The sequence below is a fragment of the Dermochelys coriacea genome, chromosome 8 (assembly GCF_009764565.3).
Source record: "Dermochelys coriacea isolate rDerCor1 chromosome 8, rDerCor1.pri.v4, whole genome shotgun sequence".
Classification (NCBI taxonomy): domain Eukaryota; kingdom Metazoa; phylum Chordata; order Testudines; family Dermochelyidae; genus Dermochelys; species Dermochelys coriacea.
In genome coordinates, this window is record NC_050075.1 from 53,450,816 (window position 1) to 53,522,331 (window position 71,516).

The window sequence follows — 71,516 nt, forward strand, 5'->3', positions numbered from 1 at the left end:
CAGCTTGACCACTTGGTATGAAATCAGGCCGTATGCCCTGGTTTGATTATTCACAGCAATAAGATTCACAGATCCATTTGTGCACCAAAGTTCAGAAAGCAGCATGTAGATGTGTGTAGTTTGGTTATGTAGTTTGTATGGTGTGTGTAGTTTGGTTATTGTGCCCCCAGTAATATGTACGTTCCCAGTAAAACGCCTTATACACAGTACACCCAATTGTCCACTCCTTGCATAGGCCATTGATTCTGCTCCTCCATAGTCATAAGAGAGGGGCACATCCAAACATCTCCTAAGCACAGGGCCTCAGACTGTCACAGTAAGAGAAGGACCTTACACGGGCAGACAGTGATTTTGATTCTTTCTTTTATACTTCTATAACTAGCTAAGTGATAAGAATACACCTAAATTCTTTGAGTATAGGCCTTTACAGACAGGCCTGAATATCTATATCCTAACACTACTCTCTCTCAATTATGAACTGGAATATAAGCCTGGAAACCAAAATGTGGTAGTTGATTGCCTTTCTCGCCTGCCTTTACTCTCACCAGATGGCCCACTGGAGGATGAGGATGTAGTAGTTGCGCTTATTACAAGCACTCTTACTGCAGTTACAAGAGAACAATTTCAAGCTGCTTGTTCAGCGTGTCCAATTCAACAAAAACTATGGGAATTTCTGACAAAGAGATGGCCCAGTAACCCTAAAAACCTTGACCCAGTTTTGCTGCCTTATTTTAGAGTTCAGGATGAACTTTCTTTGCTTGATGGCTGTGTGCTACGAGGTACACACCGGCTACTTGTGCCAGAAGAATTACAGTCAAAACTCATACACCTGGCACACGATACTCATCAAGGAATTGTCAGACCCAAAGAATGACTACGGAATCTGTATTGGTGGCCAGGGATGGACTCTCAAACTGAAGCACTCATAAAATCGTGTGTCACTTGCCAAATGCATGATAAGACAGCAGTGACATATACCCCTCCATTACAGCCTGTTCCTCTTCTTGAATCTGCATGGGAAAAAGTGGCGATTGAGATTGTAGAACCCTTTGATACTGTTCCAAGTGATTGCCGTTATGCTATCACTTCAATAGACTATTTCAGTAAATGGCCTGAGATAGCGTTTACATCGCAAATCTCTTCTGCTACAGTAATTAAGTTCCTCTCTTCAGTTTTTAGCAGGGAAGGTAACCCCAAAGAACTGGTTTCAGATAATTTACTTCCCTGGAGTTTAAACTTTTCTAAAAGAGAGGAACATTTTACACAGAAGGTCATCCCTATATTACCCTCAAGCCAATGGGGAAATCGAACGGTTTAACGGAAGTTTGAAAGGGAGTTTGCAAATGGCTAAACTGGAAGGGCAATTGTGGATAATCTTCACTACTGATTTCTTGCAAGCATACCAAGCTACGCTACAAGCCATAACGCAAAGATCACTGGCAGAGTTACTGCATAGGAAACAGATGAATACTAAACTGAACATTGCTGGATTGTTAAAGGCATGACCTGATGCCCCAACCGAGGATGAGAAAAACGGTTGAACAGAACCAGGCAAAGTATAAGGCTTTCACAGACAAGCAGTGGGGTGCTAAGGAACAAAAGTTTGAGTGTCGTTTCTTCGTTAGAATATGAAAACCTGGAATTTTACACAAAATGGACCATAAATTCACAGCTCCTCTTAAAATCATAGAGAAGAAGGGACCTTACCCCTATGGATTTTCTGATGGGCAGGTATGGAATGCTTCTTATCTTGCACCTGCCTATGCACCAAGAGGAGATTATGCCAACACTCAGTCTGCATTGGATGACTTCCCCGTAGCATCAACACAACAAGATATTGCACCGGGGCTTGAGAGACGGCCTGTTAGACCCAGACCACTGCCTGTCTGGCCTAGAGATTATGTTATGTCGTATCTACAATGTTTTCAGTATGATATTTCTGCCAACAGTATAGTTGTTTCATATTTGTTCCTGTGGTTAGAACAACGTTTATTTTAATTGGGAGAGTTTCTTAAGAGACGAGGGAATGTAGTGTTTAGATGCTGCTTGTAATTATTAGAACTGGGATCACTGACTGTTGGGAGTCTGAAAAGACAGGAAACAGGAAGGAGGTGGGGGATTTGAGGAGGTTGAATGAGAGCTACTGAGGATGCAGCAGCAGCTTGGTAAAGAGGTTTCCACTTTAAAAATAAAGTCCTGTTGAAGTTTGTTAGTACCTTGCCTGGTTGCTACAACAAGTGTTTAATTCTTTACCTCCTGCTAAACCCTATTAAATATGTACTGCTGCTGCTCCTCTTCAGGATTTAGGTCCAGTTTCTCTTTGGATGTGATTAGATCTGTTATCTGTAAATAGATCAGCTCAAGTTGCTCCCGTAAGTTGTACCCTGTATGATGATGCTTCTAAAGAATTTATTTAGTTCCGTCCCTTTCTTTGAATTATACAGATGTTAAGTACAGTTATGAGCAGTGGTGGACCTGCAGACATTGTTCCTGAGAGGTAACTGTAAACTCCGTATTTGTAGGGAAGAAACTCAGCAAGTTTGTATGTGTGTGGTGGGGTAGTTTGAGGGCTTTGGTGGACAGTGATTCTGAGGGAATTTTTGACCTTATTTAGAATAAGATTTTAGAGTGATATGTGAACATGTTAGCTAATGTGTAAAGGTCTAATCTAGGCAAAGAGCTGTGCCTTTAAATTGTGTCAAACCAGTCAAATTAAAGCCTGTGGAAGAGCCCTAAACAAAACAAGACTTTTGGTCAGTGGGGAGGGGGAAAGAGGGGAATTCCTTGTGTGTGTGTGTTTTGCTAAGGGGCTGCATACTTGCCATTTCAGTTTTCAGCTTTAATCTCTTCAGGGCTTGAAGAACACACCCTGCCCAGGGTTCCTGCCCTTTCACAGGCCCGTTTCTATGCTGTTGTCCACAGCTTTCTTCTGCTCTTGCATTGCTCTGGTCTCCCATTTGGCAATTGGATTCATCACATGAATAAAATTCTTGAATTACTGCAGGACAAGATGCCTGAAATGTATTGAAATATGAGAATAAGCAAGCTTCACCATCATGGCCGATAACACCGACATCACTTTCCAGAATCTCAGGCTCTGCTTTCATTGTCCTGATCCTGAAAAATACCCTGACCAGACTGGGCCAGAGAGAAGCAACTCAATAACATCACCATCCTATCTCCATCTGGTTCTACTAAATCCTGAACAACACCTGCACCTGAAATTCCTGCTGTCACCCCTTCCCTAATAGGTCATTTTTCATTCCCTATCTTTCTCTTTTGCCTTGAAGTTCTGACTAATAAGAATCTGGCTTAACCAGCCAAGACAACTATGATGAGTCTTCCTGGGGTGCAACCTGGAACTGGGGTACCTCTGAGCCCTCTGGCTTACCAACCTGGGCTCCCTCTCACACTGTGATGTTGTGACAAGCTGCAAACCTGTCCAGGTACTGCATTTACACAAACATCAACAGACAGGGACACACCCAGCCACAGGCGCCGACTCTGTGGCTGCTCCGGGGCTGGGAAAAAAAATAGTGGGTGCTCAGCACCCACCAGTGGCCCCACCAATCAGCTTCTCCCCCTCCCTCCCAGCGCCTTCCGGCCTGCCACAGTCAGCTGTTCAGCAGCATGCAGGAGGCGCTGGAGGGAGGAGGCAAAGTGAGGGCAGGCTGCGCTTGAGGGAGGAGGCAGGGTGGGGGTGAGGCCTTGAGGGAAGGGTTGGAGTGGGGGCATGGCCTGGGGGAGAGCAGGGGTCGAGCACCCCCCAGAAAATGACAAAGTGGGTGCCTGTGCACCCAGTTGTGTTACATGAATGCTTCTCCCAGCTGCTCATGAACCAACAACAGAGAGACATGCACCAGCTTTTGTACACTGAGCAGAGATTTCCCCAGCACTTCAAGCAAAGTACACTGGTTTAGGTAAAATATAAAACAGATTTATGTCATGAATACTAAATGAGCCTCATGAGGTGCACACTAAGTTGACCAGAGAGAGCTGGCCTCTCTCCCTGCCATAGTCCTGGAGCACCCTCCTGCATCCCAAACCCGTTGTTCCCGCCCCCACCCCAGAGCCTCACCCCCTGCATCCCAGCCCTGAGCCCCTCATCCCTAGCCCCATCCTGGAGACCACACCCCCAGCTGGAACCCTCATACCCCTGCACCCCAACCCTCTGACCCAGCCCTGATATATTAACACTAGATTGTATTCAGAAACTGAGTCAGTAACTTCCTAACCTTTTGGTGTAGATTTTTATTTATGTATTTGTAATTCTAGTTTAAATCTATACCAGTTTAGTAAATCTATGTAGATGTTGTAGCTGAAAATCATTCCAGACTCTGTTAAGCAGCAGTCCCTTTTTGTTTCATTTTTAGAAGGGTCTGAGTTATTGTAACCTTGCATTTAAAAATAAATAAAGCATGTGCAAAATGGATAGGAGCTTTGAAGCATCGTTTATCAGGACAGGACTGCTGCAGTTTGAGATGACAGAGACCTATTTCATGCCAACCTCCCTGCAAGAGTAGGATATAGTCCCCAGAGAGAGGATGTGTAGGTTGGTACGCTTAAACTGAGCCAAAGGATCAAAAAGAACCAATGCTTCTATGCATCTTGATTGTATTAATGTATGTGTGGCCCTATTTATCTGCTATGGACATTTTCTTACACTTCATAGTTACTAACAGCACAGGTTCAGCTTCCCGGGTGTTAACAACAACACTGGGCATCCTAGTATAGATTGGTCACTGGCTGCCAAGGGTATTTGCATATCTAATTGAGGCTATGTTAAAAATACCGGCAGCCCACATATGCTAGAGTAGCCTAATGCTGATTGAGAGGAAGTGGTATTAGCAAGTGGGGGGGCTCTCTGTGTATGTTTGTGTGTGCGAGAAAGTAGGAAGGGCCTGGTTTGATGGTGTGTTTTCCAGCCAAAAGGCGATGTCATTAGGGTGACCAGATGTCCTGATTTTATAGGGACAGTCCCGATTTTTGGGCCTTTTTCTTATATAGGCTCCTATTACCTCCCTCCCCGTGTCCTGATTTTTCACATTTGCTGTCCGGTTACCCTAGAGGTCATGAATACTCAATGAGCCTCATGAGGGGCACGCTATGGTCTCCTTCACTGGATGATGAACGCAAATTTAAACAACAACAAAAATCAGTGATGTGCCTAGCCCTCTTTAGTTGTTATTTACATTGCAAGCTGTGTCCTGTCCGAGTTCCTTTTATCTTGTATTGTTTTTCCTTCCAGGCGGGGCTGTGGCTCCCTGCTGATTTAATCTTTTAGGTTTCCCTTCTCCATCATCTCTTGCTGCAATGATTTTGATGTCGCTTGCAAAAAGGCAACCTTTGTCTGAGAGCCCTTCCTCCCCCCCCCCCCCTCAAGGAGCTATTTTGGGAAACAGCAGCTGAGCTGGAGGATTCTTAATTGTTTGTCAACCCCTTCCAGACCGGTTAGATCACATGCAGAGATTAGAGTGCATAGTCACACCCTTTCCTCCACCTCCTTTTCCTATCCCTCTGTGACCTGTGAGGAAGTGAGGAATGCCCCCTTTCCAGGTGGGGAGAGAGACACAGAACACCACACACTGACACACAGTCACAAACAACAGACATACTTTGTAATCAACTACAGCTATGAGGACAACACTGAGACGTTCACCACAGAGGTGCACCCTATCTAACCCGTCCAAGTTCAAAGAAAGACCCTGACACATCCAGAAACACAGCACACGCTAAACCAATCGTGGCATAGGCTATGAAGCACAGAAACACTCTAAAACCTATCACAGCCCAGAAAGAAACACCCACACACATTCCCACTAATCAAAGCAGAGAGAGACTTCTCACACACATACAACCACAATCCCAGAGACAGGCAGACAGACAACAAAGCCACCCAGGGCTCTGACCTCAAAAGCCACCATGTGACTCTGTCTGAAACTTACTGCATTACATCAGCTTGGGGAATGAAAGAAAAGCCCTGAGACCAAAATATTGGCCTTCTTAAAAGGGCAATCACATCCATAGTTTTAAGGAGGACTGGACTGTTTTCTTGAGTGCTATTTCCCTCTGTCTTCTTGCCTGGCTTGCAGATGTCATAGAGTTGTGGGAAGGGCATGTTTAAAGTAAAACCCTTTTATTTTGTGAAGTCTTAAAGTGCAGGACCCATTTAGGATCATGACATATGCTGAAGTAGAATTGGGAGAGCCTTTGTGTAGGCTCAAAACAGGGTTTGTCCAAGCACTGAGCAGCTGTGATTTAATTCTTTGGAGATAGGTGACACTGGAAATATAAAGCAAAAAGAAAAAGAGTTAATGCCTGTTAAATTTAAGGCTATATGATAGTTGACACTTATATAGCACTTTCCATGCAAGGATCTCACAGCGCTTTATGAGCAGTGATTAATTTTGCCTTTCCCCTCTACGTGACTGGTGATGTTATGGCTATTTTAGAAATGGAGAAGCAGGCAAAGAAGTTAAGACCAACATTTTCAAAAGTGGCCGCTGACTTAGGATACCTTCATTTTTGAGTGTCCAACTTGACACACAAAATCAGTGCCCAATTTTGAAAATATAGCTTAGTGACTAGCCCAAGGTCCCGCAACAAATCTGTGGTAAAACCGAGAATACCTGTGCAGGAACCTAATCACCTGTCTCTGCATCCCCTGCTCTGAAGCAATAGATGGTGCTTTCTCTCCAAATACCTGTCAGCTTTTCCCAGGAGGGCAGGATCACTGCTTACTAGCTTCCTCCACTTTTTTGTTGCCCTGCACATGGCCTGTTGGGCCATCAGGGGCAAATTGCTCCTTGTGCTCCTTCCCTTTTTCTCCTCTCCACTCTTCTCTCCAGTGAAGAAGCTGATAACATCTGGTGTCAAATGAAATGAGTCAGTAAAGTCAGTGGTATAAATAAATCTCTGGTGTAGCTTCTCTGAAGCCAGTCAAATTAAACCAGGGATGAAAATGGTCCTATACACTAATTGAAATCACGTGCTTACCTTGTATGTGTCCAGGCAAATCAGCAGCTGCCTTTCAAAGGTGTCAATGACTAACAAAGATGCAAGGCAGAGGAGAATTGGGCCTAGAAACTGAATCTATAGCAGAAACATGAGTAGAGAGAGTCCCTAGCTGCAAAGTTCAGGTGCACTGATAATCAAGAGGGAGCTTATGCCAAGCCCCTTATTAATATAGTTGACCTTTGGTCCTTGTAAAAGACCTCAGTTTACTATTTGTTTTGTAAACGGAAGGCTTGAGCTCTTTTTCTTGGGAAGTAAAATGTTTACCCACACAAACTGATTGCTAAGGCTGAAAGGAACGTGTAGCTGGGCTCTACTTCTGCAGCAAGAGGCTGGAGGTGGAACCTAAAGATTTCTCCCCATGTACACACACCACATACAGGTTTCAGAGTAGCAGCCATGTTAGTCTGTATCCGTAAAAAGAAAAGGAGAATACTCCTTTTCTTTTTACACCACATACAGTTTTTATAGGAGATGAGTTAGTTCAGTTTGGCAGGTATCCCACACAATCATCTCACTAACCTTCTCCAAAATCTTGCTTTGTACTTAGCCATGTGATAGTTGTAAACAGAAATTGGTTATACTTAGTAAAAGGTGACCAAAAATTGGTTGAGGGAGTTGCATGAAGGGGAGGGCTCTTTACCCAGGGAATATCACTTTCTATGCTCACTGAGGCAGGAAATATCTGTGGGAGCTGCTTCTTAAAATGTTGGCAGCTTATCACTGTTGGATATGGCTCCAGCTTCAAGGGCTGGGGAAGCTTTATATTGAAGTCTTGGCCCTTCTCTAATCTTGACTCATCTTAGGGTATGTCTCACTGCAATTAGACACCCATGGCTGGCCCACATCAGCTGACTTGGGCTAAGGGGCTGTTTAATTGTGGTGTAGACTTCAGATTTGCGCTGGAGCCTGGGCTGTGGGACCCTGCAGCCCAGCTCCAAATGTCCGAAATTAAAAAGCCTCTTAACCAGAGCCCCGCAAGCCCAGTCAGCTGGCCTGGGCCAGCTGTGGCGGATGTCTAATTGCAGTGTAGACATACCCTTAAGGTTTTTTGGGGAATCGCTTGGTGACAAATAAAATGAGTCAGTAAATAATAAGGGCTGGATCCAGTGGCCTTTACCCAGGTGAAGATGCGACTGAAAGTCTTCTCCAGCCATCTTAGGGATTCTGGGGCAAAAGAACCACATTCCTACCAACACTAATTGCATCATATGTAAGGTATATGGCATCAGGAAATCATACAGGAATTTTACCTGAATAAAAACTATAAAATCAAGTCTAATTATTCTAACTGGAATAATCTCTTTGAATGACATCAGAGCCCCAGATCCTGCAAGCTCCAGAATCTGAATGTGACTCGTGGTTTCACCAAAAAAATGTAAATTAGTTTGTGACTGCATAGCATGATGTCACATAATGGACTTATTTCAACGCATCACAGACAGACAAATAAGGCTGTTATAAACAGCAGCAACGCAAACCCCAAACATCCAGGCCTAGAATCAGCTTTGCTAATTAAACCCTGACTCAAGTATTTACACCATAGAACTGTAGCCTTTCCAAGGCAGTGGATCAGATTCTGTGGTTCTAGGAATTTGAGCCAATTCTTTTCCTTTAGACTATCATTTTTCTCTACTATTATTATTACTCCTGATTTCTTCTCCCTCTCAGTTTGCCAGAGACCACATGTGGGGCATAGAACTCATGTAACAGTGAGCTTCTCCATAACTCAAGAAGGGCTGGAGGCACAAAAGAGATGGAAATAATTTTCAAGTCATGAAAGAGTTTGTGTACCATTGTAGATGTCACAAATTGCCCATTTTGAGGCTATGATGTTATACTAATGGGGAGGGGGAATTGTGGCAGTCTTGTGGAAAGGGGGAAAATTGGATACCAAACCATGAACTGTGCTTTGTTTAGGAGACGGTTCCATTGTTTTCAGGAGGAAAATCTCATAGAGCAGTATTTTGGACTTTAAATATAGAGTTGATGAGCTAGAAGAGAACATGAAGTTGAAGATCTTTAGTTAACTCCTCCATTGTAAGATGCTTTCTGATTTATTTATGGCTTATTCCTCCCTTGGTTTTTGTTACTGTCAGAATCAACTGCACCTTCAGAAAGCCAGCATTTGGTGGAAGTTTCTATCGCCAGTGAACATCAGCTCTCAGGACAGGAGTCACTGGCATGTGAAAGCTGACATTTTGTGGGTTGGAAGGTGGGAACACAACCAAAGGAATGGAAATGAATTCAGTAAATAAATGGGAGTTCACATATGTTATCATGGAGAAATTCCATCACTGCCACATCTGCCTATGTAGGAAGGACAAGTCCCTCATTTTCAGCTGAATAATTACGCTAATTCTCCATTCTGTTCCTCTGAAAAGCTTTCCTTGTCCACTGCATTTCAGTCCACAGATGTTGCTATTCCTACCCCCAGATGACTCCATTTATAGCCTTCATATGTTGGTGAGGGTGGCACTTGAGGGTGGGAAAAAATGCTTAGGAATCCAGAGACAAGTCTGAAAAGCCTCAGAAAACTGCAATTCCCCTTCTGTCTGTCTCTGACTAGCATGAGAAATCAGAGTCATTTGTAAAACCCCAGGAGTGGGACAAATAGTGCTGATTAAGTGTGATTTGTCACAACTAGCAGGTGAGAGAGTTAGGACAGAATGTGAAAAGAGCAGAGTTCTGTAAAAAAAGAGTCTCTAAGGTGCCACAAGTACTCCTTTTCTTTTTGCGGATACTAACACGGCTGCTACTCTGAAACCTGTCATAGTGCAAGATGACCGTCAGCTGACATGTGACCCATCCAGTGTTGAGTCGATGGACACTGAAAAATATCCCATAACTTTGATCTCATCTACAATGGTTGATAGCGTCTTCTTTGCCAGCAGTGCAATGAATTCATCAAAAATAGTCTTGGGTAGATATGATGTATGGCCTTTTCCATTGACGTGCTGAGCTAAGAAAGGGTTGAACTTAGCGATTACTGACAATGTATGCTGTTCACTCATTGCATGATTGGTAATGTATGCAGTATTCTTCCAATCACTGAAGACTTCGGAAAACATTCCCCACTTTTTGGTATCAGAAAACAGGAAGCAGTAAAAACCGTACATTTTCTGCTTAGAAGTCGAATAGATGAGCCATTCTTGCTTGCCAATCTGTTTGTTAGCTTCACATATTCAAACACTGATTTGGTCAGATAACGATTCTGATTGGTGTACTCTCGCTTTGTCAATGAAAAGTCGGCATTTAGAGTCTGGAGTTTCTGTGGGCCCTTCTCAGTCTAATATGCAATGAGATCTTGAGAAGTCATGTCCACTTGCCTGGATCATTGGAAAAGGATATTTTTGTATTACTATCCCTGGGAAAGTCTTCAGAGGAATGGGGTGAGACTGCAGCTAGTGAAGTCACAGGAGGCTGCTCCTTTTCATCAGGTGCAGGCACAGTGGGTTCACTTGGGCTGGTATTCGCCTCAACTTCCTCACCACCAGACTTAGTAGGAGGAAAAAAACGCTAGGAGAGAAGGAGTACCTTTCAGCACTACATCTTGTTTTTGCCGTCTTTCTTTGGCCTCCTTCAATTTCTGCCATCCTCCTTTCTTCAACATGGCATCTATTGTCCAGTGTAGGCCTACTGTGTACAAAGTTCAATATTGCTTGGGCCCACAAACACTTACTTAGCCCACAAAGACAAAATCACAACCACCATAAACTGAATTCAGTGTTGATGGATTAATTTGTACAAAGCAATATCTAATGAGAGAAAAAATTTCCGATGGCCCCACTACTGACACTCAGCTGTTCCTTCAATATGGAGTGGAGGGCCTACAGGAGGGCCTAAAAATAGGAGGGCCTAAGGCTATAGTCTTATTAGCCTATGGGTTAATCCGTCTGCGGCATGGGCTAGCAATGTGAGTATGTACTCAGTGTTCCCAGCTGTCTTTTACAGCCTGTGTTGAAACTTGTGCTGCTGCATCTTGCTATTTTTAGCTGCACTAGCTAGATTAAAGCCAGCATAGGTATGTCTCATCATTGGTGGTTCCTTGATTCGAGGACAATCTCTGCCATGGATTTACATATGGATGCCTAAGATGATTCAGGAGTCCGATTCTGGAACCACAGATCCACCCGCAATAGGTACAGACATTTCCTGGTGGGTCAGCTGCCTGGTAGGAGAAACTTTTTTCTTTCTTCTCTCTCTCTTTTCAAGGTCTCTGGGACAGGATCCGAGGCTGCGGCACTGCAGGGATGGTGGCAGCCGATCTGCACAGCCAGCGCGCCCCCTCGCCCGACACGCGCCGGGTCGGCTGTTGCTGGCCATGAGCTCCCCACCTGCTCTATCCTTGCCCCTTTAAGAGCCCGCTCCGCGGGGCGAACGTTCGAACCCTTTCCCTCCCTCCCCATTGGCCAGAGCGGGCGCGCGGAGGACAGCGGAGGGGGGCCAGGCGGCTGTTAGCGCAACCGGCGGGGTGCTGTGATTGGCCGGCGGGCGGAGGCGCTCTATAAAGCGGTCCTGGCGCGGGGGCTCGCTTCAGACGGCGGCGCTAGCGGGCAGCGCGCGGGCTGGGGGCCGGCGGCGCGCGGGCTGGGGGCCGGCGGCGCCATGGAGTTCCGGCTGGAGGCGCATCGCATCGTCAGCATCTCGCTGGGCAAGATCTACAGCGCGCGGGGCCAGCGCGGCGGCCTCAAGCTGCACAAGAACCTGCTGGTGTCGCTGGTGCTGCGCAGCGCCCGCCGGGTCTACCTGGGCGAGCCCGGCGGCGAGTGCGCCCTGCCGCCCCGCCCGAGGCCGCCGCCGCCGCCGGACTGCGAGAGGCTGCGGCGGGGCTGCCGCCCGCTGGGCTCGGAGGCGGCGGCGCGGGGCCGGGCGGAGTGCCCGGCCGAGTCCCCTCGCAAGCGGAGCGCCGCCGAGCGGGGCCAGGCGGCGGGCTTCCCGGGGAAGAAGCCGCGGCGTGAGGCGGAGCCGCCCCCGCCGCAGGAGGACATGGAGACCGGCAACGTGGCCAGCCTCATCAGCATCTTCGGCTCCGGCTTCTCGGGGCTGCTGGGCAAGGAGCGTGGCGCGGCGGAGGCGAGCGAGCCGGGGCAGGTCTGCTGCGAGCAGCCGGTGCTGCGGAGCCTCAACCCCTGGAGCACGGCCATCGTGGCCTTCTGAGCCCCCCGCGGCCTGGCCGCTCTGCGCGGCCGCCCCTGCCCCGCGGCACCGACGGGCGGAGGCCCGGGCCTGGCTTCCCTCGGAGCAGGCGGGAAGCTCTGAGCGGCGCTGGGGACTTCCGGGCCTTGCCCCGCAGCCCCGGGAACTGACCGGGCAGCCGCAGCCCTTCGCTTCTCCCTGCCCCGCACACGGACATGCCGCGATCTTCTTTCCCACGAGGGCTTTGCCGGTGCGACTCCCATGCGGCGCCTTTCCTGCCGGAAATCCCCTTTCATGTCTCCCCACCCCGGACATCCTGCCCGCAGGGTGAAATCTTCCACAGGCTGTTTCCATCCTCAACATTTGGAGCCCTCCCCCAGATAACACTTTAAGCTGGGAAAGAGTGAAGTTGATTGGAGGCTTATGTTTTGACAAGCTGGAAGTCGGAACTCTTACATGGTGCTTTAAAATGATTAACGCAGTGAACAAAAAGTTTACAGACTGACAAAGTCACTGCTCCTTTTGGAGTAGGCTTGGTCACTCCTGGCCTTTGTTCTATAAAGGCTTGGGGATGTGCTGGGGCTCTTGTACAGTATTCTCTTCTCCGCTGATGTGTTTTTTGTTTTTGTAGAAATGTAACTCTACGTGTATAACACGTATTAAATATTTTGCAGCTGTTTAAGTGTAGTCCTATATCTGTAGCCGCTTGGCCGGAGAGGGAGGGTGAGGGCTGGGTAGATAGCAATGGAGTGGGTGTGGTGGTTATGTGGCTGTGATCTGTATCCACCCTGCATGGCTAGAGGCTTGGGGTGGTTTTGGTTCCAACTCCTCTGTGAACTGTGTATAAAGGAACCTTCTGTTACGGGAAGATGGTGAAAACCCCTCCCAAGAGTAGACTGAGTCCTTTGAACTATCTCTTGCTGCAGTCTATTCCCTGTTCAGCGCTGTACTTGGGCAAACTGCCCACTGACTTTAGTGAGGTTTGAGGAGGAAGTGCTGAATGGATCTTGAGTTCTCCTTATTTATAACATATGCTTATTGGTCCAGAGACTTAGTAATGTACTTGTGAATGGGATGGGGCTGGAGCTGTTTAAGCTCTTATTCAGAAAATAGTCAATGTGCAAAATTGTTACCTTAGCACCTCCTACTTCACGACATTGAGAACAGTTACTCCTTCCTAACTTGAATTTTCTCACATAATCTATGTAGCTGTCAAACTTTGCAGTCAGTTCTTAGTGTTAGGTAGGGATATCTGACTTAACCTACTCAAGTCAGTTTCCTCCTTTCTCTCTCCTCCCCCCCCCGCCCCCCAACCCGGTTGCTATTCCTCAGAACATGTTCACCCACTTCTGCGGTAGACACTAATTGTGAGTGCTTACAGTAATTCTGTAGAACAGCCCTTCTATATAGTTCTGAGTACTGCTTTAGTACTACTTAAAACAAAATAGCGATACATTTTAAGGGCTTTTGTTCTTATTTTCAAAGTATGTTCAGATTACAATTAAAGGTGACTTGCAGAAGGAGAAAATGGGTGTGTAACCTTATTTCATAATGCATAGAGAATTTTTCAAAGGAAAGTCCTGTCTTGCTGGAAATCTTGTTGGTCTTAGTAATGGGAGTCTTTTCAGCCTGTAAGTGATTAAATGAAGATCCAATGCAAATGTGGGTGGAAATGGGTTTATGCTTTCCTCTTTTGCTGCTGTTTTTATATCAAAATGGCACGAAACATCTTTTATCCCCACTCTTTTAAAAATACAAAGTAAGTTCTTCCCTGTCTGGGAAGACTGGACAACTCGTGAATTGATATCACAAGTGAAAGCTGAGCAATTAAGAGAAGCGATTTTTTGTGGCTGTCTAGATAATTGCTTTTTGTTGATGTAGTTAAATAGACATTCCTTAATGTTTTGGATAAGTGACGCATCTGATAAAGATTCACTGTTTTGAGACTTAAAACAAAAAATGCCCTGAAGCCCCCAAGTCCTCTAGCAAAACCATGCAAGGACCAGACTTGGCACATCTAGGGTATTGGACAACCAGGAGAGGGAAAAATCTTGCCTTTGATGGGGAGAAAAAACCTATTGGGGCCCATCTTGCTCTGCTTTCAAAATAAAACACAGACTCTGCATGTTACCTTTAACAATGACAGATTTTCTCCCAACTGTTTTCTGGGTTAAGTACTTTAATCTCAATATAGTTTCACTTTTGTGATACTTGTGTTTTAATATATGGTTCAAACTACACAGGCTGATAGATACAAACTCAATTTTTAATAAACTTTTTTGGGGAGGGGAAACCTTTCACAACTTCTTACATCCAGAAAAAAGGTCCAAGGCCGCCTTTTTCTCTCCCCCCCCCCCCCCACTTTGCCTTATCAGGTCACCTTCAATCAAAGTCTTCAGTCCCCTACTGAAAAGGGCTGCCAACTAGCAGAGGTGGAAAAAAGAACTGAGCTTGGTGGGGAGAAGAGAGCTGGATTCAGGGAGACCTTAATCCTTTAATTTATGACATTTTTGGGGATGTGCCCATGAGAACCCTCTCTTGCTGCTCCCTTCCCGTGGTTTCACTAGGGAAAGTTTTGGGCTGAGAGAGGGTCCTGTTCTTGAGCAGAAGGGTGGATCATAAGATGATAGATGTCTTTCCAGTCAGGATTCTATTCAAATCTTGAATTAGTAGATTTGTCTGCCTACTTCCTGATTCGGCTCTTTGGAAAGCTGTTCCCAAACGGCTTGGAGTGTCTCTAAAATATTGTTCTGTGTAGGCATGGAGCTGTTCCTGCTTAACTCTGTGGATACTCCTACTCTGGAATAAATGTCCACACATGGAGTTAATTAGGAAAAAATCACATCACCCAAGGTCTGGGGGGTTTCTATATTTAAAAGCCAGTCAAGGAAGGAAGGTCGGTCTGATGTTACAGCTGGGCAGAAGGCACTGAATGCCTCTCTACATTGTAGAGAAGCCATAACATCCTTTCAACAGAGTGCTTGGCATTGGTCATATAGCTAATGTCCAAAGAGGAGTTGTGTAATTGGTGTCCAACAAAATAGCTTGGTGGTTGGCAGCATCTGAAATACCAGCACTAAAGGCTATTCTGGTATGTATCACAACTCTGCTTCTGACTGCAGTGAGCCATCCAGTTCACATCTGAATGTGTGATTTCTCCTTTATCAAGTGATGAGTGGTCTCCTTATGGAAAAAGGGCACAATCCAACTTCACAAGCTACCCCCAGAACTATCTCCTGGGTTATACCATGCAACTAACTGACTTCGGTGGGGTTTCATAGATGTGACCGAACACTTGGCTAATCGAAGCACAATTAAATGCATCCACATGTGGGGCAAGGGGCAGCAGCTAACCAGCATTCCCACCAACCAGGATGTGAGTAGGAAGAATAGCTGAACTTATTGGTGTAAGCGAAACAAGACCATGTATTTACAAGTGAAGTTTGTTTCACCAGTGCCTGGAAACAAATGTACCAGGAAGCCTGAGTGCAGCAGAGATTTTGGTTTTTCTGGTAGACATGACCATAAGAGTGGGACATCCTAGTGAAAGAGACTGTTCTTTAGTTATAGCTCTGGAGGGATCGGCTAAACTATAGTTGCTCGTCATGCTATTGGTGCACCTGACTCATGGCTTCACGCTTGAGGCAGTGCTATGTATTTCAGTGAATGTTTCAGTTCAAGGATATTTAAAGACCTTCTCTCTTTCTTCCCCTCTCTCCCTGGGGCGGGGGTGGAGAGGGGAAGAAAAAGAGAACTTAAGCTTCCTGTTACTGCTGGACTTGTGATCTATGCGGCAATGTACAAACTTCTGTAGCAAATCCTTTGCACTTTCCTAAAGCATCAGCCCACTTCTGTGGAAACTGGTGCAAACAATAAGAATAGTGATGGTATAACAAACAGTGGGCCCACATCAAAGAGATATTAAAGACTCACTGAAGCCTCATGGCAAATAGTCCTCTGTATCTAGAAATCACTCTGCATCAGATTTTCTGATACCTTTTATTTTCTTGTTACTTCAGATGCTGGCATATAAAAAGGAACTGTGGCCTAGGTCTTCCAAGTATTTAGGTGCCAAACTCCCAATCTGAGGCTCTGGGCCTGTGTTCCTTAGTTCATCTGTTCTACTGATTCTTCTTCTTGACGCTTGCTTCTGTTGATGGCAATGCATTTAGTTTGCACTAGAGGTGAAGGTGATGGCACAAATAGAATTGAGGCAGGAGAAGAAGAAACATGACTTCTGTGCAAATGCCCATTGTGGAAAGAAGTACATAGGTAAACCAGATGCATATAAAATCTTCCATCACCTGAAAGATAGCAAGAGTCTTATGGAAACTAATTAACAAGGCCTAGAATGATATGACATAATAGTAATATGGCAGAATCCTTGCCTTCCTATAATAGCAATGAACATTGAACTATTAAGAAAAATGAAGACCAGCTAAAGCAGGTTAGAGCCTGAGGGGATCTATGTTCTGTTCTCATCTCTGCATGGACTTGTATGTGACCTTTTCAGCACCCTGTCTGTTTTCCTAGCTGTAGTACTGACCTGACAGGGCAGCTATGAGGTTTAATCAGTGTTTTGTTGTTTTTTTTGTTTTTTTTTTAAAGGCTTTGAGGGCCTGAGTGGAAGGTGCTTTTCAAATCCTTTCACTTTGTATGAGAAGAGGGTGGTAATAACTTTGAAAAGAGCTGGGCTGGAATGGGGTGTGAAGTCATCCTCCTATGGAGGAGATGAATCCTGAGAGAAGGGGGAATGCATTTGCTTTCACCTTTCCTATACTGTAACTGTTAATGAATTATCCACCCCTGGTGTAGGAGCTATTGCTCTAATTACGGATGCCTTTTGGCGAGAGGAAATAATTTAAAAACATTTAATGGTAAGGGAGCATTAATACTGTGAATCATCTCATCCTTTAAAGATAAATATGTATCTCAGCGGATGCCAGCCAGTGTTCCCATCCAAGATAGTGGACAAAACAGGCGTGGGTGGAGGGGAGGTGAAAAGGGACACTGCATTTGGCTTTTAATGTGTGTTCTCCCATTTGGCACACTCCAGGGGTTCCCTGGAAGAATGTGCCCCAAGATGACCCTGCTTACACATCCTTTTTCCTTCCCCAGGGAGCCTAGACTCATTGCTTCAGCATCTCCATGGGACTTGTCTCAGCACTCTGGAATCTAGTGAGCTGCTTGGAGAGAGGAAGAGAAACCTCCAGGAGCTGCATTCTTGATGCAGCCACTCCCTTGCCTAGAGAGCAGCAGCTGGTTGCTGCCCACTTCAGGGAGAGCTGGAGCTGCAGTAACACTTGGGCATTGAGAGGAAAACACTGGAGAGGTTTAAATAGCAGGCTGGTCCCTTAATGGAGAAGGGGAAAAAGCATGTGTGGAGGGGCTTGAAAAAACTCCCTGCATTTTTTTTGTGGGGGGGGGGAGAGGGAAGAGGAACGGCTGATGCTTTATAAAAACCTTCCGTACAACCCCTGTATAGATTCTAAGAGTTGACTGTAGGGGAGGGACCTGATCTCTCCCAGCCCCTTGAAAGCTCTTTCAGGCTTGCCTGACTGTATGATACTGTGTATCCCTCTGATGCTATAGAGTTGTTAGTTAACCTGGGTAGAGGTAAAATTTCCCCTCTCTCAAATATTTACATCCTCATCTTAAGCCCTGTGCTGTTAGGTTAGGATATGTTGTTTGCCTGAAACCACACAGGCAATAGAGCTGGTTAATGCTTTCCCTGCTGGCTCCTGGAGCTTTCTCTAGGGCAGAGAGGAGAGAGCTCTTTTCCTCCCCAGCTTTGGCCTCAGGCTCTTGCTGATGCTCTGAGGGGGACACACAGGCTCATTGGGAAAGAATCTGATGGTACAAGGAGGGTTGCTAATGGAAAGGGAGGGGAAGGTTGGCAGGGAGGGGTAGGGTTTGGTTTGCTGACAGGGCTTTCAGAAGACTAGGGGGAGATTCTCTCTTCTCTGAAGGACATGCACAGACTCTGCAGTCATGGAAATGCTACTGCCAGTCAGAGTACAGGAAGCTCAGCAGTGGGGCCATGAGCATTGGGTGGAAAGAGCCCTGTTTTGGAAGCAGAAGTGGCAGCTGAGCTGGGAGTACCTCACCTTGACATGGCCGTAAGCAGGTGAGATGGCAGACTCTACCTTGGAAGTGTCATCAGCCATTTAGGGGGCCCTGCTGTTTGGGGGGTGAGGGGCCTAGTCCTGGGAGTACTAGTGCTAGACTGAACTGGGCCAGTAAACCCCAGAAGTTGGGGGTCAGATGCAGACCAGCAAGAAGATGTGACCACCATCACTGCAGAGCTAGAAGTAGATAAACTGGCTTGGGGTTGGCAGAGAGAGAATGAAATGACACACTCCTCTGGTTAGCAAATCCAAAAAACTCCATTTGAGTTCTGGGTCTCTTGCTTCACGTTTCAGCTGACCCTCTCTCCTCTCCTATCCAAAGTCTGCAGTGGTGGTGTGGTCTTTTTGTTTTTTGGGGTGGGGTGTGATTTTGTTACTTGTCAGAGAGGGACAACTGTAGACGAGTCTTGGAGCTGTAGTCTGAAACTGTGCTAATGTATTTCCCCAAATAGTAATGCAAACTTCAGGGAGAACGAGGAGGAGGAAAAAGTGCATTCCTTGCCTGAGAAGTCATGGAAAAAAGGACAGTGAATAGATAGCTCGGGGGGGAGGGGGGGAGAGGAAGGGGAGTTTTCCAGGCCTCCCACTTAAAACTAATTCACAGCTTCCAAGATATTTAGTCTCAACATGCATGGGGTGAGTTCAGGGCAGACACACTTGGCCTTAATTTGGAATTTCCTGGCTATTGTCAATCTAGGTCACAACCTGGATCACTTCACTTCCAAACTAGAGGGAGGGAGCTGTTTTGATTTGTGTTTAGGCAGGTGTTTGTTTAAAAAATGTGCAACACCCTTGGGGAAACCAGAACAGCTCCTCCCTTTTCTTTTTGCAAGGTGCCAAGTTCCAATCTGGAGTGAATATTTTTCTACAGCTGTAGTAGAAACTGCAGAAAACGAGTTTTGGAATGGAAAACTGGATGGGTCCCTCCCTGTATAATGGAAATACACAGGGTACTTGCTCTTGTAAAGTTATTGCTCCTGGTCTTCTGCCCCGCCTTGTCTCCATCTTTACAGCTACACATGTGTAGAATAGGTGGCAGGATGGTGTGGGTCTTTCAACAGTGTGAGGGTGGAACAGGATGAGTGCATCCATGCTGCCTAATGCATAGCTAGAACATCTTCCATTTCTACCTCTATCCAAGGCTTGATCAAGAGATGGGTATTCTAGACCCATGCCCAGGGCTCCAGCCCCTGGAGTCATGATAAAGGCAGACTCTCAGCTTTCATTTAAAAACAAAAATCCAGCTGCCATGATGGAGAAAAGCCTGAAAACATGACTTGTGTAGCTTTGGAGGCCCGAGTCTGCAGGTAGCCTGGAACAGTAGCTGTGATGGGGAAATCTGTCCATGTATCTCAATGGGGTGTTACCTCTAAGGCCTGCTAAGGGGGTATGGGGGCTGCCAATGCCACTGCAGCAGGAGCCATATGGACAGCTGGAGAAGCAAGCAGTGGGCCAACCTAAGTTGCTGGAGTGAGTTCTGGGGAGCCCCCCTGGCTGTGCACGCTTGCCTCTTTGCCGGGTGGGGTGGGGGGAAAAGATACCTGCTCCTGTCTAGGGGAGGGGAATGGGTGTGGTGTGGGGAGCTACAGAGGAACCCCAAGTCATGATGAATCTAGGGCACCGGATTTCCTTAACTCAGCCTTGTCTCTACATTGACTGATCTTTATTTTTGAGACAACTAACCCTCTACCCGAACCATTTAACCCTCTCCTTTATGCTGTAGAAATAGCCCTGAGATGCTGCTACGTCTCTCCAGGAGACTTGGCAGCTAGTGCCAGCAGCAAAGGCTGCCTCCCAGCACGGCCAGCTGGTACATTAGTGTCATTTGCCCCTGTGCTGTTTATCGGGGTGCCCTGTAGCACTGGAGAGAATAATAGAATTGTCTTCCTACTGAGTGGAGCTGATTGGAGTCTCCCTATGGGGAAGGTTATAGCTGTGTCATAAGGATTGTAAGTTTCCTCCCCTTCCTATGGACGCAGTAGCATGTTGAGGCTGTGCAGACTTTGGGCTCTTGCCAGCAGTATTAACAATGTAAGAGAAAGGCATGGCTGTCTGTTGTTCACATTCAGTGCTCTGGTTAGGAACCTGTGTGGGTTCCTGGGGAAAAGATTTCCTCCTCCTCCTTCCCTCAGCTGACAGTGTCTGACCTGTGCTGTCGTCTCTGAGGTTGTAGGGGATTAATCCAAGCCTAAGGACAGGTTCAGGTCTCCTAATGCACAGGAGAGCTTTGCATGCAGCAATGGGGAGGAGGACAATGAAGCATTCTATTGCAGCTCAACAAGGCAGCTGAGCCAAGCAGGAGGAAGAAATGCTTCTATAAATTGTTAAAGATGGACCCGAGCCCTAGATTTATTTCCCCACCACTCCAAGTAGTTCTTAATCCACATTGAGATCTGGATCTGAATGTTGGAAATGACTCCTCTCTCTACAAGCTGAGCCCAAACCCTAGAGCTGAACATCTGTGAACAGCCGGGTGTCCAGGATCCAGGGGACTCCAGGCTCTGAAATGTGCAGATTGGGCCCATCTCTAATAGCTCTGCCCAGTATTTCTAGGGTCTGTCACCGTAATTCATAGACTTTAAGGCCAGAAGAGACTGTTTTGTTAGTCTAGTCTGTCTTCTTGCATAACACAGGTCAGAATTTCCCCAGTAATCTCTTCCTCCAGTCCATAACTGCTGTCTTAATATAATACCAGAGTGGTGGGGAGTGCAATCAGTAAGATTCCCAGAGAATTGTTTGTAATGGATTCTGGTCTTTTCCTCTTGTAAGTTCAGCAGCTCTTCCTGGTCCTCTGAGTTTTTTGGTGAGGCATACATTAAAGTTGCATCAACAAAATGACTGATTAATCTCAGAGTGAGAAAACGGTTGTGTAGGAAGAGGGAGGGCGGAGATGCAGATAAGATGAATAGTGAGCAAGGGGAAGCACAAGGCCCTGAACGGAGGGCTGGGAAGAGAGAATAGAAAAGAAAGAGATGTAGAGGCAGATGAAATAGGAGAGGAAGTGTAGCCAGTCAGAGTAAGATGGGAAGAACAGGGCAGAGTATCACTCGCACAGAAATCTGGAGAGCAGCCTGAGACTATTAACAATCAGACACACATAAGGGCAGGAACGAGCAGGCACAGTGAAAGTGGGAAGACTGAGCCAATAGCCCCCCTGCGCCTGAACAGAGTTTGGAATGTGCAATTTGTTTCCCTGCAGCCAGGGACAGTTCCCTCTTCAACTTCCCAGAAATAAGAAGCAACGGCTCATAGGACACCTCCTCTCCTGACCACCTCGTTCCTCCTAGGTTTGAGGGTGTGCTGCAGTTTCCTGCTCCTTCCTTACCACGCAAATAAAAAGCTCCAGACAACAGAGCAAGGCAGGCCAGGGAGAATGCAGACTTCCACACCCCCCTCTCGCAAACTTGCTTCACGTTCAGCAGCCACTGGTGTGGAATTTCACTTGGGAAGAGGGGAGAAAGTGACTGACTTTCTTAGAGGGGAAACCCCCATCAATCTTCAGTTACCAAATACTGGGAACAAATCTTCTTCCTATGCCCTTTAAACCTGTTATCTCCCCGCCGCCCCGCCCCCGGATCTGCCCTTTCTCTAAATGTGTGTTGTCCAGTTTTCTGCCACTGGGCTCCTGCTGATCGCGAGTTACTGTGTTAAGCTTGCTAGTTTCAGGGTGGTGGTGGTCTGCGGACGATGATAGTTCAAAACCCAGTTTAGATAGAAAACTGACATAAGTTTTCTGGTCTCGTCTTCATCCTGAATGGACATGGAGCTGTATCACCAAACCAGATGTAGCATGAGTGTGAGTGATGGTGGTTCTTTCAGGAAATTCCCACCACTGGTTTAGATGGCTGTCCTGGGGATCTAGTAGGAACACTGGGTGCCATTTTTGAAAGTGCCAAAGTGGCTTAGGAGCTGAAGTCCCATTGACTTTCAGTAAACCCGGCCTCTGAAGTGCCTAAGTTCATGTCTGAAAATGGGAATTAGGCTCCCAAGTGACTTGGTCGCTTTTGCCAATGTTTCTCAGTATCTGAGTTCTCTCTCTCAAATGCTCCCTAGCCAGTTGGGGAGTTTCCCTTTAAACTGCCAGGAGTTCGGGGACATATTCCCAGCGCACAATTTCTTCTATCCCTCCCATGGTCTGAGCAAATGCAAAGCAGTCTGTTTATGACTGGAACAGGTTTCAGAGTAGCAGCCGTGTTAGTCTGTATTCGCAAAAAGAAAAGGAGTACTTGTGGCACCTTAGAGACTAACAAATTTATTAGAGCATAAGCTTTCGTGAGCTACAGCTCACTTCATCGGATGCATTTGGTGGAAAAAACAGAGGAGAGATTTATATACACACACACAGAGAACATGAAACAATGGGTTTATCATACACACTGTAAGGAGAGTGATCACTTAAGATAAGCCATCACCAACAGCATGGGGGGGGGGAAGGAGGAAAACCTTTCATGGTGACAAGCAGGTAGGCTAATTCCAGCAGTTAACAAGAATATCAGAGGAACAGTGGGGGGTGGGGTGGGAGGGAGAAATACCATGGGGAAATAGTTTTACTTTGTATAATGACCCATCCATTCCCAGTCTCTATTCAAGCCTAAATTAATTGTATCCAGTTTGCAAATTAATTCCAATTCAGCAGTCTCTCGTTGGAGTCTGTTTTTGAAGCTTTTTTGTTGAAGTATAGCCACTCTTAGGTCTGTGATCGAGTGACCAGAGAGATTGAAGTGTTCTCCAACTGGTTTTTGAATGTTATAATTCTTGACGTCTGATTTGTGTCCATTCATTCTTTTACGTAGAGACTGTCCAGTTTGGCCAATGTACATGGCAGAGGGGCATTGCTGGCACATGATGGCATATATCACATTGGTAGATGCGCAGGTGAACGAGCCTCTGATAGTGTGGCTGATGTGATTAGGCCCTATGATGGTATCCCCTGAATAGATATGTGGACAGAGTTGGCAACGGGCTTTGTTGCAAGGATAGGTTCCTGGGTTAGTGGTTCTGTTGTGTGGTGTGTGGTTGCTGGTGAGTATTTGCTTCAGATTGGGGGGCTGTCTGTAAGCAAGGACTGGTCTGTCTCCCAAGATCTGAGAGAGCGATGGCTCATCCTTCAGGATAGGTTGTAGATCCTTGATGATGCGTTGGAGAGGTTTTAGTTGGGGGCTGAAGGTGATGGCTAGTGGCGTTCTGTTGTTTTCTTTGTTGGGCCTGTCCTGTAGTAGGTGACTTCTGGGTACTCTTCTGGCTCTGTCAATCTGTTTCTTCTCTTCAGCAGGTGGGTATTGTAGTTGTAGGAATGCATGATAGAGATCTTGTAGGTGTTTGTCTCTGTCTGAGGGGTTGGAGCAAATGCGGTTATATCGTAGCGCTTGGCTGTAGACAATGGATCGAGTGGTATGATCTGGATGAAAGCTAGAGGCATGTAGGTAGGAATAGCAGTCAGTAGGTTTCCGATATAGGGTGGTGTTTATGTGACCATCGCTTATTAGCACCGTAGTGTCCAGGAAGTGGATCTCTTGTGTGGACTGGTCCAGGCTGAGGTTGATGATGGGATGGAAATTGTTGAAATCATGGTGGAATTCCTCAAGAGCTTCTTTTCCATGGGTCCAGATGATGAAGATGTCATCAATGTAGCGCAAGTAGAGTAGGGGCATTAGGGGACGAGAGCTGAGGAAGCGTTGTTCTAAGTCAGCCATAAAAATGTTGGCATACTGTGGGGCCATGCGGGTACCCATCGCAGTGCCGCTGATTTGAAGGTATACATTGTCACCAAATGTGAAATAGTTATGGGTCAGGACAAAGTCACAAAGTTCTGCCACCAGGTTAGCCGTGACAGTATCGGGGATACTGTTCCTGACGGCTTGTAGTCCATCTTTGTGTGGAATGTTGGTGTAGAGGGCTTCTACATCCATAGTGGCTAGGATGGTGTTTTTAGGAAGATCACCAATGGACTGTAGTTTCCTCAGGAAATCGGTGGTGTCTCGAAGATAGCTGGGAGTGCTGGTAACGAAGGGCCTGAGGAGGGAGTCTACATAGCCAGACAATCCTGCTGTCAGGGTGCCAATGGCTGAGATGATGGGGCGTCCAGGATTCCCAGGTTTATGGATCTTGGGTAGCAGATAGAATACCCCAGGTCGGGGTTCTAGGGGTGTGTCTGTGCGGATTTGTTCTTGTGCTTTTTCAGGGAGTTTCTTGAGCAAATGCTGTAGTTTCTTTTGGTAACTCTCAGTGGGATCAGAGGGTAATGGCTTGTAGAAAGTGGTGTTGGAGAGCTGCCTAGTAGCCTCTTGTTCATACTCCGACCTATTCATGATGACGACAGCACCTCCTTTGTCAGCCTTTTTGATTATGATGTCAGAGTTGTTTCTGAGGCTATGGATGGCACTGTGTTCTGCATGGCTGAGGTTATGGGGTAAGCGATGCTGCTTTTCCACAATTTCAGCTCGTGCACGTCGGCGGAAGCAGTCTATGTAGAAATCCAGGCTGCTGTTTCGACCTTCAGGAGGAGTCCACCCAGAATCCTTCTTTTTGTAGTGTTGGCAGGAAGGTCTCTGTGGGTTAATATGTTGGTCAGAGGTGTGTTGGAAATATTCCTTGAGTCTGAGACGTCGAAAATAGGATTCTAGGTCACCACAGAACTGTATCATGTTCGTGGGGGTGGAGGGGCAAAAGGAGAGGCCCCGAGATAGGACAGATTCTTCTGCTGGGCTAAGAGTATAGTTGGACAGATTAACAATATTGCTGGGTGGGTTACGGGAACCATTGTTGTGGCCCCTTGTGGCATATAGTAGTTTAGATAGCTTAGTGTCCTTTTTCTTTTGTAGAGAATCAGTGTGTTTTGTAAATGACTTGTCTAGTTTTTGTAAAGTTTCAGGGGATACCATCATAGGGCCTAATCACATCAGCCACACTATCAGAGGCTCGTTCACCTGTGCATCTACCAATGTGATTATGCCATCATGTGCCAGCAATGCCCCTCTGCCATGTACATTGGCCAAACTGGACAGTCTCTACGTAAAAGAATGAATGGACACAAATCAGACGTCAAGAATTATAACATTCAAAAACCAGTTGGAGAACACTTCAATCTCTCTGGTCACTCGATCACAGACCTAAGAGTGGCTATACTTCAACAAAAAAGCTTCAAAAACAGACTCCAACGAGAGACTGCTGAATTGGAATTAATTTGCAAACTGGATACAATTAATTTAGGCTTGAATAGAGACTGGGAATGGATGGGTCATTATACAAAGTAAAACTATTTCCCCATGGTATTTCTCCCTCCCACCCCACCCCCCACTGTTCCTCTGATATTCTTGTTAACTGCTGGAATTAGCCTACCTGCTTGTCACCATGAAAGGTTTTCCTCCTTTCCCCCCCCTGCTGTTGGTGATGGCTTATCTTAAGTGATCACTCTCCTTACAGTGTGTATGATAAACCCATTGTTTCATGTTCTCTGTGTGTGTGTGTGTGTATATAAATCTCTCCTCTGTTTTTTCCACCAAATGCATCCGATGAAGTGAGCTGTAGCTCACGAAAGCTTATGCTCTAATAAATTTGTTAGTCTCTAAGGTGCCACAAGTACTCCTTTTCTTTTTATGACTGGAACAGTAGGGGTTTCTGCTGTTTGTTGACAAAGGCTGTATGGGGACCCAGCCCTGGAGATATTATGGGTGAGGAAGTGGGTGCAGTGGCAGAGATGTTTGGTAACCCAGTACTTGACTAGCAAGTCACTCAAAACTGTAAAAGGAAGAAAACCCCAACTTGTGCAGAGCTCAGGCCTCATTTGCTCTTAGGCCCAGATCCCACTGAAATAAGTTATGAGTCTAAATGACATTGTGGTATTAGTAACTAGAATGTAGTTCTCTTCTGACTTGTTTCAAATCACCACTGTGATTCTCCGATCTCTGCTAAAGTCTTATTTTTGCTGCATAGAAAATGTCTCCTTGTATAACAGCCATAATCCCCCAGCCTAGCTGATACTGATTTACAAATCCTCTACTGCTGTCCGGCAGGTATTTGGTGGTGCATAGATAGTGTAACCCTTCCCCAGGTTGACTGACTTTTTCCATGATCCTTTTCTTTTAACCTTAGGGTAGGTCTACACTGGAAACTTCAAAGCGCTGCCAGGGGAACGCTCCTGCAGCAGCTCTTTGAAGTGCGAGTGTGGTCATGCGTGAGCACTGGGAGAGAGCTCCCACAGTGCCCCTAGTAATCCACCTCCATGAGGGGATTAGCTCCGAGTGCTGGGAGCATAGCTTCCAGCACTTGGAGCCTGTCTACGCTAGCGCTTCAAAGTTAGAGCGCTATAAAATCTAAGTGTAGACATAGCTTTAGATACCTTGCTGCTTTGGTATGTTTCAGTGTATATGGAACTTTGTTCAGAGTGAGGGAAGGGTCCCCTTCAACTTTTTGGAGTTTGGGAACCCTGGGATCCCAGTTCAGGTGTTCCAGGAAACTGTCAGGAGTCAGGGCTTTATCTCCTTGCCATAGTGCACCAGTAACAAGTTTTTCTCTGGTTTTAGTCTGTTTATGGTGCAACTTACTTTTGAGTATACAACTGTGGTATACAGTTGTATACTTAGCCAGTATTCATATAAGCAGCACTGATCTGAGACATGTTGTATGGTTATTGATCTCAAAGGGGAAAGTGTTAAAGCTGTTTATAAACTAACTCTTTCTCTGTCCAACATTAAACAGCAATAGATGGTGTGATAAATGAAGGGGGTGGGGTTCCCTTTTATGGACACCCAGCCAGCCAGTTAGCTATAAAATCCCTGTTTGTAGCTGTTCTCTACTTGCTTTACCTGTAAAGGGTTAAAAAAAGTCCATAGGTAAAAGGAAGGGAGTGGCCACCTGACCAAAAGAACCAATGGGAAGGCTAGAAACTTTTAAAATTGGCGGGGGGGGAGGAAATTTTCCCCTTTGTCTGTCTGTGGTGTTCTCCCAGAGAGCAAAGACAGGGCTGGAACTATGCTGTAAAAAGCTTTGGGACACTTATGGAAATCATCAGATCATACCAAAAAACTACTCATTTAAAACCCCAGAGATGTAAGTAGATCAAGAAATGTCTAGGAAGATGCGATTAGGTTTCTCTCTCATTTCTTTATGGCTTGTGGACTCCTCTGTGCTAATCCCAGGTGCTTTTGTTTCACTTGTAACCTTTAAGCAGGACCTCAAGAAGCTACCTGGATGCTTAATCCCTGTAATTGGGTGGTTTTTTTTTTAAACCTAGCAGAAAGCCTGAATTCCGGATGTATTTTTTCTTTTTGTTTTTTATAAAATTGACTTTTTTTTTAAAAACAGGATTGGATTTTTGTGTCCCTAAGAAGTTTGTGCATGTTGTTTAATTAGCTGGTGGCAACAGCTAATTTCCTTTGTTTTCTTTCTCTGCTATTTCCCGGAGGAGGGGTGAAAAGGCTTGAGGGTACCCCAGAGGAAGGAATTCCCAAGTGTGCCTTCCTGGATTCTAAAAGGGGTTTTTGCACTTGGGGGGTGGCAGCATCTATCCATCCAAGGTCAGAGAAAAACTGTAACCTTGGGAGTTTAATATAAGCCTGGAGTGGCCAGTATTAATTTTCAGAATCCTTGCGGGCCCCCACCTTCTGCACTCAAAGTGCCAGAGTGGGGAATCAGCCTTGACAGATGGGTTGGGGGTTATTTTTGAACAAGCCCTTGCTTTACTCCATTACTTGGCAAACACAAGCATTAATTCAAATTGAAAGCTTATTGATTAAACACAAGAAAGAACAAGATATAAAAAGAAGCATTTATTTTGAAACTGATTGAGTGATTTGCACAGTCAGAGCTTATCAAAGTCGTCTTTTGGAGTCACACTGTCAGTCTCATTTTCAAAACAACCTTTTTTGATGAAAAGGAAAAGGTTAATTTTACTCTGAGGCCTGCTGTGTGCAGAGCTTTCACTTATCGTATTCTTAACAGACAGACACAAGGTGGAAGAGAGAGAGGATAGAAAAGATAGATGAAATGTGGCTTTTGTTGATGTTTTTGGCATACTGGACCGCAGGTTAGTTATGAGAGGATGCTTTGGCTTGGAAGTCAACCACAGCACTTGCTGCTTGGACCCTGGTTAGTTACGATCTGGTCAGGGCTGTCATCTGGTTGGATCCATTCTCCTTAGACAGGGCAGGTTTGGATGAATGTAGGATAGATGATATCAGGATTTGATGGAAAGCGAAGAGAGCGAGAGGATAAGAGAAAAGAAACAGTGGGTCAGGAAATAACACAGTAAGGGAAAGGAATAAAATATTACCTGCCTTTGCGGTGCTTCTAATTGGTCATCCCCACTGGTGGGCTGAAGACTGGATGTCACGGTAATGTGATGACTTCAGCACTCATAGGTGAAAACAAAGTTCCTCTTAGGAAGAAAGTCCTTTAAATGAGTCGAGATGAGTTGCAGAGCTGGGGGGAAGATTTTTTTTTTCTTTTTCCTAAAGCTTTTTTTTTTTTTTTTTTAAAGCCCCCAGAAGGAGTAAAAGTGGGTGGGATATTTGTTCATCAATTAAACCCATTTTTGTAAGGCCAAACTTAGCATAGTTAACTTGCTTCCCACATTTTCTTGTTTACCAACTATAACTTCACCACAGTCCTTGATTTATATCACTATGCCATTTTGTTTAGACTAATACGATTTCTCTGTCTGATTGGTTTTTGCACCTATTACAAACTTCATTATAAACAGCTGGACTTGTTTTTCAAGATTATTGTAACATATCAACTTTCACATCTTTTTAAAATTGATCTTAGGATAACTTTGTAGGTCCAATAATCGCAGCACACATTAGTGTAGATAGGGATCCCGGGCCTCAGTAGTACTGATGTGCTTAACTCCCATTAATTTCAATGGGAATTAGGTGCCTAAATATCTTTGAGGCTCTGGACCCAGGTGCACAGATCCTAGTTCTTGATGCATACTTTGTTTGCTGAGGGCGGTAGTTGTTATGGTTGTCAGGAGCACTTATTTTTGGTCTTTGGACTTAACTCTGTGCTAATTAGAGGCACAAAGTCCAGTAGCTGGAGCAAGGGACTGACCAGAAGTCAGTAGCTGCAAGTTTCACCCCAACTCACTGTGACCTTGGGATCGTCACTTTATTTTCTTCTGTCCCCATTTATCTACCAAATGAGAATAACAATGATTCCCCTTTGCAAAGCACTGTGCGATGTTCTGCTGAAAGGTGCTATGTAAGAGCAAAATGTGGTGATTTTACATTGAGATTGCAGTAGTGCCCAGAGGCCAGCCAGATCAGGGCCCCATTGTACTAGATGATCGTCTCTCCCTATCCCAAAGATTTTATAATCTAAAAGACAAGACATTATAGGTGGACGCAACAAACAAGCAGGCTGGATTGGGAGCGGGAAAGGGGTGCGAGGGAGACAGTATTATAAAAGACTAATAAGGCATTAGCAATTCTTAGCCAATTAGGACCAACTGTCACAATTCACCCCTGCCTGGCCATTAGCCAATTGCAGTTTCTGGAATGCATTGTATGGAAGAGATGAGTTTGGAAGAAGGATTTGAATGAGGATAAGGGGCTGGCTGCGTGGAGTTTGGGTGCTCTTCTCTCTTACGGGAACAGCATGGGATAAAGCGTGAAAGTGCTAGTGGCAGACGGGGGTGATCTGCCAAGGGGAGGGAGGTGTTGCTGGGCCAAGATGATCCCTGCTGTACCTCCGTTACAGTGGAGGGGAATTTGGCCCATTATCCCTAGTCTACGGATGGAGACGCAGATGAGGCTGGGTTAAGTGACTTGGCCAAGGCCATAGTGGGAAGTAGTGTCAGTAAGGAGTAGAGCTTGTGAGTTTCAGACTCTTGTGTCTGGGCACAGACCACACCTCTAAGTCTCTCGCTGCTCTCGTTGGGTTAGTGCCATGACTATGCTGGCCCTGGGAGTGTGTGGGGTTGCTGCTGGAGAGGGCAGGCGGACAGAGATTTGCCAGCTTGTGTGCACATTTTGTATTGCTAGCGGCACCCTGGACCGGACTCTTTTTGCCTCGTTCTCATGCCAGGCAGAAGGGGAGGATTAGGTGGAGCTGGTGGAAATATTATCATGGTGCTAACTCCCTTCCACTTTTGAGAGCTCAGGGCCAGGGCTGAACAGAGGATTTCCTGCATATGCCATGCAGCGCCATGCCCTTCCCTAGCCTGGGCTCTCCATGCAGCCGCCCTTGCTGCTCTGAGCAGCATGCTGACATCAGCCTCGGGCTGTCTTATCCCGAACGTGGGAGTGCAGCCAGACCTGCAGCCAGGGGAGTCACTGGTTGGGTTTATGAGCAGCCCTTGCCTGCCATGTGTTACCAGGGTAACTTGTGTGACAACTGGAGGAGAAAGCAGCCTGCTGCGCTGGCAGGAGGGAGGCAGGCAGAGACAGGGCCTGGGGAAGGAGTAGCTGTTTTGTCTCCATGGTAATGGTGCTGCTATTTTCAATGCAGGCGAGATTCCAATGGCACCCTCCCAGGGTGTAATTCTATCGCAGGCCAGGAGCAAGCGGCTGCGAAGCGAAACATAAACAAGTGACTGTTTCCCTGCTGGGCACAGTGGTGGTGGTGGGGGCTAACACAGCTCAAAAGAGGGGCTGCAGCTGGTGCCCTGATCCTGGGATAGGAGACCCCTTTGTCAGTGGGGTAGGGGAGACTCAGCCCAAGGTGGCTGAGTTGGCTGTGAATATGGCTGGGGTTTTGGTAACTCATGCTGATTCCTTGCTGTCTTTCTAGTGACACGCTTATCCTCATGTTCCTTGAAATTCTCTTTCCATGCTTCTTCCAGGGCTTTCTCCTCTCGGTCCCTTTACTGCTGTAGTATATGGGAGAGGGCAACTACTTTCTTTGTTTAGTCCTTCCAGAACGCTTCCTCCCCCTCTGTCTCATTTCTAGACTCCCCCTTCCCCACAGTCAGCTCCATCTCTTCCCTCTTTCCTGAGCTCCATCTCTTGCCCCCTGCCAGAACGGTCTGTCTCTCAGTGATCACCACTTACTGCAGTGAGAAGAGCACAGAATGCAGAGAGAAAGCAATTAAAGCCACAGCAGGCTAATCTCCCTCATACCATGCCAGCGGCCCATTCCGGGCGGAAAGGGCTGTGCTAGCGAACTAAGCTTCCTAGGGTACATCTGGTGCCTCAGAGGAGGTGGCTGCTGGCCCCCTGGCTCAGCAAGACACTAATGAGAAGAGCTATTCCCCGGCTGCTCTGAGCCCCTGAGGCTGAGCTCTGGCTTGCACTGCTCTGAAGAGCTGCTCTGTGTTCTCCTGTCCCACCTCCTCCACCCAATCATGCTGTTTGTTCAGAAAGGGAATATTTGACCCTGGATGCCCTTGGCCGCAAAGAAGCTGGGAGGAGCTGTGTCTGCAGGAAGGCCCCGCAGAGCAACTCCCGCAGGAAGGGAGGGAGCGAGGGAAGGAAGGAAGGGTCTAGCAGCAGCAAGAGAAGGAGGAGTGGGGAATTTATTTTTCCTTGTGACTGAAAGTCAAACCTCAAACTGGCCTCATGCAGAGCCGAAGTCTAGCCCCAGCTGGCTGCCCACTCGGTAAAAGGCCCTGCAGCCAAGGCTGCTTTAGCCGCTGGCTCTTTAAATGTGGACATGGGTGCAGGGAGGCCCAGGAGTGGCCTGTTTTCATGTGGCCGGTGGAGACTGTGACTGGTCCCAAGTGGAACTGAGTGGCCAGGCCATGCTGAGCCGAGGCACAGCGATGTCTGCAGTGTGATATATTCACAGTGACATCACCTATAGGACAGTTTTCCTTCCTTGTAAGTGTCATGCTCACGCTGGTGAAATTGCTGCTGATGAAAGGGGCCAAATTGAAAGCCCTGCAGCTCCTTGTCCGTAGAGCAAGGGACAGCATGGGCAGCAGCAGCAGCTTCCCCCCCAACCTGCCTCCCTCCTGTTCCAAGTGGAGGGACCTGTTCTAGGGACTGGTTCCCTCTCTGTGCCCCATTGATTCATAGCCCCTTCTGCTGAGAGTGCCAACCAGAGGGCCAATTAGTGCCACGTGGAGTATGGACACCTGTCCATTAGGAATCGGAGTGAGACTAGTTCATTTTACACAGGACAGGAGATACTGACAGATTGTCATATGGTTTTATTCCCAGCCACTAGCTGCCTGGGCTGATATGAGCCTACAGGGCAAAGTTCAGACAGTCTTCCCTGTCTGTCTAAGTCTGGATCTGTTTTCTGTATCCCTTCTCTCTGGCTTTTTTCCCCATCCCTCGCTCTGCATACCTTTCAGCTCAGAATCTGTCAGTATCTCCTGTTTGTGAACTGCTCCCTGCCTCCTTTTTCAAACCCCAGTCATTTGAAAGGGGTACTGAGATTTGTTTCTCTTGCAGTGTGACATTTTGGTTTTGGGATAACTGTCCAGGCTGCTAGGGGTGAGGTCCCAGTCGCTGAGGTCAGTGTTCCAAAAACCTCCAGGCTATTGACTCATTGTTTGTCTCCATTTGTATCTCCTATAGCAGTTCTCTCTCTTGTCACCAGACCTCTGGCTGGCTTGGCTTGCCCACACACACTGATCCAGTGCTTGGAGATCATATACAATTAGGGATGAGGTATCCCACCTAAGAAGCCTTATATTGAGATAGCACTTTCACCCCAAATCATGTCCCAAACAACAAGCGGGGATCCCTTCACAGTCTGTGAAATGCAGCCACCTCTGGGATGGAAGGCAGCAACTATTCAACAGTTTAGGACAGGAAGTTCAAAAGGGATATTGCATCCCATTGAAACTGCAGGGAGAATCCAGAGAGTTGTAAATTACCCATGCTGGCATTTTGTTAGATGTGGTAGTGTGCGTATGGGGAGGGAAAGCCTAACACCTGTACAGTTGAGAAAATTGCTGTGGGACCTTTCATGGTATCTTAACCCTTTTCCTCATTCTCGTTGCAGGAGCCAGGACTGCGGTTTGCAGCACAGTGCACTCTTCCACCATGGATCTGTTCTGACACAGAAGGAAAAGTGCCACCTATTGAATCACCAACACAGCTTCCTGCAGCAGCAGCCTGGGTTTTCTTGAGTGGCCCTTGCCCAATGCGTCTACTGGTGAAGCTTAGCCTGGCTCTGCTTAGCTTGGGTGAGGAGACAGGCCCACAAACAGCGGTGATACCACTGCGGGGCTATCTCCCTTTAATAAGCATTTATACTTCCTTCATACAGTTCTGACCCTTCTGCCCATCAGAGTTGGCAGCAACAAGGGCTGGGTTCAGTATCGGGTTCCATTCCAATAACACAATGCAAAACCGGCTCGAGCCCCCACCCGGTGACCTGGGACAAATATATACCACCCCCGCTGGGTGCCTCTAAGAGGCAATACTTCCCCTCTCACAAGCACAGAGTCTGAGTGTAGCAAAAGCCTTTGTTTCTCTCTGTTATTAAATGTGGCATTATGTTGGGGAAACACCACCAACAGGATTCATAACACAACCCATGAACAAAAACCCCACCGCAAGCAAATTGGGGTGTATCCTTTCCCTTTGGTTCTTGAGTCCAGCAACCCAAAGTCCCAGAAGTCCAACAACCCAAAAGTCTCTGTCCCTGGTCAGGGCAGCCCCAGAGTTCAAAAGTTTATCTGCAGAGTTTCTCCTCCCAACCTAAGTGGAGATGGGGGGGTATTAAGGGGCACCTTACATGGTCCAAAGCTGATTACCCGACCTCTTCATGGGGCTCCGCTCTGCTTCACCAGCTGTCCCATGAATCACTCTGCTCTGCCAGCCATCCTGCAAACGGCTCTGCTCCAAGAGCTGCTCTACTCTGCCAGCCGTCCCACAAACTGCTCTGCAATATATCTTCAGGCTCCCCCATTACTTAACACAACACTCAGTGAGTTTAGCTCTTTTGTGATTTCAGCTTGTAGTAGGGGAGCCTCAGTGCTGATGCACCACTGGCCCAAAGTGAACTCAGCTCAGCAGCTTGTAACTAGATTCCTAATAGAATCAAAATTATCTCTGATATCCACAGTGGAGATAAGAGGAAGTGCAATTAGCATGCAAGGCCCATCCCACCAAGTATTAATACTTGTCCCAAGCCTCTCTCTATTCTTTGGGTTTTGGAATTCATGACCCTTGCCTAGCGAGTGCTGCTTAGTTGATGGTGAGTCCCTCCATCATAACAAAAGGCCAAGTACAGTTCCACTGTCTTTGATTCACATAATCAGGATAACAGTTTATTCCTGTCCCAATAACAGAGAAACTGGGGCTCCTACAGCAGCCAAAGTGACTATCTAGGCAGGAAGAAAAGGAGTACTTGTGGCACCTTAGAGACTAACAAATTTATTAGAGCATAAGCTTTCGTGAGCTACAGCTCACTTCATCGGAAGCATTTGGTGGGGGAAAAAAAAATTTTTTTTTCCACCACATGCATCCGATGAAGTGAGCTGTAGCTCACGAAAGCTTATGCTCTAATAAATTTGTTAGTCTCTAAGGTGCCACAAGTACTCCTTTTCTTTCTGCTTACACAGTTATCTAAGTCTTCTTGAAAGCTTATTTCCATTAGCTGCTGCTGCTGCTGTTGCTGACCTGGGTGGTCTTTGCACATCACAGTTGTTTGTGGGTGTGAATTATGACTCTTGAATTAATGACATTAATTGCCATATATTTTTTTGAGACTAATTCTTGGGCTGTACCTCAAATTGAATGTGTGTTGGTTTGTTTTTTTGTTTTAAATGTGTTTTGTTTTGATTGGACTTGTGGGCCACAGGGTTGTGTGGGAGTGGCATATGTCTCTAGGAATCAGATCATTTCTGTGAGTGTGATTACAAATAGCTGCAAATATCTCGTGCCATTTACTTAATTTCTGCAGTCGGTGGACAGTCCTGCTGCTGTATATTCATGGAAAGCAAACATCAAAGGGGCAGAAATTGCATCCAAGGAGACTTGGTTAAAAACTCCACTAGAGCGTCACAGAATCTCCTCCATCACTGTGTCCCTACAGGCTGCTTTCTGTACAGAGAGATTTTGTGTCCATGTCCTTGGGATCCTTCCCGCATTTTAATCTGTGTTTCCTTTGCCCCTTGGATATTACACATGCTGGAAATGGAGATGTGGAAGCAGCATCTCTCCCCACTCAAAGACCTTTCATTGTGGTAATGGCTCCTCTGAGACGCTGGATAGCCGAGGCACCAACCCTCTCTGTTCACTTCCCCCAGGATGGGTTTGATCCCCATTTCTAGGATACGGCTTCCCCAGCCTGACTGCTGACACTGCTCTTGCCCTGAAGGCCTTTCTTCGTGAGATACCACTGCCTGAGAAGGTTCAAGAGCCACTCTAGCATTTTACCCCTTGGCTTCCCTAGGACAATGCTATGAAGCCTTCGAGTGCAGTGGGATTTACGCACCTGCCAACACACTGGTGAAAGGATTCCTTCTTGGGCTATGGCTTCAAGGCCAAAAAAAGGTGGAGTTTACAGTAGGATAACTAACACCCATTAGCTCATTGTCAAAGCCATGTGGAGACCAGGCAGCTGTAGCTTTTAGTGCACTGTAGTTAGGGTGGTGTTCATACTACAGTCAATTTCATGATTTTCTGGCCCTCATTGTGGATCACTTGTGGTTGGCACTATGGTAACAATTCAGGCCAGTCCTGCCCAGTCTGTGGTGTAATCTTACATCAAATCCACTTGTGAGCTGGGGACGAGAAAGTGGATTTTGAGCTCTCCTAGCTACATGGGGGTAAAATCTGCCCACACATCATCTCTGGTAAGATTTTGCGGTGAGGTAGCTCATGCTCATTAGTTACCTCGCTATGCAAATCCACCTTTTTTGGTAGCGAAGACATCATCTGAGTCTCTTACCTCCCCTCCCCCCCCCCCCCCGGTCTCCGTTGCTGCATGGATTCACACCTCTGAGCACAATGCGCTCAGCTCATCCATGTCCCCACACTAATTTGCATTGGCTGAGAGGCTGTGACATATCGTCCCTGTTTGACGGCCAGGCAGTGACTGTCTGGTCTTTGATTTGAATAACGGTGGAAGAAGACAGATTAGTGCAGAGAGAATACCAGAAGGTATTGCCATGTAGGTCAGAGGTCACAGCAAGACTGAAGGTGCTGTCCAGGATGTGCCAGGGAAGGGAGCAGCTGGCTCAATGGCAGACACTGGGAGGGAAGGGTTGTAAAAATAAATAGTCCCCATAGATAATGAGGTGAAAAAGACACCAATCGATAGACATGGGGACACCAGGCCATGTGATCTCTCCAACTCCTTCTCTAGGGGGAGAGATGTGAGTGTTAAAATACTCAGGTTAAGTGGGCAGCTGTGATCTCGGGGACTGAGCATGGGGCTGGGACACAGGAGATCTGGGCTCTGTTTATAGTTCTGCTATATCGATGCATCTGTGGGATATTGATAAGATGCCTTACTCAACTGAGTAAAGCACTTTGCAATCGATGGCTGATATCTGATTATGTCAGAATTGCAGCTATTTAAAAAAGAAGGCAGTTTCTACCATTCAGGGTTGCACAGAAAAGCTTGAAAAATGGGACACCTTTAAAGGCTTCAGCACCAGAAGACTGATGAAAAAGACCCAAAATACATTTTAAACCTCCCCCGCCCCACCTCATGATTTTTAAGTCAGTCTCATGATTTGGCCAGGCCCCGTCTCCTGTTTTTGGAACACCTGAATCATTGCAGTACTGTATTGCCAGCTGCAGGACAGTCCTGGCCAGTGCATGTTGTGATCTTTCTATGGAATCTGCACTTGAACTGGGGGCCAAGGGGCAGATTTGAACCTTTTGCGAATCTTCCCCATCCCTCTTTTCTCCTGGCCCACAAATGGACGTGTGCCAGGCCCTTCCCAGAGAGGGACAAGGAGCCCATCTGCAGGTTTCCCATGGCTATCTCAGATGCAAGTGTTTGCACAGCATCTGAATCATACCAGGAAGCAGCAGCTGGGGAGCCAGAACTGGATTCTTGACCCCACCTGGAAAGGGCAGTGGGTTTATTTCCTGGTAGGAGAATCTGAGCTGGAATCTTGTCCCCAACTGGAATGAACTCTGGTTAAACCTTGAGCCAGCCCCCCTTTAATCTGCTGCACACAGCTGCGAGGTGGGTGGGGGTGAGGAGGAGGCGAGTGGGTGACAGCTTCTGCTGGCAGCATCAGAGTGTGACTAGAGGGGATGGGGAGAGGGTGCAAAGAGAAGAACAAAGCAGGAATCCAGATGGTACAGACACATCCCCCTGTGGCCTCAGGATAAAATGCAGGCTCCTAGTGCCCAGGAATGGGCAAATTGGCCGCTGTCTCTGCACCTGATGCAGAGCTGCTGAGCCAAAGGTTGATGGCCTGACAGTGGGAGCTGAATTCTCAGGAGTCCTTAGATAGTAGTTGACAGCTGAACACACAGCCATTAGGTCACGTGTATTTTGTACATGTCTCATGCATTTATAACCAGCCTCATGCTCATATGTATACAACAATCCCTTTGTGTGGCTGTCCTCTGCCGCAAGTCTTTTGGTGCCTATTCTGGCTGTAGCGGGGGTGAAGGGGGCAGAGCCCAGAAGATCCAAGTTTCAGCATCTCAGCTGTCCTCTTTTACATTAGGGATGCCTGACATTAGTAATAGCTGCAGGTGTCTTGATGGGATTGGCAATGGACTATAGAGAAGTTCAGCAGCAGCCCAGTTCAGTAGTGGGCAAAAGTCATCAATGCATATGGTTGTTTTATGGCCTGTGGGAATGAGTTGAGAGTCTTGATCCAATTCAGTAAGACACATGACCCCTTCACTGACCAGCAACCAGTAATACCAGCTGAAGCCCTGGCTTCTCAGCAGGGAGATTAATTCTGCCTGGTCCTGAGGAGAGAAAGGTCTTCTAAGGCTTAAAGGTGGTTCCTGTAGGTTTGGTTTGAGTGATGATAGAGAAGCTTGCAGGGCTGCTGCCCATGTTTTATCTGTCCTGTGGCTAAAGAGAGGACTGAGATCTCCAGGGCTGTCAAGCCAGCAATAATAAGATGTCCCATGCCTTCAGAGGTGACCAGGACTACCTGAATGACTCTTCACAACCCTGCCCCATGTCATGCTTTGCTGGCCTCTCTCTCACCCCAGCTTCTCATTAGAAGCTGTTGGATCTGTGGATGACTTCTCCAAACCTTGGGCACTTCCCCAGTAGGGGGATAGGGGAGTTGAGCTTTAGGGGGCATGAATTTAGGTGATAGATCTACTTGTGTTGATGAATGCTGCTGCCATTTGGTTTGGTCCTCCTGTCATCTACCAGGTTCTGTTTTTGGGATTGCACAGTGCATATTCCTCCACAGCTCCCTACTGGCATTGATGTTTTGGATTTGAGATTGCATTTTTGCATTTTTTGCATCTGCAATTTTGCATCTTTCCGGCATTCAAACCTAGTAATTTTTAAGGCACATGCTGCTGCCCCCTGCAGGATCGCTCCTAAAACAAACCCTATATCTCATCTAGCCAAGCAGAGGAGGGAGCCACACAGCAATTCTGGAAAGGTGCCGACAATTAAAGGGGTAAGGTGGTGGGACTGGAAGGGGGAAACCTATCAGGCAGATGTGAACATGACTAAATAAAACATGCACAAGTTGGTTCAAATGTTCCCCTTCTTGGGGCTGATTTGATTGGTGAGTCAGATAATAGAATATTAACCTCAGCCTGAGTTTTCCCAAGCTTATATAGGTTATCCTGCAAGATCACCTTGTTTCTGCCCCTAGTTCACTGGCACAGCGAATCAGGCCTTACCTCTCTCATATCCCAGTGCAATTAACAAGCTGCATCTGTCAATACTTCTTGGCAGAACTTAGAAGTTTTTTGGCAGGCTTCTTATCTTTGCTAGCAGGGTGGGTCACCAGAAGAGCCTTCCTGGGTCATAAATCGTACTACAGTACCTTGGGTTTACGTCCCATCTGAAAGATGGTAACAAAGGTGCTAAGTTCAGGAAGGTGAGAGGCAAATGGGGAGGATGGGAGGAGTGGGTATGAGCCCTACAAGTGGCTGGCATGTTTTTGTTAACAGCCCATGAGGGATTAGCAGCAATTCTCTGACAGAGCAGAGAAGAGTCTCATGTGTCTTTGGTGCCTATGTTTCCTTTGCCTGCATTTGTGGTCAGATCCTCATGTCCTGGTTCCCAAGGCTGCTTACAAGGCAGGGAGTCAAGAAAGTGGCAGGACTGATAGCAGCAGTGCTGAGGACACTACCTGGGAACTGCCCATGGCTCCTCCAAATCCAGATAGTGAGTGTAGAAGCGTACAGGACCAGGATGTGGGTACTGAGCTAGGCTGGGGCTTTCCCACTAACCTCAGAGTTGGTCACCAGGCTGCTAGCTGAGAAATCCCCCATGCTTGGCTCCAGTTGGAGGATTGCTTTCATTTCCCCTGGACTTTCTTCCTGGGAGGTTAGAAAGCTGGGGAATTTTGGTGACTCTGAATTCATGCTCAAACCTTCCCCAGAGCATCTGAATGTCTGCATGAAGGGGCTCTAGCGGAGGGGGATGGGGCAGAATCTGCTTTTCTTGGTGGAAAGGTGGAGTATCCTCAATAAAGGTCTGAAGGAGAATCGCCTTTTGTCACAAGGTATTCCATCTGGGGTCCCTGCCAGAGGACACCTGATTTAATTGCAAAGTACAGACAGATCTTGTCCTCTGAGGGTATTGAGTTGAGCACATATCCTGCACTGATTCACCAAGCCTTAGGGTGCACCTGCAAGGAATGCAAGAAAGAGAAAGCAGAACTGCCAGTCAGTAGGGAATGGCTGCCCCCCTGGGCCGCCTTCTCTCTCCCCCTCATTCTTAAGGAACTGAATTGGGATAGTTACACCAGCTCCTAGTCTGGCTCCTTAGCCTAACTTCAGCTTCAGGGTTGCCCAGTGGAGTTCAGCTGCAGGGGGAAGTACAGCAGCATGACTTTAAAAGGGATGATACCACTTCCTCCTGCAGCTCGCTGGCTCTACAACCTGTCATAATTTCTTGCTATATCATAATCTGACCCCCTCTGTCCTCGCTCCTGTCCCCTCTGCTGGCTGCATGCTGATACCTGTCTGTAAAGGGCTGGTATCCTAAGATAACAACCTGGATGGACCAACTGGAGATGGGTTGTGCTTCGGGTCTTACAAAACCAAAATCAGGAGTGGTTAAAGATCCATCATAGTGAGAACACTGCAGTGTGATGGTAGGAGGTTGGTTTAAAGGTTCTGCTTCCGGCAGTCACTCGTTACACCCGGGAGTCAATAGATATCCAAACAAATGCACTTAAATTTGCCTAGGTGCTGCTGTAATATAAATAACTCAGGTGGCTGGCACAAGCAGATGCAACCCCATTGGCTTCATGTATGGCGGTTAACCTGGACCTGAGGTCATTACCACCAAAACCCCTCTCAGAATGATTTGGATCTCTTTTTAAACACTGAAGAGAATGTAAATGAAAAGCAGTGTAAAGGGGCCAGTCAATTAGTCTCCCTAGAAAATCAGTGAATAGTGACTCAAAAAGCCCACTTGGTAGCAGCTGCCGCTCAAGAAAATGCTGTAGTGCATGGGGAGGGAGGTGCACAGATGACTTATGTCACCGGGAGACCATACTTCTGTATTGGCTTATGAAAAAGGAAGGATGGTCTAGTGGTTAGGGCACTACACTGGGACTCAGAAGCTCTTGGTGCAATTCCTGGTTCCACCACAGCTTCTCTCTGTGACCGTGGGCAGGTCACTTAGTTGTCTGTGCCTCAATCCTTATCTGTACAATGAGGATACTAGCACCTCCCCAAGGAGCTGAGAGATGAAATACATGAGGCTCAGATACTACGGTGATGGAGACCAGATAAGATTGTAGGAGGTAAGCTTGTATGCTTCTTTTTTAGCCTTGGAGAGTGTTGTGCATGAGCCTCTTAGCCACGATGCATTTGCATCCTTCCCTGGGCCAGTTCTGTGCTTGAGAGCCAGGTTTTATGCAAGATTCCTTCTGGAAAGTAGACACTGAGCGTGTCTCGCAGGGAAATCCAGCTGCTAGGAAATTTTTCTCTCTCTGTGTGATGTGGTAACCAACAACACAGCTTCTTTTAATTTCCAGGCCTTGCATATCAAGGAAAACAGTCCCACCCTTGATCAGCAGCACCGAAACAGCATGACCTTTACAGAACCAGCAGCAACAACCTGTTTTGTTTGGGCTGTGCCCATGCATCTTGGTGACATCCATTCAGCTATCGAAGCAGCAATACCAACACCTGAGAGTAGAGCAAGCTGACTGTACAGTTAAATTGCCCTGGACAATAGCTTTTGGTCGAAAGTGACTGTTGGGAATGGAACCTACCCCCAATCTGAATGGTTTTCATCCCTGAACTCATTACCATGCTGACCCCTTCTGAGAAGAACAGGGAAGGCCGCTTGTCGCTGCAGGCTCATCGTGTGCCTGAGAATGTCCTCTGAGCCACTCCAGCTGGTGTGTCAGCTGCACACAGAGAGGCTGGAAGTCAGGCTAGATTTCCTGAGGCCATTGGGGTGTAGGTCACCCTGAAATTACCTTGCAGATGCTTCAAAAACAAACCATTTATGGTAATACCACTGAAGCACTGCGATTGCAGGAAACCCTTAGCTTAAATGCTGCAGATGAGGGAGTGACAATAGTATACCATTATTTATCCTTTTCCAAAGCCTAAGCACTGGACTGGACAGTGGGGAAGGGATACTCCAGTACCCCAGATTAACAGATTTCACACAGTGTGTAGTTAATGTGGGACTTGCTGCCATTGGCAGTTGTTGAGGCACATACCTATTCTTCTTTAAAACAATACTATTATTTGAATAATAGCACCTAGTGTTACCAGGGAAGATAAAAATCTAAAGACTAACAATCCACATGCTTCAGGGCATAAATTAATCTTAGCAGCTGGGGTCAGGAGGAAACGTTCCCTCTTTCGTATAGTACCTCATAACTAGCCAGGTACATTGTGGGTGTCTTGTCCCCATGCACAAGGTGTGGGTTACTGGCTGAGGCAGGATGCTGGATTAGGTGGATGCTGGTCTATTTCACTGTTTCCAGGGAATAGCTCATTGATTTTTTTTTCTCTGAGTTTCTCAGTCTTTTTCTTAGATCTTCTATGCTATCTCCTTGGGTGAATTAGTTGCTTTTTAGTTTTTTCTATCCACTCTTAAGCCCTATGCTGCATTTGTGCTTGGGGGGGCCCCTTCTGCTGCTGCTTACCTACTAAACCTTAAATGCAAAGAGTTGCACAGCAAGTGTATGAGATACTTGGTGGTATAGCCAAAAGCACATTGAAATTTCAGCTCCATTAATAGACTTTTGTTTTCTTGTACAGCAAAGCCCTCTAGTGGACATCTGAAGCGGCACATCAGATAAAAAGCAATCTGCTATAATGTAATACACAAGGATCACTCTCTTAGAAGAGGTGGGAGACAGGAGTCCCTCATCAGAACATTCCTTGTTGGCTTACACAAGGTTATTTATAGAGCTTTCCCCATTCCACACCCCTGCTGCCAAAAGTGCCAAGAACATACATAGACAATGCAAGATAGGAACAGATCACTTGGGAAAGAATCAGGCCTTGTTCAGGACATTCTTGTATATTTGTTGCATCCTGCATATGCAATCTTTGTATCTTCTGCTTCTGTGAGCAGAGCAGGAAATTTCTTTTTGCTTAGTGGTTAGGCTATGGATGGCATTCTCATTTTCTAAATGAGCCAATAGGCTTGGTTCTCCCTCTGACCGCTTACATTGGTTGTGTGCACTGGGGGCCCTAGAAATCTGCAGAACCTGGCACTGGGAATCTTTGTGTGTTACCAAAAAGTAACCGTTTTGTGCCAGTTGAGGGCACTCAGCACTTTCTGGTGGCTGAACCCTCAATGCACACCTTAGAAAACCCTACTGATTGAGGTGGAGCCCTAAGGATCCCAGCCTCTGTTAGTGTGTGCCTCTCTGGAGCCAGGCCCAGCTGCCAGGTAGGACAGTAGGCTGATATATCTGCCTAACACTGTTTATGTGGAGATGCCCCTGCTCATGGGGGGTCAACATCAGTTCCAAATCCCTGAACAGGTCACTACTTGTAACAATGACCCTGGCTGGATCAGTGATGGGGACTAAAACTGCCAGCTATGACTCTAAAAGAATTCATCTCTACTGCTTAAGAAAGGGGAGCACAGCTGCTAGCACAGACCAGTAGCAGCCACACAAACTTTGTCCCCCTCTAGAGGCCACACTATGTAACAAAGAGCTGGCAGGCTTAATATTGGTTACATTTACAAATCCTGCTGTTAAAAATGTATTGAATGTGTGCAAAATGGGATTCCCTTCTCCTCTCCCCTGCCAGTTTTATAATTCAGATAAATCCCAGCTAGTTTTCACTGTGATATTCGCTGCCACTTATCATTAATAAAGGCAGCTCCCTGCTAAACTGCTACCCCAGCCACTTTGGATGCCAAGGTGTTAATAACTACACACTAATGACATTGATTCCCCCTCTGACTCCCTAAGCTCAGACACAGCTGACCTGTTTTCAGTCAGAAAAAAAATCACTTTCAGGCAGAGGTCAGGCCTGGCTAATTTCACCCTGATGGGTGAAACTTTGAGCTATTTAGGAATACCTGAAAGCAGGTATAAGTTGGAGTTGCTTCAGTCACCTTACCTGCAGCTGGAGCACTAGTCAGAACTGCAAGCTATAGCTAATCAGAGGGCTCCAAGAGCTGAACTAACAGAGTAGCCCTTTTTAGCTCATTGGGTAGGGGCCTGAGTACATGGAATAATGGATGGCACACAGAATGCTAGCGAGGGTCTCCTGTTTACCTTCTTGTCGGGAGTATGTTCTGCCCTGGTTGGGGAGCATCATCCTTTTATGCAGAACAATACTCAGTACCAGTAACCTAGTAAAGCACATCCATGGCAGCTAACAGGCACCAGCGTAGCTGAGAAGGAGGTGCTGCAAGACAGTCGGTAGCGATGTGTAATGATCCCTGAGCCAGGGAAATTCTCAGGACAGGCAGTGTCTGTTAATGAGGCTTGTGCTACACTGAAGTACCAGCAATAGAAACAGTGGCTTCCTCTTCCCCTGTGGAGCCATGGCACTGGCATTTCCCTTAGAAGATGTGGTGTGTTAGCTTTTGCCCAGGAGTCCTTTGTCCTGGTAGCTCATGGTTAGCCAGCTAGGCAGGGGACCAGGTGATAGCAAAGAGCACTTGTGAGTCTCCCCGGTTCCTCCAGGTCTGTTTTATCTTTGTGGGGTATGGCTGAAACCTTTGCTGAGCCTGGAGCTGGGCCAGGGCAATATTCCGCCCCTAGAAACCACAGTCTAGATCTGGCTGTAACCTAGATCCTCATGCCACTGAGGGTATGTCTACACTGCAATCAGGATGTGTGATTGCAACTCTTGTAGGGTTAGCCAAATGAGCTTTGATGGAGCTAGATCAAAGCTAGCTTGAGTCACAATAGCAGTGTAGCCACGACATGGGGGGTGGCATGGGTGAGCCACTTGCGTATGTACTCTGTGCACAGTGCTCCCCTGCCACCGTCCATGTGCCAGCACTGGTCTCCCTCCATGGCTATGGTCAAGAAGCCAAAAAAGACAGTGGGGGAAGATGTCCTACCTCCCGCAAGGGAAAGGAGAGGGCAGTGGGCAAGACAAGACCCGTGTCAGGCAGCTCAACATCTCCCTCAGGAAGTCAGGCCCCAGCTCAAGTCGAGTGGTGCAGACCATCCCATGCCTTGCATGCAACTCCAGATAGTGGTGCAGGCCCTGGTCAGCTTCAGGTGCCATCGATGCCTGAAGCCCTTCAAGCAGCTCAGGAGATTCTGATGCTCCCGGTGCCAACTTCAACCTCTCCTAAAACCCACGTTGGGACCTATGTGTGTGTCCCCACCTCAGCGGCACCATTCCCCATCAACAAAGACATCCCGCCAGCATTCACCTGCCCGCAGCCATCACACCTCAGAATGGGAGAGGCAGGCTCAGCGGAGCCCTCTTCAGTCCCCATACTGGGGGCACCTATCAAGGGTCTCGAGGTATACCTCGCTGGTAGATTGGCGCAGACCCTCTGAGGCACGTGCCAACCAGAAAGAACTCCAGGACTGGCCCTGATCATCTTCAAGGGCCCTGGACTGATTGGACACCAGAAACTGCCAATCGCTGGGTGGTCATCGCCCATCTCCAAGAAGGAGGTCGCCCTACTCAGGACAATCCTCCCTGCAACCGGCTCATAGTAGCTCCTGGTCCCGTTTGATGTCCCGGTACCAGTCAAGTAGCATGAGGCATAGATTGCTGGCTATCCAACGCAGAGCCGCTGAATGCCATCAGTGCCCGAGAGCCCAACAAAGACAGTGTCCTTTGGACAGGTCGGCTTTGGGACACAGCAACTGGCACAGGTCAGCTAAGAACCACCGCTCAGCCCAATCCTGGTTGCTCGGGACCGACTACTCCACTGGTAGATCCTGCTCAGAGCAAGGTTCACTGACTGTGGGACAAGCCCCAGTACCGATGGTGCCGGCTACATTATCAGCACCGAAATCTGTCCCATGACTCGAAGCGCAGTGGTCGGTGCCATGGTACCCGTGAAACCCTTGAGGGTTCACCTAGCCTTCACAGGCTGCCCAATTGGTTTTGGGAGCCTCGGAGAGGCCAGAGGCCTTGGTATCCTGTCCCCCTCTGGAGCTGGAGACTTCAGGGGGGTAAGACCCCGCAGGTCTAGGAGGGCCCAGAGAAGCAAACTGTTGGACCACCAATGAACATGAAGGTTCCTGTGGCACCAGCATCATCTTCATCATTGCCAGACAAAGTTATCACGGGGCCCCCTCACCCAGTTCCTCAGGATGATGCCAAGGCACACCAAGAATTTTTGAAGAGGGTCGCTTCTAACCTGGAGTTTCAGGCAGAGGAATCGGAAGAGCCCTCGGACTCTCTGTTTAAAGTCCTCTGTTCTTCGGCTCCTGCCAGGGTGGCTCCCTCTACGCCTTCATGAAGGGGTTTCTAAGATCACTAATGCCCTGTGGCAGACCCCCTCCTCCTTGGCCCCTATCTCTAAAAGGGCCGAAAGCAAGTACTTTGTGCCGACCAAAGGGCATGAGACCTTATACTCCCACCCAGCCCCAATTCCCTTGTGGTCGAGGTGGTTAACCACAAGGAGAGGCAGGGACAACGCAGGGCCACGCCCCAAAATAAAAACTTGAGGAGTCTGGATCTTTTCGGATGTAAGGTGTCAAGGTTCCTTCCCCACTCTGAACTCTAGGGTACAGATGTGGGGATCTGCATGAAAACCCCCTAAGCTTATTTTTACCAGCTTAGGTTAAAACTTCCCCAAGGTACAAACTATTTTACCTTTTGCCCTTGGACTTTATTGCTGCCACCACCAAGCATCTAACAAATATATAACAGGGAAAGAGCCCACTTGGAAACTTCTTTCCCCCCAAAATTCTCCCAAACCCTACACCCCCTTTCCTGGGAAAGGCTTGATAAAAATCCTCACCAATTTGCATAGGTGAACACAGATCCAAACCCTTGGAACTTAAGAACAATGAAAAAGCAATCAGGTTCTTAAAAGAAGAATTTTAATTGAAGAAAAAAAGTAAAAGAATCACCTCTGTAAAATCAGGATAGTAAATACCTTACAGGGTAATCAGATTCAAAATATAGAGAATTCCTCTAGGCAAAACCTTAAGTTACAAAAAGACACAAAAACAGGAATATACATTCCATTCAGCACAGCTTATTTTATCAGCCATTTAAACAAAACAGAATCTAACGCATATCTAGTTAGATTACTTACTTAAGTTCTAAGATTCCATTCCTTTTCTGTTCCCGGCAAAAGCATCACTCAGACAGAGAGAACCTTTGTTTCTCCCCGCCTCCAGTTTTTGAAAGTATCTTGTCTCCTCATTGGTCATTTTGGTCAGGTGCCAGCAAGATTATCCTAGCTTCTTAACCCTTTACAGGTGAAAGGGTTTTTCCTCTGGCCAGGAGGGATTTTAAAAGTGTTTACCCTTCCCTTTATATTTATGATATACCCTTCCAGCTACCCTTCCAGCCTTCAGCTGAGTGGCCAACCACCAAGCCCTCCTTGGCCGGTATGACTTCAATATGTGGCAAGCCATGGCCAAGTTCGAAGGGTCACTCCACACGGCTTCCAAGAAGGAGTTCCGAGCTATCCTTGATGAGGGCATGACCGTGGCCAGGACAGCCCTGCAGTTGGCGTCAGATGCTGTGGACACTGCTGCCTACCCCATGGCTTCCGCTATCTCCATGCGGTGAGACTCTTGGCTGCTCCTCTCTGGGTTGTCCACTGAGGGCCAGCAGTCAATTCAGGACCTGCCCTTTGATGGCCAGATACTATTTGTGGAGCTAACAGACAGCAAATTGCATGGCCTCAAGGACTCCTGCCCCCCCTAAAAAGTCTGGGTCTCTATATCCCAGCCTCAGCTCATAAACAGTTCAAACTGCAGCAGCCTCAGGGCCAGGGAAGTCAGCCTTGGCAGGACCAGCCCCATAAACAAGCCAAGGGCTACAAGGGCTGGACCCATAATAGGCAGGGGGCCAAATAGTCATTTTGAGAGTGTGCCCGAGGGTGACCTACCAGACTCTTCCCCGGATCCATCCTTTCTTGTGTTCTCCAACCACCTTTCCCTCCTTCTCCCTGCCTGGATGGCTATAACCTCGAACCAATGGGTCCTCAGCACAGTGAAACTGGGTTATACCCTCCAGTTCCTTCCTATCCCCCATTCCCACCCACCTTCCCTGTCCCTCTTCAGGGATCCCTCTCACAAGAGTCTCCTCATGCAGGAGGTAAAAGGGTTATCACAGCTGGATGCGGTGGAAGAAGTTCCTCTTGAGTACAGGAACAAAGGGTTCTATTCCCAGTACTTTTTAATCATGAAGGCCAAGAGCGGTCTATGGCCCATCCTGGACCTGCGAGACCTCAACAAGTACCTAAAAAAGTTAAAGTTCCACATGGCTTCTCTTATCCCCTCCCGGGATATGGGAGACTGGTATGCCACCCTCAGCTTGAAGGATGCATGCTTCCACAGAGCAATCTTCCAAGGACACAGACGCTTTCTCCGGTTTATGGTGGGGCCCCACCACTACCAATTTGCAGTCCTCCTGTTCGGCCTGGCGACAGCACTGAGAGTGTTTACCAAGTGCATGTCGGTGGTAGCGGCTTACCTCAGGCGCCGGGATATTCAGATCTACCTGTACCTCAATGACTGGCTTGTCAAGGGCATTTCCGGGTCTCAAGTCCAAAGGGATGTCGTGGTGCTTCAGGCCATGTGCTGCTTTCTGGGCCTACTGGTAAACGACAAAAAGTCAACGTTAGTGCCAGTGCAGAGGATAGAGATTATCGGAGCAGTCCTTGACTCAACCTGCACCAGAGTGTTCCTGCTGCTGGAAAGGTTCCATGTGCTGATGAACCTCATTGTGGAAGTCTCCGCATTCCCTCTGACTACAGCCAGGGTCTGTCTGCACCTCCTGGGTCACATGACAGCGTGCACTTATGTGGTCCGCCATGCCAGGCTCCGAATGTGGCCCATGCAACAATAGCTGGGGATGCTCTATTCCTAGTCCAGAGACCCCCTGGAAAAGATGGTTACAATTCCCCAGGCAATACTCATCTCGCTGCGATGGTGGACCAACCGCAGGACAGTCCTGGTGGGGGTTCCATTTGACAACCCTCCTCACTCCATTGAGTTAGTGTTGGATGCCTCGAACCTCGGCTGGGGTGTGCATCTCGGTGATCTCCAGACACAGAGGATGTGGTACCCAAGGTGGGGTGAAGTTGCACATAAACATCAAAGAGCTCCAAGCAGTCCAGCTGGCGTGTGGAGTCTTCCTACCCTACCTATCAGACAAGGTGTCCTGCTCCACCACCTTTTATAACTTTGGCACAAGGCATGAATCTTGTGTCTCTTGGGTTCCTATCCTTCCTTCTAAATGGAAAAGTACCAGATTTAAGATGGATTTCATTATCAGGTGATATGGTCACATGTCACTGTAAGACCTCTAGTCTCCATTCCCCATGGGCTGGCCCACCCGTACATGGGAAGGCTGTCAAGTAACTAAGGCCATTTACAACTGATTGTTTCTGGAGTATCCTTAATGGCCTTCACTTAATATGTTTACATCTGTGATACAAGTTTATATCTTATTCTCCTAACTCCAGATATAGAAATAATACATGCAAACAAATAAGATGAACACACTTAGTAGATTACAAGCTTTCTAATGACACCATACAAGGGGTATTTAGCATAAAGCATATTCCAGTTATGTCATATTCATAAGCATATTTCCATAAAGCATATGGAGTGCAACGTCACATGTGTTCCCTCCGATTCCACTCATTGGCAGGGTCCTGGCAAAGACTGAGAGAGACAAAGCACAGGTTGTTGTGATTGCCCCGGTGTGCCCTCGCCAACATTGGTTCAGTATGCTCATGAGCTTGTCAGCGGCCTCTCCCTGGCCTCTCCCCAACCCCCCGGACCTGCTGTCACAGGCCCATGGCCACCTCCTACACCCCAATCTTGAGTCCCTCCACCTCTCGGCATGGATGCTGCATGGCTGAACCCAGAAGAATGGACCTGTTTGGAAGGAGTCCAACAGGTCCCCCTGGGGAGTAGGAAGCCCTCAATCAGATTGACTTACCTGGCCAAGTGGATGAGGTTTTCCCACTGAGCATCCAAGCATGGTATCTCTCCCTCGCATTCTTCCATACAGGCTGTCCTGGACTACCTGCTCCATTTGAGGAACCAGGGCCTGGCACACTCTTCCATTAGAATGCATCTAGTGGCCATCTTCACTTTTCATCCGCTGATCCAGGGATAGACAGTGTTTTCCCATGACATGACGATCAGATTCTTGAGAGGGCTTGAGAGACAGGTATAGACTTCTTGCAGATATAGACTCCTGTCCTGCAGTGGATCTTAACTTGGTCCTCTCTAGGCTTGCCAGCCGACCCTTTGAGCCCCAGGGTTCCTGCTCCCTTTCCCACCTGTCATGGAAGGTTGCATCCCTGGTGGTGGTGTAGTCAGCAAGATGGGTCTCTGAAATTAAAGCCTTGACCTCAGAATCTCCATACATGGTCTTCTACAAAGATAAGATTCAGTTGCAGCCTCTCCTGGCCTTCCTGCCAAAGGTGGTCTCCACCTTACATATGAACTAGGACATCTTCCTCCCGGTGTTCTGTCCCAAACCGCACAAGACCAGTGAGGAGAGGTGTCTTCATGTCCTGGACATCCGGAGGACCTTGGTGTTCTACTTAGAAAGTATCAAGCCTTTCCGAAAATCGACTCAACTCTTCATCACTACAGCGGATAGGATGAAGGGTCACCCAATGTCCTAGCAGAGGATTTCCAATTGGATTACCTCGTTTGTAAGGACCTGTTATGACCTGGTGTGGGTTCCATGGCTGCCAATTATCAGTGCCCACTCAACAAGAGCGCAGGCATCTTTGGCAGCCTTCCTGGTGCACATCCCTATCCAGGACATCTGTAGAGCCACAACGGGGTCGTCTGTTCGCATGTTTACTGCTCATTATGCCATCGCTCAGCAGGCCGGAGACAACGCTGGATTCAGCAGAGCAGTGTTGCAATCTACATGTCCATGAACTCCTACCCACCTCCAGGGGTACTGCTTTGGAGTCACCTAATGTGGAATGGGCATGAGCAAGCACTCAAAGAAGAAAAGAAAGTTACCTTTTCCATAACTGGTGTTCTTTGAGATGTGTTGCTCATGTCCATTCCACAACCCGCCCTCCTTCCCCACTGTCGGTTTCTGGCAAGAAGAAACTGAGGATTTGGGGAGCTGATGGCGACCCTTATACCACGCCATGTGGGCGCTACTCCAGAGGGCGCCATAGTCAGTCCCCTGTGGATACTGCTGAGGGGAAAACATGTGGCAAGCACACACACCTAATATGGAATGGACACGAGCAATACATCTCAAAGAACACCAGTTATGGAAAAGGTACCTGTCTTATTCTACGAACTCTCCCCAGCCCAAATCACCTTCTTACAGGAAATTTTCCCCCAGCATGCCCTTTAAATATGGCAGAGCCAGGCAGTTGTAGCTCTAAAACAGCCCTTTTGCATCAAGCTGCTGTCTCTCCTTCTCTTCCCACAGGTGAGTGTTCGGTCCCGTTATGTTTTCCCTTGCTTGTTCTGGAGGAAACGACACATTCTGACACTTGTGGGTGCTCAGAATTCACAAAGGCGTTTGAGGATACAGCTGCTCCTGTTGCCAGAACAGAAGCTATGGCTGCTTGGAGCCAAAAGAAAAGCTCCCTGTTAGGATTCAATCCTGCCAAGTGCTGAACCCTGGGTCCCCGATCCAGCGCGTATTCAGGTGTGCTGGCACAACCTGTCTGACCCTAGAAGGGGGTTTAGACTCAGCCTTGCCTGTGACCAAACAGTTAATCCCCAGCTGAGCCTTCTCTGGTGCTCTAGTCACCATTAGTAACTCCAGCTGTGAAAGAGTCGGGGTGGAATTCCCAGAGAGAGGGGCCAGTTCAGTCAGCTGGAGTTCCAGCCCAAGGATTGCTGAGCCCAGGATGGGGCAGAACCTAGAGGAAGGACTGAAGAGCATTCAGAGAGGGGTGAGCACATCTCCTGTGGGGGTGTCTGGACTGCTAGCTGGACTTTTGATGCCATGGAAGGGGCCTGGCCCAGGTGTGACTTAACTGGAGGGCTAAGTCGTGGACAGAAATAGGCCAAGGAGGTGATCAGCAGGGGTCTCTAGAAGTGAAGACCCCTGCAGTGCCATAACCTGATGCCAGGGGGTGCAGTGACTGGAGTCACATGCATGAGGAATGTCATTTTGGCCTTTAAAGCAAAGCATATGCTTGAGTGCGCTGTGCTGGATCAAGCTCTTAGACTGTAACAGCACCAGGCTTGAGGTGTGCAGCTGAGCAGTGTGGATTCCATCCACACTGGCCAGCTCACTGGACTCTTCCAGAGGTGAGAAAAGTAGATTGGATGCTTTGACTTGGTGGAATAGTTGCCATAAGGTGCGTTTCTGGACTCTACTAATGATCAACCACAAGAGGGGAGTTTGTGTTCAGGTCAGCAGGTCCTTGCGTGGCTGACCGTGGAAGGAAATCTGTGAAAACAATCTGGTAGCTGATGGTATTTCCAGTATGAACTGGAGCTAAGAACAAGGACTCTGCTTTGTGATGAGAAGTGATCCGTGTGGCCTGACTTCTTTACTGTGTTCCTTGTGCAATAGCTGATGGGTTGGAATCATTTTGGAAACATGGAGGTGGCATATACGGATTTTGCGGGTAAAGGAGGGGGGCTGATATGGTGGTTGTTGCGTTCTACACGAGAGCCAGGTCTGTTTCACTGATGGGGGACTGAGCCTTGTCAAGGTGGTTTGTGGTCCATGGGACAGGAAAGTACAGCTCCGCTCTGAAAAGTCACTAAGAAGAAAAATACCCTCTCTTACTCTGCACACCTGGCTGCTCCCCACAGTGGTCTCTGCTTATCTGACCGAAATAAGCTTTTCCTTGTTTTTATCTCTGCACAGCTACTGAGAGCATGGACAGGGCACTATTCTTGTGCTGACTCAATTAACACGTCTGCTCATGAAGCTGTGACTGCAGATTTCTTTTTTCTTTTTAGTCTCTTGTTAGTCAATTCTTCATGGGTCTATGGGAATGGAGTAACCTGGTTGCAGGGTGTCTCTCTGTAAATGTAAAGTAGCACCTGAGGAATGGCTCCTGTAGTTACACTAGAACCCTTACACTCAGGCAAACCTGGATGGCGGGGGGGAAGAGATGTTTCATACCTTGGCCGTGGAAAGCATTGAATGCTCGTCCAGGTGTACGAGGTCACCAGTCTTTCAAAACACCTTGGTATCAATGTAGGCACCAAAGTGAGAGGCTGGATCTTCAGCAATGCTCGGCTGCACGTCCGCGTGCTGAGCTCTTTGGACAAGTGGACCCAACTGTGGGCGCTGAGCACTTAAGCTCTTTGGAAAATCTGCCCGTTGGCGTGTCTTGATTCTTTACTGCCTGATTCCTCTGATGCATCTGGCATAGGCTACTAACTGGGGCAGAAAACTGGCTGGGCTATTGTAGTATGTTTGGTCTGGTCCTGTTGGTGTGGTACATGTTTATGCAGTGAGCTGATATTTGTGCTGTCTGCAGCCTGGGTTGCTTACGGTAAATATCTGGCTAATTTCAGTGGCATCGGTGGAACATCCTTAGAAATGAATGGGTGCAGCACCCAGGTAAGGGAAGGCAGGGTTGGGCCCAGGCTTTTGAGACCTAAACTTTGTACAGAACATCTTGGACATTCATATTGACTGCATGGTCGGTGTCTGCATTGTACTGCACCCCTCTTGTGCCTCTGGATTGCACAACACGTTCTGAGCAGGGGTTCTTTTATTTGTTGGGTACACGCAATCTATTGTAAACTACTGTGTCCCCTGCAGTGCTATATAAATAACAGACTGTATTCCAGCTCTCTGAACAAGGAATGAGCAGCTCTAAGGGATTATTTGCATTTTATTTTCAGGCACTGTTTAATAGTGATTTTACAAATAATATTGCATTACGAGCCCCAGAGTCCTGGATTAATTCCAGCCTGGGTAATTACATCCTGCCTAACTAAAATACTTTCCCTGCCCCTCCCAGCCATACACTCCTGTAGTTTCATTGGCAAAGATGTTCCTTTACTTTTACTCAAGGAAAAACTGTTGCTGACACTAGCTGGCTGCTGTGCTCCACCCCAGAGCTGTCTCCATTTCAGCAGTGGGTGACTTAGCCTTTCATGTAGTTCTATAAACACAATGGGATCCTTCAGAATGAAAGGTGCTGTAGTATAAATGCAGCCTTTATTCATAATAAACCCAGCCCAGCCTTTCCAAGCTACAGGAGCTGTGCTTTTACATTGCAACCCTCTAGCATCTGAATTTACCAAAGTACTTGATTTTTGTGGTTCCCAAATCATTTTAATGTATTGCATTTGGTATGTAGTAAATAATATTCTTGTATTTCCAGGTATAAAAAAAATTGTCATGCTGGTTGCATTTAAGCTGTACAGTTTCCTCCCTCTCAGTTGGCGGCTGAATATAAACAATGTAAATAGGCGTGGTAAGATTCGATTTATATTGTTAACTGTCATTAAATGTCAGTTTCACCTTCCGCACAGAACTTGGCCCAAAAAATCCATCTACAGTAATCGAATAGGGGTTTCTTCTTTGCCTGACAAGTACAGCCTCCCCTGCATCTAGCACCTGCCAAGATCAGATGTCTTGGTATGAAACTGTGGAACAATTAAATCAATAAAAATTGGGGTGGGAGGGAGAATATAAACATAAATTTTATCCATCAAAATTACACACAATAAAAAATCAAAGTCTGACGAACCTACGTGTAAACATTAGGGATTTCTACTCAATCCACTTTGGCCACTTAGATTATCTGTCCTGCCCCATCCTCTACCATTTTAAATTAAATCACTCTGGTCAGAGCATTAACTCCTCTCAATTTATAAATATCCTATCTCCAATAATCTGAATATGGCTCTGATTGACTGATAATCCAGACATGAGGAGCAACTGAGAAACTGTTAAGAAGGCCCTTGAGGGGCAAGGATTGGGTGCCCCAATATAAGGCAAAAGTCAGGGTCACTAAAGTGAGTGTCTGTATGTTGTGCTACTATAATAGTAACAGTAATGGAAGGAGGCAGCATGGTCTAGTGGCTAGGTCATTGGACTGGGGGTCAGTAGGCCTGGAGCCTGGGCTCTGCTACTAAACTGTTTGGGCAAGTGTCTTCTCCTCTCTATGCATCTGTTTCCCTTTCTGCCCTTCTTCATTTAGCTCTTTGGGGGTGGCGTCATTCACTGAGTGTGTCTGTACAGCACCTTCTCTAATGGGACACGGCCCTTGTGTGGCTTCTAGAGAGTTCTGTGTAATAGCCACTTCCACAGCAACCCACCAGGTGATGTATGGGGGGTGCGGAGACAGCAGCAAAAGCTGTCTCCAATCAAGCATCCAGTTAAAGCAGGGGGTTTGAAACCCAAAGGTGGAATTGTCCCCTCTGGAGGACATCTCCTGGAGGAGGAAAGTGACCTTGTGTGGCTCTAATGCCAGTGAGGCTTGGCTGCCGAGGTGATGGAGACCTTGGACAGGCTGGACATGCTCCAGGGAGTCCCTGTGGCTGCCCTCCTGGACAAGTCATGTCCAGCCTAGCAGTCAGGAACCTAGAGAGCCCAGGGTTCTGTTTCATGGCAAATACTCAGTGCAGTTAGATATCACAAATGCTCTGTCTGGAGGGCTGTGCCATAATGCTGCTTAGAATCCAGAACCAAAACAGTGACAAGGCAGGCCGCTCCCTAAGGCCACTCACCCCTCCTTACTCGAGGCTGGCTTTTTACAGACTGACTGCACAAGCCCCAGATCACAGGCTGCCCTACAGAGCTCCTGAATCTGAAAGCAGGACCAAGAACCCCTTACAAGTTAAAGTGATGGCTTGTAATTTGAACACAGTTTTCAATACACCATACCCCAGTACAAGGATGTGGATCTAGCCCCCTCCCACCCCTGCAATCCATTGATGGCTTAGCAGTGGCCAGTGATTGCAACATCTTTCACTCCTGTGACACCTGCCTACCCAGTTCTGTGCCAGCTGCTTCCTGACTAGGTTTAGAGCTGTGGACTGGAGTGAATGCTTTTCATAGCAGCACGAGAGCCAACACAGCTATACCCCAGAGGGTACTGGGCAGCTCTGAGGGGGAGTGTGCTGTGGAGAGTGGCTGGTCCCCTGACACATCCCCTCCCCGTTGCTGGGCCCTGGCTGCAAAGATTTGCTACAGAGGGGGTCCAGGCTATTGGGAATGGGGCACATGCTGTAGAGCTGATACTCCTCCATATAAACCCAAACTGTATCTACCTTAGTCTGCTTCCTGCTGCCATGTAAGGAGAAGGAGCATTGGGCCCATGGAATACATGGGGCTGAGTCTCCTTGCTTACGGCAGTGAATGCCAGAAGTAACTCCATGGCACTGAACTGGTGTAGATGAGCTCACCAACAGGCTCAGTTGGTGTAAGCAGAATAATCTCTGTCTGGGAAATGCCCACAATGCAAAAGGAGGCCTTTGAAGGTCTGCTCGGATGGTGCAATCTTCCTGGGGGCTAATCCATTGTATATATTACCTTTTAAAAATGGTCCACCTTCATGGCTGCAGAAGAATACGCTGGGGAACAGTCTGAATGCCCGGAGTTGGGTCATTCGCCCATTTCCAGATGCCTCCTCCCATCCGGAGCGTGGGCCAGGAGCCAGGTTAGACCCTTCCCTCCCAGGTAACAGCAGCTAGTGCAGCCTTTGCCAGCCCAGAGTACAGTGATTTCTGCCCAGTGGTGGCTTTTTTGTTGTTGTTGGTTTGTTTGTTGGTTTTTTGGAAGCATCACCGTGAATGGGAACAAGTGGATTTTACCAATGCCCAGCTGGAGTTGGGATTGCAGCGCTGGGATGTGTGTTTCACCAATCTGCCACCAGGTGGGGCTGCAGCCCACAGTCTGAAGACGCCACCTCCGCAGAGGCTAAGAGCCCAGTGGCTGCAGCAGGGGGTGCTTTGCCTGGTGCAGTGCCATCAAGCTGATCAAGGCGCCACACTGACAGGCTCAAAAGGGAGGCAGGAGGGGTCCTGGATGGGGTGTGCCAAGGAGCTGGGGTGGGGGGGGACACGTGAGAGGTAGGTGATGGCTGCGCCAGGGGCACAAGGAAATTTCATAGAAGGCCCCTTGCTTGATAGCAACAGGCAGGACTGGCTGTGTGGGGGGTGTTGGAGAGCCCTAGCCATGGCTGAGATGGCACCAGGGCCCTCTCCAGAGCGGGCAGGGGATCTGCCAAAGCGCAGCCAGGCAATAGGAGTCTGGCTGCCACTGGCGTGGGTCTCTGAATTATTCAGTGCCCGTCCCTTAAGCCCTGGCAGCCAATCCTGGGTCAACCGTGCCTGAGGCAATGCCACGGCTTGCTCCTCCTCGATGGCGATGCCATGCAGCCTGATAGAGCCTCGAGCTCTGCTTCGGAGACGGGTCCCCCATCTGGCTCATGCGCCAGCTCTGTTGGGAAGGGGCCTGCGTTAGAATAATGACACTGCAGGCAACAGCGACGCATTAAAAATAACTGCTCTGCTCACATCTCATCATTGACTGAAGTCATTTCAATTCATTCTCTCTCCCGCCCCACTGCAGCTGGCCTGCTGAAAAACCAGCATCTTCCCTCTGTGTGCTGAGGAATTACTTCTCTCCTCACTGCCCCCGGGAGCTTTCTGCTGCCAGGGACTTTGGCCACCTGCAGTGGCTCTTATTTGGCAGAGCCATTCATCCCCATTCCTACCAGTCTGTGAACTTCCTACCAGTCTGTGATCTACTCCTAACTTTCCCAACGCCCCAGCTTCTGTGGAAGATACTGTCAGGGAAGGCAGGGCTCTCTGCTTTCCAACTTTTAGTTCACTGAGCTTTTCCTTAAAACTTCCTGTCTCTCACAGGACATGTCCAGTAGGAGACCAAAACTAACAGGTGTGGCAACACATTGTCCAGTAGAGATCTGGCTCAGCTTGGCAGGGAGAGGCCAGGAGGAGCTCGCTTTCCTTTGCCTTCAGACATGGATTTAGTGGCCTTGCCCACCTTCAAGGGTCTTAAAAGCGAAGTACAAAGGTGCTCACCATTGTGAAGGTGGCATGGATCTATGTGCTGAATTCCCCCACTAACCAGGCTGGGAGGTGGGCATTCAGGACAAAGGACACCAAACCCCAAACATACCCCTTTGTAAAAATACTTGTACAGTATATTGCTGGCTATCCAAAAAGCATGGGAGCCATGGATTTGATTTGGATAACTGAGAGGGCAGGACCATTCAGCAGTGGCTGGGGGGCCATCCTCCTCCTTGCAGTCCTGGCTGGGGAGTCTCTGCTCTGCCCCGCTCATACACTCCCATGACAACAGGGCTGTACTGCCACAGGGACAGTGACCCCCCGATCCCTGCAGGGAAGAACAAAGTTCTGGCTGGGGGTTTCTGCTCTGCCTTTCCAGGACCTCAGCCTCCTCTCCACACCTTGTGCCTGCAGGGTTCAGAGGTCACTGTCCCACTTACTCACCCCGTGACAGTGGGGCTGCAGAGAGCTCCATGCGCTGCTGCAGGAGCCATTCAGGAGTGGGGAGGCATCTCCCACAGCTGGGGGCTTGTCCTCCTCGTTGTCCTGGTCAGGACCTGTGCTCTATTATCTGAACCTCTGCATGAGCCCAATCCCCTCCTTGTTCCCCAGCATGAGATAGAAAGAGACCCACTGCAGAGAGCATGTTTCTATCTCATGCTGGGGGCTAAGGAGGGGATTTGGATAAGGCGGCAGTTCGGATGACAGGGTTTTGGAAGAAGTAGAATACACTGCACCCTGCTAGAGGAGGGAGAGCCCTTTACATGTTTTAGCTCCCCCTGTGATTCATGGGTGGAACCTTTGGGCTGAGACCGCGCTGAGGAGAGTCAGCAGTTGCATGTGACTAGAGGTCCCATATCCCGACCCCACGCTGTGGACCTGGTGAGATGTTGCAAGGCTGGGCCTGGTGAGTAGGTGGATGGGAGCCCTCCAAGGAACATCCCAAGAGCTGCAGGTGGGAGCACTGGTGCTTCAGCAGATCTAGCACCTCCTCCTAGGGTCTGTGCTGAACCAGGGTCCCAGCGTGGCACTTGAACAGGGATTTTCAACCAGAGATACGTATGCCCTCGGGGATACGCAGAGGTCTTCCAAGGGGTACATCAACTCATCTAGATATTTGCCTAGTTTTACAACAGGCTACAGAAAAAGCACTAGCGAAGTCAGCACAAACTAACATTTCAGAGACAATGACTTGTTTATACTGCTCTATATACTATATACATGGAAATGTAAGTACCATATTTATATTCCAATTGATTTATTTTATAATTATATGGTAAACATGAGAAAGTTAGCAACTTTTCAGTGAGTGCGTGCTGTGACACTTTTGTATTTTTATATCTGATTTTGTCAGGAAGTAGTTTTTAAGTGAGGTGAAACTTGGGGGCTATGCACGGCAAATCAGACTCCTGAAAAGGGATACAGTGGTCTGGAAAGGTTGTGAGCCACTGCACTAGAGGGTGCAGTGCAGATGAAGGGCATCCCTTCAGGTCAGGGGTAAAAACTGGGCTCTGAATTCTTATGAGTCAATTATTGATGAGTAGGCAAAGGCCCATGACAGCATTGGCGGGAGGAAGGGTGGTGGCGGAATCCTTGTTTTCCTGGCTGAGTTCCAAGCTGGGTAAAGAGATTTTCAGCTTCCTGGTTCAGTGAATGCCTTCGGATCAAGACCTGTGTTTTCCCGGGGTTAACCGTTCTGGATATTCTGATCAACGTTTACCTCAGCAGAACTCAGTGCGTCCAATTCTCTTGCCCAAGCAGAGCCCCTCTGCCTTTAATACTGTTGCCTGGCTGTAACCAAGAGCCCGGCCTGACCATTCTTCTGCTTATGGTCAAACCTGATGCCCTACAGTCCATTGCTACCTGGGCAATTTCCATGAAAAGCTGAAATATGCCTGCTGCGAGCTCTCCCTCAGCACCACTCCCTCACTAGTAACCTTTATCCACTCTGGGGGATGGGCACTTTCTGGTCCAGGAGTTCTTGAGGCTCATTTCTCACTCGCTCGTTCTGTGGTCCTTCGGCTTTTCTTCCATCCCCGTTTCCTGGCATCCTTCCCATCCCCTCTCCTCTTTTGTGAGCACGGAGGCAAAGAATTAATTGTAATTGTTCAGCAACATTTACTCCTTTGATCGATAAATTACCCTCTGTCATCTCTTAAGTAATAAAACGAACCTGCAGACCTAGAATGATTTTATTGAAATTAATGATTCTCTCCTCCTTTCCAAGCAACAAATAGCTCATTCCACCCAACTGTCGTTCCAGCTTCTTTCCACTTTCCTCTTTCTCTGAAGTCCCCAGGGTAAATCTGTTCTGCTCTGAGGGGGGACAGGGGTGATGCTTCAGGGGCCCTGCCTTTCACTTACTGTTCACTGAGTCCACCAGATTGACGGGAATCCGTTGTTAGCATCTGATAGCTGCACAGTGACTGACAGTATGGGAAAGGAGTTACTGGCCTCAGGCCATTCCTAGTGGACAGGTGTAATCACAAAACCTGTCACCACAGTTCTTCTCCTGCCACGCCCCAGGGGGCAAGGAGAGGTGGGATGGCCCAGTGGTTAGGGTGCTAGCATAGAGCTGGGTGACCAGGGCTCAATTCCCTGCTCCGCCACAGATTTCCTTTGTGACCTTGAGCCATTTAGTCTCTCTGGGCCTCAGTTCCCCATCTGTACAATGGGTTGGGAGGGGGGGCATAATAGCCCTGCCTGGCTTGTTGACTGTAACTATGGAGGAATTTATACTGTTGCTGGCCAGATGAATGCTGACACTGCAAGCATTAGTGGTAGAAGCACCATACCTCTTGCTTGTGTGGTGACATGGCTTGGTCAGGCCTGAGTGAATGGCATGAAATCGTGTTCTCTTTATGTAAAAGGATTGTGCACTAGCCCAGGTCTTGCACCCTTCTGGGAAGCTACTCCTGGGGGAATTCTATGCCAATGCGCATGCACAGAACTTATGTCCTCAGCAGATTTCTTTGCTTCCCCACAGAAAAGTGACTTTCTGATGGGGAAGCAAAGGGAAGCCACAAGAGCAGTCATATGACCCTCCCCAGCAGTATATTTTGGGTGCCCAGTGCAGCTGACGGAGAGGTAAATCACTGTGGGGTACAGGGAAGGCCTGGGGAAGACCCAGCTTGTGGCTCCTACCCTGCGCTGGGCTCAGCTGCTAGTTCTGGCTGGGCTGGGGAGGACAGGACTTTCTCTTTCCGTGGAAGCTCTGCAAATTCCATCCCCCTGTGCTTCCTGCATCCATTGATCCTCAGCTGCAGGGGGAGGGATTACTATACAGGGAGCTGCTCCCCCATTTGCCCAATCCCCATGCATTCAGACCCCCTCATACCAATACCCTCCAACCGAGCCTCACCCCCCCGTACCCAGAACCCCCCCGATAAGCCCCATTCCCCCCTGCACCTGGACCACCCCAATGAGCCACCCACACCTAGATCCCCCACTGTACTGAGCCCCAACCATCTGCACCTGGATCACCACCCTACTGAGCCCCACTCTCCCAGCACCTGGAACCCACTACTGAGCCCCTGAATCCCAAACCTCCATGCCGATCTCTATCCCCCCCCACCCAGACATGCCCCCACTGAGCCCCAACCACCTTCACCTGGACCCCCCTGCAGAGTCCCATTTCCGGTGTCACCCAGAAACCCCCAACAAGCCCCTGTGCATCCAGATCCCCCCTGTATCTGGATCCCCCACTGAGCCACCCACACCCAGATTGCCCCATGCAGAACCTTCTCACCCCACACCTGGATCCCCCCACACTAAGCCCCTCCTCACTTGGATCCTGCCTTGCTGAGCCTGCCTGCCCACACCTGATGCACTTGGCAGATGGGGCAGGGCCCTGGGGTATTTCTGGGGCAGGCCCGGTATTTGTGATGTGCCATGGTTGGGTGCAGCCTCACTGCTGAGTCCGTGGCCTGTGGGGAAGCTGCACAGTGATCTCCCACCTCTGTGCAGCCAGTGGTCTGTGCACCCCAATGCCATGCTGGCACCTCCACATTTATTTATTGACAAATAAAATATGCAGAATTTTGCAGAATTTTAAAATATTGTGCGTAGAATTTTTAATTTTTTGGCTCCAAATGCCCTCAGGAGTAGTGAAGCACATGGAGTCAGAGCCAGCATGCTGGAGACAATGACTGATAATCTCTATTCCGATATAGCAACTCCTGAAGCAGGGATTCCTGCCCCAGTGCCTAGGCTAGGAGAAGATCTAGGTTCTCTCCGCTTGGGAGTTTTTCTCCTCCTCAGCTGCAAGTGCGATGGAAGCTAGGCATACTGCTCCCTGCTCCCTCTTTGCTACTGCAGTCAGCTTTACACATTGCCTTGCATAGTAGTGTCAGGGCCTGCTCCTCACCCACCAAGTCCCAGTAGACACTGCTGCTTTGCCTAGCCACTCTGGGGAAGTGAAAGGCTGGGTCTGTATCAGTGGTTCCCAAACTTTAACAACCTGTGAACCCCTTTCACTAAAATGTCAAGTCTCGCAAATCCCCTCCTAAAAATAAATATTTCCAAGGATTTTCTCCTTTACCTGAGTATAAATTATAAAAGCCGTGATCTTGGAAATATAAAATTTGTTTTTATGACATGTTTATTACACACTATTTATTATTAATTATTATCATTACAATATTTTTATTACATTATGAAAATGGCAACACTCTTCCAAGATCTCACTTTCGTAGCTTGTATCACTTTGAATTAGCCTGTTATAAGACAAGTCTCCTATGTTTCATCAAGGAGTATTAGATGTGAAGCAGCATTTAGGTATTTAAGAAGCCAACTCAAAGAGTTCCTCCTATACAAGCATTCCAGTCTTGAGCAGTCCAGGCAAACAATGCACGTTACAACAAAGCTTAAACTTGCTCTTCATAATAATTTTTAAAACACTACTAGCTGCATATTTAATTTTAAAAACAGCAAAAAATATCCACCTTCCTTTCCATTTCTTATAAGGAGTCTCAGAGTAGCAGCCGTGTTAGTCTGTATCCGCAAAAAGAAAAGGAGTACTTGTGGCACCTTAGAGACTAACAAATTTATTTGAGCATAAGCTTTTGTGAGCTACTGCTCACTTCATTGGATGTCTTGAAGTTTAAATCTCCTCAGTGTGATAGATATGCTTGCTTTGATCTGCCCAGCTCTTGGAAGTCCAGGGGCTCCAGATTGCTGGCCCCATGCTGCCCAGGGTCCCCAGGGACAGCTCTGAATGCCATTAGGGAGTTTTTTCCTGAGAACCCCCTGTAACATTTCGGGAACCCCCAGGGGTTCACAAACCCCAGTTTGGGAACCTCTGCTCTAGATTTAAGCTTAACCATCCGTTGAACTGTCTTACGTACAGGAGCTTCACACAGACTCCTGGCTGCAGCTGATTTTGTATGTGTGTGCTTTTTTATGACATTTTAAGGGAAACACCTAGATCTGGGCAAAATTTTTCAACTAAAATTTTTTCCAGTGAAAAATGCAGATTTGGGTGGACTGAAACATTTAAAGGATTTGTGTTTGTGTGGCTGAATTGTTGTGGTTTGGAAAAAAATAATTTCCCCCAAACTTGAAATGTTTCCTTTCCACGTTTTCAAAATGATTCTTAGTTTAGAAATTTCCTTCAGTTTAATTTAAAAAAAAAACACATAAAAACTCCTCAGAGTCAAAATGAAACATTTTATCTTCCCCAAATTATTTTTTTAACGTTTCACTTTGCCAAACAACTTTAAAAATTCAGTTTTTTTGGATCTACACAAATCAATTTTTTTAGATGTTCTGGGTTTGCTAGCAAACTGAAAAATTCTGTACACACCGCTCTAGCAAACACAACACACTGCAGCAATTGGACTTTGAATACTGAGAAGTGCATAACAGTCACGGTATACTGCAAATATGGTTTGTGGGGGAAGTTCTCTTTGTGCTGCCCCTCCGGAATGCTTCAACCTGGTTAGCAGGGCAAGTGACTTTAGGAGTCAGAGGGTATCTGAATCTCTGTCCACATTCATCTCTCCCCTGCCAATGCACAAGGCTGCCAACTACAGCGGTAAAAAGAAAAGGAGTACTTGTGGCACCTTAGAGACTAACGAATTTATTAGAGCATAAGCTTTCATGAGCTACAGCTCACTTCATCGGATGCATTCAATGGAAAATACAGTGGGGAGATTTATATAGACACACAGAGAACATGAAACAATGGGTTTTATCATACACACTGTAAGGAGAGTGATCACTTAAGATGAGCTATTACCAGCAGGCAGGGGGAGGGGGGAGGAGGAAAACCTTTTGTGATGATAATCAAGGTGGGCCATTTCCAGCAGTTAACAAGAACATCTGAGGGACAGTGGGTGGTGGGGTGGTGGGGAGAAATAACATGGGGAAATAGTTTTACTTTGTATAATGACCCATCCACTCCCAGTCTCTATTCAAGCTTAAGTTAATTGTATCCAGTTTGCAAATTAATTCCAATTCAGCAGTCTCTCATTGGAGTCTGTTTTTGAAGTTTTTTTTGTTGAAGAATAGCCACTCTCAGGTCTGTAATCGAGTGACCGGAGAGATTGAAGTGTTCTCCGACTGGTTTTTGAATATTATAATTCTTGACGTCTGATTTGTGTCCATTTATTCTTTTACGTAGAGACTGTCCAGTTTGAGCAATGTACATGGCAGAGGGGCATTGCTGGCACCTGATGGCATATATCACATTGGTAGATGCGCAGGTGAATGAGCCTTTGATAGTGTGGCTGATGTGATTAGGCCCTATGATGGTGTCCCTGAATAGATATGTGGACAGAGTTGGCAACGGGCTTTGTTGCAAGGATAGGTTCCTGGGTTAGTGGTTCTGTTGTGTGGTTGCTGATGAGTATTTGCTTCAGATTGGGGGGCTGTCTGTAAGCCATACAAGAGATCCACTTCCTGGACACTACGGTGTTAATAAGTGATGGTCACATAAACACCACCTTATATCGGAAACTAACGAGAGACTGCTGAATTGGAATTAATTTGCAAACTGGATACAATTAACTTAGGCTTGAATAGAGACTGGGAGTGGATGAGTCATTACACAAAGTAAAACTATTTCCCCATGTTATTTCTCCCCCCACCCCATCCCCCACTGTCCCTCAGACGTTCTTGTTAACTGCTGGAAATGGCCCACCTTGATTATCACCACAAAAGGTTTTCCTCCTTCCCCCCTCCCTCCCCCTCTGGTAATAGCTCATCTTAAGTGATCACTCTCCTTACAGTGTGTGTGATAAAACCCATTGTTTCATGTTCTCTGTCTGTGTATATAAATCTCCCCACTGTATTTTCCACTGAATGCATCTGATGAAGTGAGCTGTAGCTCACGAAAGCTTATGCTCTAATAAATTTGTTAGTCTCTAAGGTGCCACAAGTACTCCTTTTCTTTTTGCGACTACAGAGTAACACGGCTGCTACTCTGAAACTACAGTGGTGGTTGTTTGAAGTGGATTCTTGTCCACTGGGACCTGAACTGAGACTACATTTCATATAGATCAGACAGCCAATAGTATTAGCTTTTGGCTATGTCAGTCCTGGACTAGGTTGCATTGAACTACAAACCTACAATATCAGTGGGTATTATCAATCCCCCTACTTAGCCAGTCTCCAAGTCTCAGCTTTGCAAAGAATCAAGCAAATGTATCACAAATTTTTACAATTTTCCTCCCTGTGTTTTTCTACTTACCCGGGTGGTAAATGATGTGAGAAGTTGGTGGTGGGGAGGGTTTAAGATCAGACACCAGACAATAGTTTAGGCAGCTTTCTCTTACTGTGCCCCTGACAGTGTGTTTGGATTTGGCAATACTTTGACTTTGAGCAAAGACTGATCATTCAGTCACCTACTGTGAAGGGTTAAACCCTAGCCATCTAAAGGTTAGTAGAGAATCAATGGGATCTGTGGGTGCCGTGTTTTTAAAAGTATTGTCTGGGTCTCCAGGGGAGAGTGGAAGTTACAGAAACACAGGTAGCACCTGCGAGGACAAAGGCGGTCAGTTGGTGGCTAGAGAAAGGGGAAAATAAGTGGTGCTCCAGATGCTTTTCCAGCCACTCAGAGATAATACTTTCCGAAAGGTGACCTTTAATGTAGGTCCGTGAGTCCAACCTGCTGTGACAGGCCAAAAGAATCAGACCAAGCGATGCCGCTCTGAGGCTGAATGCGCCACGGCAAGAGGAAGAGGGGGAACTGCAGTCAGCCCAAATAAGGAAAGAAGACTGAGAAAATGCAGCCGGTGCCTGAATCTGTGATCTGACACAGACAAACTCCAGTACTGTTACAGCACAGGAGAGAGAGCAGGAGCCAGAGGCTGCCACTGGAGCCGAGAGGAGAATGCTGAAGTGTGTTGCAAAACACCGAGAGAGTGAGAATTGTTTACATGGGGCAATAGCCTTGTTCTGAGGACCTTGGACTCCCATCTAGTGCATCCCTCCAGCAGGGTGAATGTCTGTGGACTGTCAGAATACAGTGGAGAAGAAGGAAGGATGTTGTTGTTATAGGGTCTATGGGCTTCTTGGTTGTTGGTCGCAGTAAGGTCCCTTTGTGTCTCTCTGGCCTGAAAATGGGTATAAGGTCCCATTACACTGCCAGGGGTGCTGACAGGGGCTCTAGTGTAAATGAGAATTAGATCCCCTGTCTCTGTTCTACAAAGAGCCATGTCAGGCACCACATTCCTGTTCTAATACACAGAAAATGACAGCCACAGGCAGTCTCCATTTGGGACAAAGTTGTCCCAAGACTCCTCTCTGCTGTGTGTTGCTGTGATGTGTCTGCCTCCAGCTGTCTGCAATTCCCCTTCCCCCTTTGTTAATAAATGCAACAAGGCTTATTTTTAAAGGTGACCTGTGAAGTGAGGAAATGGGTCTGTGTCCTTTTTTTGCCTGCTTCATGATTGATAAAGAACACCTGCAAGGGGTGGTTTTACCTTAGAACAGGGGTGGCCAACCTGAGCCTGAGAAGGAGCCAGAATTTACCAATGTACATTGCCAAAGAGCCACAGTAATATGTCAGCAGCACCCCCTCCCCTTCCCCGCACTCCCAGTGCCTTCCACCCACTGGCAGCCCCCCCCATCAGCGCCTCCCCCTCCCTCCCTGCACCTCCCAATCATCTGTTTTGTGATGTGCAGGAGGCTCGGAGGGGGAGGAGCGAGGGCATGGCAGGCTCAGGGGAGGGGGCAGGAAAGGGTGGAGTGGGGGCAGGGCCTGTGGCAGAGCCAGGGATTGAGCAGTGAGCACCCCCTGGCACACTGGAAAGTTGGCACCTGTAGCTCCAGCCTCAGAGTCGGTGCCTATACAAAGAGCTGCATATTAACTTCTGAAGAGCTGCATGTGGCTCTGGAGCCACAGGTTGGCCACCCCTGTCTTAGAATCTCACCTCATGTCTGGCCTATTGGTCCTGGTAGAGACTAGAATGATTGGAGAACTAGCAGGATTGAGAATAGCTAGTGGTTGCTGCCCTCAAGTATAACAGCCTACAACTGCTACCCCCATCCCAGACACCTGCCCCTTCTGCGGCATGAGGGAGACTCTGGCACATGTGTATCTGGAGTGCGCCAGTTTGCAGCCCCTGTTCCGGCTTCTCTTAGATATCCTATTGCATTTTTGGCTGCACTTTTCCTCTCACCTCCTTGTCTACGCACTCTCTATCCTTGGCCCCACAAAGTCACGGGACTATCTTGTCAACCTCCTCTTAGCACTGGCCAAAATGGCCATTGTAGTGGGGTGGTCACCCACTCTGGCCTTAAATGGCTAAAAACGGCCCAGGAGATGGCTGTGGTTGGGAGCAAGCAGTTCCCAGGCTGATGGGGGGAAGCAGGCTCAGCTGTGGCCATGCCCCAATCAGGGCTCAGCTGGCCCTTATAAGAGGGCAATGGGCCACGAGCAGCCAGAGTTTCCTCTAGCAGGGGGGAAAGATGAGCCTGGCTGCTGGGGAGTGCACCAGGGTACCTGAGGTGAAACAGGGCTGGGGAAGGCCAGAGGAGCTGGGAGGCTCCAGACTGGAAAAGCCCCAGGCTTCAGGCCTGGCAGATGGCCTGAGACAGGGTACTAGGGTTGCAACAGGGCAGCCCATGGGTAGACAGAGGCAGCAGGTCTAAACCCCTGCCTGTGATGATTGGCTTATACACTGCAGTCTGCCCCAGTGTGTGGGGGCTCAGTGGTGACTGGCAGTAGCCAAAGACTGAGGCAAGGTGGGGATAGTGGGTGGGGGCACCCTGTGGAGGGGAGACCCAGAGGCTGTGGGGGTACTGCCAGGGGGCAGCACCCTGGGTAAAAGGGACACTGGGGTCTGGGAGGGACATGGGGCCAGTGGCAGCGAGACACCAGCCTGCAGAGGGCACTCTGAAGGCTGGAAGAGCTAATTCCCTGAGAGACCAGCAGGAGGTGCTGCAGGGGGGAGTCCTGCCTTGTGACAGCCATCTGCAAGACCAGGGAGAGGAGGTTGGCAGATGGGGTTTCCTGCGATTGTGGGGCCTATTTCCAATTCTCTGTCCGCTTGCGCATCTGGGCAGAGTTCCTCTGGGTGGCGTCCGCTGGCTCCCTTGACACCTTTAAGGAGCAGTGAGTGCTGTCTGGGGTTCTCTGCTCAGTGTCCCCGTGAGGTTCCCTTCGTTCAGCCCTGTGACCTCACTCCTGTCCCTGTTGTATCTTTTGTTGCTCCTTGTAATTAATTGAGATCCTGGACCTTGTGGATCCTCCCCTTAGGCTGGGGGAGGCCCTTTAGCAGTGGGCTGGCTTCTGCCTGCCCACTTCCAGGATCCCAACAGGACTGCTACCCACTAATGACATTAGTGTTCTAACGCCATGTGTAGAGGCCTGTGCTGAAGGGTACAGTTCAGCTAGCAGCTATAATGCTGTGCAAGTGTCATTAGAAAGGGGAAGGATCTGTATAGATACTACCTGAATTTTGACCTAGGCAAGTCTTTATTTGTGGTTTGTTTTTGTTTTTTTTTTTTAATACCCAGTTTCTTAGCTATAAAATGTAGCTATTGGATGGCTCGTTTGCCAGTCTTCCCCTCACTGATCTGAAATGGGTCTACACTCCACGATTCTGCCTTACAGCTCCCACTAGCTGGATGCCAAGGCATTACCATATGGGCTCAGACCAGTGGTCTGTGTAGCGGTTGAATGCTTCCCAGGAAAGTACAAGAAACAATTACAGAATAATATACCTCTAGGGGAAACTTTTTCCTCCCCCTGGCTGCTAGTGATTGGCTTGTGTCCTGAAACATGAGGGCTTATCTTCATTTTTTTTTAATCCAATCTATTGTCTAGTGTGGCTCTATCTAGTGGGAGTGTTTTTCATTATGAATATAAATCTCATTCTTTTTGAATCCTTGTGAGCTCTTGCCCTCAATTATAGCTTGTGGCAATGAGCTCTTCAGGCTAATTATGTTTTGAAAAAAATCATTATTTTTTTTAATTTATTGCCTTTCAGTATTTTGAATGGGTGTGCCCCCCCCATTGTGAGAGAGGGTAAACAGGCATGCCTGGTTTACCTTCTCCATATCATTCATAGCTCTGTAGACCTCTCATGTCCCCTCTTGTCTCCTGTCTGAATCTAAACAGTGCCTCCCATTCAATCTCTCTTCATATGGAAGCTTTTTCCATGCTGCTAATTGATTTGTTGCTTGTCTCTGGAAACCCCCCACCCCTTTTCTGATCTAGCCTCTTATGAGATGAGCAGACCTGAATACAGCGGGCTGGGAGAGGGCATCCCATTGATCTGCAGAATGGCAGCAGAATTATTTTTGAAGAGTAGGATTTTCAAAAGGACTCCGTGTTGGCCTAACCCAGCTCCCATTGGCTTCAGTGAGAGCAGAATTAGGTTGACCCGCTTCTGAGAATCCCACCCTTTTGACTTTTCCCACTCCCGACGACTTGGTTGGCTTTTCTTTTTGACAGCTGTTGCACTCTGCTCAGGGGGTTTTCATTGAACTGTCGGCAATGGGACTCGGATCTCTTTCCTAAATGGTTCTAATAAATTTAAAACCCAGCAAATTCAAATTATTTCTTTCGATGTGCATTGCCTTGCATTTGTTGTCACTGAATTTTGTCTGCCATCATGCTGCCCATTCACCTACCTTTGACTCTGGAGTGTCTCAGTCTTTTTGACTATCTTAAATTAATTGTCCTCTGCAGATTTTTTTCACCAGCTTTTCCAGATTCTTAACAGACGCACAGAACACCAGCTGCAGTGTGGCACCTAGGTGACCCCTAATGTTAAACACTGATAGCGCTGAAAATTGACCATTTATTCCTAGTCTTTGTTCTTGGTCTCTTAGCCAGTTTCTGATTGATTGTAGCTTACCTCTCACTGCATGCCTACTAGGTTTCCTGAACAGCCTCTTGTGGGGGACTTTATCAACAGCTTCTAGAAAGATCAAGTAAATTATACCAACCAGTTCTTTAGCCACTCTCTTGCTGACATGCTATAATGTTCCAGTAGATTAGTGGGGCATGAATTTCCTTTACAGAAGTCCTGTGGGTTTATCACTACCATACATTCCTCTAGGTCAGTGGCTCTCAACCTTTCCAGACTACTGTACCCCTTTCAGGCATCTGATTTGTCTTGTGTACCCCCCAAGTTTCACCTAGTTTAAAAACTACTTGCTTACAAAATCAGACATAAAACTACAAAAGTGTCACAGCACACTCTTACTAAAGTTGTTGACTGTCTCGTTTTTAGCATATAATTATAAAATCAACTGGAATATTAAAATTGTACTTAAACTGAAATCTCTAATATATAGAGTAGTGTAAATAGTCATTATCTGTATGAAATTTTTGTTTGTACTGACTTCACTAGTGCTTTTTGTCGCCTGTTGTAAAACTAGGCAACTGTCTAGGTGAGTTGATGTACCCCTGGAAGACCTCTTCATAATCTCTGCTCTAGGTCTTTTAAAATTCTATTTTAATTATAATTTCAACCAATTTCCTTGGTACTGAAAACAGCTCACTGGTCTGTAACAACCAGCATCATCCCACTGCTTTTTTTTTTTTTTTAAGATGGGGGTCAACATTTGCTAATGTTTAATCTTCTGGTGGCATAGACTCCTTCACACCCAGTGGGCTAAAGTCAGAGGTGATGGGTGAGGAGGAGGTTGTCCGTTACTCAGGTCTGGCTTACACTACAGAGTTGGGTCAACATAAGCTGTCTTGTGTTGATCTAACTATGGAAGTAGCTACACACTTACTTAAATTTCACTCCTGACGACATAAGTACCCAACTGTTCTGACTTAAAAATTCCACCTCCATGAGCAGCGTAGAGACACGGTTGCTGTAGTTAGGTCAATGCAGTGTCAGCATAGACACTGCATTGCTTATGTCTATTTGTTATTGGCTTTCAGGAGCTGTCCCATGGTGCCCCACATTGACAGTAGGATTGATACAAGCACTCCTGGTGAGGATGTGCACCACCAACAGAAGAGGCCAAGCACAGACATGCACAAGCAATGTAATTACTGGGGCAGCTGTATGCTGACTTAATTTTGTAGTGTAGACATGGCCTTAGACTTATACCCACATAGCATGTTAAATCTGGAGGGAGTCTAAGCTGATGTAGCAGTGAATACTGAGGGCTAGTCTACACTGGGCTTTTAACGTGGCTTGTGTGGTTGCGGCAGAGCGCTGGGAGAGAGCTCTCCCAGTGCTCTT

At 47.5% G+C, this 71,516-nt stretch overlaps 1 protein-coding gene and 1 long non-coding RNA gene across 2 annotated transcripts; one reads left to right on the forward strand and one right to left on the reverse strand.

The window, feature by feature from the left end:
- The first annotated feature begins 11,490 nt into the window (after window positions 1-11,490).
- IER5 (immediate early response 5) lies at window positions 11,491-12,832 on the forward strand. The gene has a single exon (XM_038412813.2). The coding sequence runs from the start codon at window positions 11,623-11,625 to the stop codon at window positions 12,172-12,174; it is 552 nt and encodes a 183-aa protein (XP_038268741.1). The 5' UTR covers window positions 11,491-11,622; the 3' UTR covers window positions 12,175-12,832.
- An 11,407-nt stretch (window positions 12,833-24,239) lies between these two features.
- On the reverse strand, window positions 24,240-40,101 carry LOC122455616. The gene is made up of 3 exons (XR_006273938.1): window positions 40,043-40,101; window positions 34,737-39,927; window positions 24,240-24,293 (listed from the first exon to the last, which is right to left on the reverse strand). It is a non-coding gene; the product is annotated as an uncharacterized LOC122455616 (long non-coding RNA).
- Window positions 40,102-71,516: the final 31,415 nt, after the last annotated feature.

Coding starts and splice junctions, on each gene's coding strand:
- IER5 (XM_038412813.2), top strand. CDS start 11,623: ATGGAGTTCCGGCTGGAGGCGCATCGCATCGTCAGCATCTCGCTGGGC.